The sequence below is a fragment of the Quercus suber genome, unplaced genomic scaffold (genome assembly GCF_002906115.3).
Source record: "Quercus suber isolate HL8 unplaced genomic scaffold, Cork oak 2.0 scaffold_167A, whole genome shotgun sequence".
In the NCBI taxonomy this organism is placed as follows: Eukaryota; Viridiplantae; Streptophyta; class Magnoliopsida; order Fagales; family Fagaceae; genus Quercus; species Quercus suber.
In genome coordinates, this window is record NW_027071807.1 from 391,772 (window position 1) to 455,441 (window position 63,670).

Sequence of the window (63,670 nt, forward strand, 5' to 3'; positions counted from 1 at the left end):
TACAATTTTGTTGGTAATGAGGGTATATATAGTACGGTAAAGAAGATGAAAGGTCACACTTAAAATCCTCCAAGCAGAGAGTTTCGTGAGTCACTTGCGACTTGGCTTGAGTCGTGAAGTGTCTCGAGAAATGCAGCTTGGCACTTGACTCTTCAGCTTTTAGCATGTATTTTTCATGTGACTTTCGCGGGTTGCACCACTCGCAAGACAAGTTACGAGATCAACTTTGAACGGTTTTTAGACCCCTTAAACAACAACAGGATTAACCTAGTTAATTAGCCAAGTGATTAACTTAGTCAAATTATACAAATCTAGGTTATCACAATCAAACAATCATATCAAGTATATAGCAGCGGAAAAATAAATAACACAAAGATATGATCACCCAAAAAACCACACGGTAAAAACCTGGGGAGGATTTAACCTAACTATCCTCAAGGTAAACTTGAATCCACTATCTTGAAAGAATCGAAGTTCATACAATAAGACTTACAAGCCCCCACGCTCGACTTCTAATTGCTACCCACCAGTAGAACTTACTGACACAACCACGTGCAAGCTCCGAGATCACGGACTCCTTCTTTCTTGGATTCTCCAGCAAGTTCAAGCACACCCGCTTGTGTATCTTTAAGCTCCAATGGCAGCAACTGAGTTGATCATCAAGGTGTAGATAACATCTCCTCCTTGAAAACCTTAAGCTTTGTGTAAAGGAAAACTTCTCTAGATCTCACAAGAGATTTACACAAAACAGCAATATGAGCAACCTAAAATCGTGGCTAGGGTTTGCCTTATATATCTAGGTTAAAAACATAAAACCTTAAACGTTTAAGGAATTAGGGCTGAGTTGGAAAAACTGCAAAAAAAAGCATTTGTGCAAAATTCGATTGATCGAGCCTAAGCTTCAATCAATCGAGCCAGGCCGAGATGCACAGTGAATTTTGCATCAGCTCAATTCCAACTTTACATAAACAGCACAATTTTAAGCACATCTAAACAAGATTAAATAACCTGTTTTGATTATGGTTTGCCAACAATACAAATTAGAGTTCTAAATACATAAATTCCTAAATCTTTAGAACCTAACAAACTCCCCCTTTGGCAATCCGTGAAAAAACACAACTAAAAGCTCAAAGTTTACAAAATGAAGCCCTTTACATAACAATCCAATCCTAACTACTAACCATCAGTTGCAAGTGTAGACAGTAGCTCAATTGAATCAACCTGTATTTCCTGAAATACTCAACAAACGCATAAACGCATGTGTGGAAAATACAAGTAAACAAAATAAATTCTTGATTTCACAAAAACACAAAATAAAGACATATATCAAATGAATAACTCACAAAATATAAGTCAATAAGCAGTGAAACCAGAAACAATAAATAAAAGTAGATGTATCTCCCCCTAACATGAAAAGCCCAACAAAAATACATCAAGAGCCAAAATAATGTAAATACAAGATACAGCTCCTAGATACAATCTAATCACCATAGGCTCCAAGGACTCACAAAACTCCCCCTATCAACAAAAACTCTACAGGCTGATCCAAAATCTACTCCCCCTTTTTTGTGACGGAATGCTAAAGGGCAATCATAATCCATCATCAAAAGGAGGTGGCGAAGGAGATTGTCTAAAATGCGCCAACTCTGCACGTAAAGCACAAACCTCATTGAGCAAGTCCACCAAAATCTGTACATGAGCCGCCTGGACGGTCAAGACATGATCCAACGTACTTCGAATGTCTGAATCATCCGAAGTAGTCGATGAAGGAACATCAACAGCAGCAGCAACAGCACCAGACGCCTCAGCCTATGCATCACATATAGAAGAGGAAGGAGGGGGTGCAACACCAGAAGATTGAACACGAGGAGGCCTCAAATGTGCAGCCCTCAGACGAAGAAAAGAGGCACCTATGGGACCAGTAATATGAACGGGCTCAGAAGTGGGGAAACAATCTAGACCTAAAAATAAAAAAAATCCTATGAATGAAGATAGGATATACAAGAGCATGACCAATCGCGCTACTCCTATGAATCTTGTTCAAAGAACAAAGAAACAGATGAGGAAAAGAAATAGAAGCACCGGACACAAGTGCATACAAAAACACACATCTCTCAATAGGGATGGTTTGGAGATAAGAGATAGGCCATAAAGAATGACAAGCTATCCTAAGAAAAAGATAGGTAGTCTCAGGGAACTCAGCGGACGTGATTCGAGGATCAAAACCCCACTGGATAGAAGACCTAGTGATGTATGACATGACGTCATCAAGGCGTGGAGACTCCCTAAAAGGATAGTCAGGCTGCCTAACGATCGAGACCCCAAGAGCCTCAGCCACTACCCTAGGGGTAATGGTGAACTCAACACCCTATATCCAACTCCTAACAACGGTGTTGGAATCATAGACGTGACAAGAGAGGTTCGAGTAGAACTCTCTAATGAGGGCAGTTGGGGGTGGATGATCTATCTCCAATAAAGACAGCCAGCCCCTACTCTCAAAATTTGCCTTAATGGCAAGATCAACCTCATCTAAAACTACAGAACGCTCAACCCAAATTTTCCTCTTACTGTTCAGCTTATCAAAGGCCTCTCTGCTTTTGGCGTCCTTAAACAACTCACTCCGAGAGGGTGACATAGAAGAAGAGAAGGGAGTCTTATGAGCTCTAGTTTTCCTAGGCATGGTGCTAAGGAAAGGACAAGGACACACAACAGAACCAACAAAGAACAAAAAGGAAAAAAAAAAAATAAGGGCAGACTGCAAGTTAGCACATAACAGATATAACAAAAATCTATATGATGCATGAACAATAAAATGTCATGATGCATGCTCTAATGCTGTAAAACTAAGTTCAATATAAGTTCAAATTCACAAAATTGGCTTGAGCATAGAGTTTCTATCAAAAACCCCAAAATTTAAAAAACCACTTGTTTGTTTTTATAAAAAATTGACCAATTGATCATCACACAAGGTAGAATACAGATTATAAAGATCAATTACATCAATTGAACAAGCCAATTTCATCAATTAAACTCAATTTCAAAAAAAAATCCCTAATTCGAGTTCAATACAAGCCTTAGAATTTTTAATTTTTCACAAAACCCCAAATTGACCAAATTAACCATCATAAATCATGAATATATCAATATAGCAACAAAACTCATTGATCAATTTCATAAAATAAGGCTTAATTAAACAAAAATCCCAATTTATGCATAGTCCGAAAATTTTCTTAAAAACCGTGAAATAATGCATGAAATCATGAAAAATAATGCAAAAGAAAGGGTAATATGGACATACTAGCTTATGGAGAGAGAAACCTTGCAAGAAATTAGGAAGAAAACGACAAAAAATTTGATGTGGAGCCTTGCCGAGTCGGAGAGAGAGAAAAGGTTTTGAAAAGTTTTTGAAAAAGTGGTTTGAACAAGTCAAATCTAAATTTTTAAAAACCTTATTCCCGATATTCGATTGATCGAAAAACAGTTTCGATCGATCGAATAAGACAAAAACTTCAAAAAAGACCTTTAAAACAAATTCGATTGATCGAAAAACAGATTGGATTAATCGAAACAGACAGAGGCTCACTTAATTTTTGAAAGAAAAACACAGTTTTTGAAAACCAAAAACACATTTTGGGCACAAAACTCCTCAAAGCATTGAAATATATGAAATAAATGCATGAGTATGAGATGAAATGATTTTCACAAACCCAAGATTTAAACCCAGTTTTCCAAAATTAAGATTTTCAAACAAAACTCCATTTTTAATTCTTAAGCAATGAATCAGTTTTGCATAAAACTCAAAGTATTTTTCAAACTTGGTTGGTTAAACTAAAAACACACACAATAACATGTACAATGTTTGGCAAAGAGTAACTTGTGTAGTGTGTGCAACTAACAAAAGCTTGAGATACATGTGAGGTGATATGTGAATAGAAATCAATCACAAAATCTACAAAATTTATCACATAGAATTCAAAAGAGACTATCACCTAAAGAGTTACATCATATAACTCCTACATCTCCTAGAACATAAGCTTGCAATCTTGTAAGTTTTTTGAATTTTGTCTCATAATATACACACAAATTTTAATTTATTCAGAAACTTGTTAAAAGCCTGGATAATGTACACACCAATTTTAATTATGTGATTTGGCATCAAGCCTAATACTACACACCAATTTTAAACATTAAGCAATTAAACCGAGGTGTTCATGATTAGCTAGTAAACAGTGGTGAGATGGTTATTTATGCCTTTCTCAAAAGGTTCAAGTCCGACAGTCAAAAACATGTGACTTCAGGATCAAGACAAAGTGATCAAAAACTGTAAACATCTTTCCCACACAACATGCATTACAAAACTTCAACTAGTAAAGTGCAATAAATAAGCTCATCAAAGATAAACAAGGTACAAAGACATGTTATGTGAAAATAAATTGACCAACCTTGTTTTCAAAAACCAAGAGAATAAATACAAAGCACAAATTGCTTTCCTTTTTCTCCCATTTATTTATTTATTTTTTTTTTCTTGAAAGGACGAAACAAAAGCAATCCTAGAATGAAATGCATGAATGATATGCAATGCAAATCCTAGAAACAAAAAGGTAAAAGAAACCAAAGAACAAATGTCACAAAAGATAGAGCAATGAAGCACAAGGACCATGTCAAAAAGACTCAATTAGATCGAGCTTTTTGCATCCAAAACCTTTTAGATGCACTACGAGCATTGAAGTTCTTATTCACATTAGAGTGATTTCCTACTCCAGGATTGGAATAAAGGTTTAGAGCCTTTACCAATTCACCAATAAGTGCCATAGGATCTTGTGCTTGAGGCACAGACACTTTTGTCTTGTTTGCTTGCTTAGCTCATTTCAACTTATAACAATTTGGATGAATGTGTCCAGACTTTCTACAAAAATGACAAACCCAAACAGGTTTACCATGCATCTTGTCCTTAGAAAGGGTAGACTCCATAGGTTTAGACTCTTTTAGATCAACCCTATTCTTTCTAGGATGTGTGACATCTACAGGTTTGACAGTCTCACTCACAACCTCACTTATAGGCGGTTCAGAGGAAGAAGAAGAAGGAACAAAGTTTGTGGAATAGGGTGCAGACATAGAGATGCTCTCAACAAAACCTAATCTAGATTTGTCAGAAGGAAACTTTTGAACACTCAGCATTTGATCAAGTTTAGAACTAGCAGATTTAGCAACAAATAAATCATGTTCCAAAGATTTAACTTTATCAAGCAAGAGCATATTCTCAGTTTTCACATTGTTCAACAGTTCATTAGCATTAAACAAGTTAACAAGCAAATTTTTCTTTTCAAGCTCAAAAGATGCAATTTTCTTTAAGCCTAATTCGACATTCATGACATCCTTTGCAGCAACTTTGCAAAGTTTATTGTAGGTTTCTTGAAGATCTGCATCCTTAGAGAGTTCCCCATTAGAAGGGTTCTCTTCAATAGACACACTTTCATCAACTACAGCAATACCAGTGAAAGCAATGAAGTTTCCATCCTCGTCACATCTAGACTCATCATCAGAAACTTCATTATCACTAAGGGTTACGACCATAGACTTCCCCTTAGACCTCAAGTATATGAGACATTTAGATTTCATGTGACCATACCCTTGACATCCAAAACACTGAGGACACATAGAATTGTTTGAAAATTGACCAGCTTTTTCTCTAGATTTTTCATTGTTATTAATCTTAGTAAGATCATTCTTCCTAAAATTTCTAGGTTCAGCAGTGTTTGTACCTCTTGCCTTTCTGTTATTATTCCTAAAAAAGTTTTTGAAGTTCTTGGCAAGGTAAGCAATCTCTATAGCAGAGAGCTCATCATCAAATCCACCAACATCAACATCATCAACAGACTTAAGAGCCATTGATTTGGATTTGTTAGCTTTGGGTAGGTCTAACTCATAGGACTGAAGAGATCCTACAAGTTTATCAACACGGATGGAGTCCGCATCCTTGCCCTCAGTGATGGCAATCACTTTGGGTCTAAAATCCTCAGTTAAAGATCTAAGAATCTTCCTAACAATTTTAGGTTGATCATAGATTTCACCAAAATTATATGCAGAACTAACAGTATCATTCAGTTTAGCATAGAATTCATCAAAAGATTCATCATCAGACATCCTAATGCTTTCAAATCTAGATGTTAACTGCTGCAACTGATTAATTTTAACTGCCTTTGTGCCTTTATGCATAGTCTGGAGGATTTTTCAAGCAATATGAGCAACCTCAACATTAGAGATTCTCTTAAATTCCTCCATAGAAACAGCATTAAAGATGACATTTATAACTTTGCTATTGAACCCAGCTGCTTCTTTTTGAAAAATTTGCCACTCACTCATAGGAGTAGTGGGCTTCTCTCATCCGTATTCAACGGAGTTCTAGACTCTCTCATCAATAGATTTTAAGAATGCTTTCATCCTTACTTTCTAATAAGCATAATTATTCCCATCGAAGTGAGGAGGAATAACAAGAGAGTGTCCATGTTCCATGACAACAGAGGTCAAGGATCAGCTCAAAGATCAAAAGATCTACAAACAAAGAGCTACCTGCTCTGATACCACTTGAACGGTTTTTAGACCCCTTAAACAACAACAGGATTAACCTAGTTAATTAGCCAAGTGATTAACTTAGTCAAATTATGCAAATCTAGGTTATCACAATCAAACAATCATATCAAGTATATAGCAGCGGAAAAATAAATAACACAAAGATATGATTACCTAGGAAACCACACGGTAAAAACTTGGGGAGGATTTAACCTAGCTATCCTTAAGGTAAACTTGAATCTACTATCTTGAAAGAATTGAAGTTCATACAATAAGACTTACAAGCCCCCATGCTCGACTTCTTATTGCTACCCACCAGTAGAACTTACTGACACGACCACGTGTAAGCTCCGAGACCATGGACTTCTTCTTTCTTAGATTCTCCAGCAAGTACAAGCACACCCGCTTGTGTACCTTTAAACTCCAATGGCAACAACTAAGTTGGAAAAACTGCAGAAAAATGCATCTGTGCGAAATTCGATCAATCGAGCCAGGCCAAGATGCATAGTGAATTCTGCATCAGGTCAATTCCAATTTTACATAAATAGCACAACTTTGAGCACATCTAAACAAGATTAAATAACCTGTTTTGATCATGGTTTGCCAACAACACAAATTAGAGTTCTAAATACATAATTTCCTAAATCTTTAGAACCTAACAAACTTCTTGAGTAATCTTCACCAACTTAATACTAAACCCATTATAAATAAATCCCACAAAATACAAAGAAATAAATTAATGAAATTACAACACTTTTTGTTATGGCATAAAGTCAACACAAATGTTATGTGAAAAACCATAACTTAATAATAGTTTAATTTAAAGTCAGAAGATGCCTATTATTGCATAGACATGTTTCCTTACTTTCAACTCAGATCTCATCACTCAAATTCTATGTTTATTTATGAAGATGCTATAATGCTATTAATTAGCTATTAGAATAAGTTCTGCCATCACACAAAGAAAAGTAAATGAATATGCTGTCATCTGACAGTTCCAATGTTACACTTGACAAATATGGGTTAATAATAGACTTGACTCCCTTATATAATCAAGGTTTCATTTAATTTTGTTGATTTTAATTTAAAGGTGTAAAATTATGTTAAAGAAATTAATGATGGTCATTGCAATGGAATAGTTTTTTTTCTCTCAAAACTAATAAACATATTCTTTATGTTGTTTCTATAGTATTCTATTCTTAGTTGGTTATCTTTTCAGCACATTATACAATCTGTTAGATTTGGGAGAGCAGCAGACTATGGCCTGGACTCAAGAGGTTCACTTTTTATCTCTCAAGGGAGTAATTGAATTCATGTTTGAGTAAAGCAAATGATGCAAAAAAAATTACTGCAATGCATGGAGAATTTGGAACCTAGAAATCAACAATGGACTAAAATTACAAGGCATGTACCATGGTCCATGGAGCATCTTACTGTGAAGTAATTCTTAGATACTTTCGGAGTATGGTCAATGGTGCTCCCTCCTCTCACATTCATGGTGAGGTTCATCATAAATGTAAGAGAAGTAAGCATCATTTCACTATACTTTAGGAGTACAAAGTATTTTCCCTCACTGTGGGCACAAGAATACTTGATTGATTACACTCAATTAAGAGAAGTGAGCATCGTTTCACTCATACAACTAACTTTACAAGATGGAAAGCTCCTCCACAAGACTGGTACAATCTCTGTACCAATATATATATTTGTTTATTTACATAGATTCTATAAGATTTTCTTTCTTGATGTTGATTTATGCTTTTTTTTTTTTCCTTTTTTGTTTTGTTTCCATGAAAGCCAATAAAATACAGAGTAATTGGGTGTGATGTAGGAAAATCATATTGACTATAAAGTTATGTTATTTAATATTTCTTTTGTTACAATTATAATTATTCTTCACGACTAGAATTTTTTATGTTTCATTTCTTAACTAATTAGATCAGCTCTCTATTTATTCTTTTTTATGGATTTTTTTTTTGTTGCAATAATGTAGAGTACAACTCCTAGCCTCATTCTCATATTGGATTATGCATTATACTAATTATGCTCTTGATTCTATTGTAGTGTAAAAGAATTTTGTTATCATATCTAATTTTAATTTTCTCTTTTTCCATGGTTTTAGTTCCAATTTTATGTGACACACTACAATTGTTGGGCTAAATTTTTCTCTAGATTATACAAGATAGTTGTCATCTATCTTAGCATTTACCAAGGAATTATGTTTGTTTAATGTGCAATGGGCATTGGTTTTAGTATGTTTTTGTTGAATTTACAACATCCTACGTGTTGATAAAATGTTTTATAGACTTGCATTTTATTATTGTCATGCTTTTTTATTTGCTAATTGGAAGAGTTAAGGGCATAATCCTATTTGGTTAGTATGTTTTGTTTTTAATATGTTTGATCTTTTTAGAATATTTGTATGAATCTAAACTCTAAACAATGAGCAGAAGAGAATTAGAAATTTTCACAAAAAGCAAAACCCAAAAAAAAAAAAAATGGATAAGCTTAAATATGTAAGCACAATTGTATAATATTATGTTTACTAATTCTTTTGTAATACTTATTAAACCAAATGTAAGTGCACATTATGATTATTTTAACATATTACTTCCTAATATTTGTATGTTTCTCATTTTTAACAATCTTATGTGTAAAATTTTGACAATTTGTCATATGAGATGTTTAATTACTTTTTACATTTTATATCGGAGTTGATTCAGTTTTCAAATAGTTGAAATTAGACAAATATTTAAATTTGAACATGTTAATATTTTGACCTAAAATTTTCCCGTGAATCACGCGGATCAGTGACTATTAAGAGAATGAATATTGCAACTCCATTACATATGCAATCAACTCATTATATTTTAATTTTATTACACAAACAATTCTTATGCAAATTTGATATGTTAGATGAGAATTATGGATGCAATAAGAAATTTTTGTTGGTGAGATGACAATAAAGACTAAAATGAGAACGATTTTTCAATTTTAGGAACCGTATTCGGGAAAAAAAGTGAGAACCAAAATGGAAATTGGCCTAAAATGTAGGGACTAAAAGTATAATTTCACCATATATATATATATATAATAATCATCAAACTATTTAGTTGATTTTGTATTTGAAGTTATTTTCACTATTGGACATTGCATAGTGACATTTTGGTTTCAAAGTATTGTTCTAGGTGTTATAACATATATTTAAATACTGTCAATTTTTTTTTAAACCAATAAATACTGTTAAATTGATATATATATATATATATATATATAATTTAATAACCATCCAAATTGTTAATTGACCATTCTTATACACCTATTGTTATAACAATTTCATTTTTGGTGTTCTAAATTTTGTAGATATAGTAGGTTTGGATTAGAATAACTTATTGCTTATTTCAGAATTGTCTTATTTATGTTGGATGCATAAATATAAAGAAATTTTGATTCTAAATAAATGTGTTTGGAAATGATGCTTATGCATATAGTAGAGTTTTTATGAATTTCGGTTTTGCTAATATTTGGTCCGAATGGAAAAAAAGGAATCTTAGGATCAATAGTAATGGTCAAACATTGTGTAGTTAGTAGTACTTGCTAAAGGAAATTAGGAATCTATGGTTATGAATTATGAATTTTAACAAAATTTCTCAAATCAAATGATAGACTAGGATTAAGGGGTTTGTAGTTTTATTGACAAGTATTGTAATATATTGCTACAGTAGACAACCATTAAACAATAAGTTCAGGGATATAAAACTTTTTAAGTATTTTATTTTGAAGTTAAATCAAGAGTTGCACTTATCAAATTTCTTTATATATATATATATATATATAGAGAGAGAGAGAGAGAGAGAGAGAGAGAGAGAGAGAGAGAGAGAGAGAGATTAAATTCTATAAAGACGTGGTGTAAAACCTATGGTTTACCCCTTTAATCACAACATGCCACGTCATCTTATCACATATTTAAGAATAAACACAATCACACTCAATCAATTCTAATACCTATATATAAATCCAACCAAATTGAGAATCTATCGAGATGTTATTAGGTGTGGTAGGATGTATTAAATTGTTAGGACATATGTGGTTTACTTGTTAGGAACATATGTCAATATTTTATGTAGTTGGCTAATCCTTTGACAAAACGCATTTTACTTGTAATTGGATAGATCTAGGATGTGTTTAATACTTCAAGAAACATGTTGTTCAAGTCTAGTATTAAAGCCATGAAGATTGGACCAAGAAATAAGTGAAGAAAAGTTGTTCATTAAAGCTGGACAGATAGCTCGACACCTGCGGACAGATAGCCCGACAGCTTCTCGACACCTTTCGACAGCTGGGTATCTATCGAGCTTCTTAAGCTTTTTCTTATAGCACTCTTGACACCTCCTCGACACCTGGTGGATCGATCGAGAAATCTTCTGTCCCCTCGACAGCTTCTCATTAGTTGTATCTGTCGAAGTTTAAAGCTTGACACCTCCTGATCGATCGAGGTATCTCTCTTGATTATGGAAATCAAAATTTTCAGATCTGATTTTTGGGCCATGCTTTTGTATTTGTGTAGGGTTTCTTTTCTCACAACCCTAGACCTATATAAGGCTTATTTTAAAGGCCGTCACACAAGAGAATACAAGGAGAACATATGCAAAAGGTGACCGATGCCTTATTCTCTGTGAAAGAAGTTACTGCATCTTTACGCCTTAGGATTTTGTAACCAAGTGCTTCTTGATCTTCATTTTTGATGAAGTGAAGAACTCTGCAGCCAACAATCTTCTTCTAGTTGGTGATTAAGTCGCGTACTGGGATCCGTGCAATTGGTTAGTCATATACTGGGATTCGTGCATCATCAAAGGGTGGCGTTCATATATTGAAGAGTTTAGAAGTTCTGAAGCGGTAGAAGGTTTCTGCTGTGAGTTCATCTAGGGGGATTATAGAGTCTAGGGACAAAGGTTTTGTACTAGATCTGAAACTTCTCTTTACTATAGTGGATTGCTTTTCGGAAAGGTTTGCCCCCAGGTTTTTTACTGTGAAACTGGTTGGTTTCATTGGTTTTCTTGGGTCATCATATCTTATCTTATTTATTTTTTCCGCTGCATGATTTTGACATGATATTGATATTTGTTTGTTTTAACAAGTTTTATTCATAATAAATCTAATTAACAAATTGGGTTCAAAACTTGTTAATTCTATCAATCGGAGTCTAAATTTTTCAACATAAATTTTAAGTAAAATGCTGATGTGGCAATTACTTATTGGATGGTGTAAAATATGAGTTTTACACCCTATCCTTATAGAATTTAATCTCACACACATATATATATATATATATAAGATCAAGAGTAGTATATTGGAGAATAGATTCAATTCCAAGTGTGCTAACAGATTTTGTTAATTTATAATGACATTTTTTTTTATGTTCCATAAGTTTTGTTATGCAATGTAAATAATAATCAATGTCAAGTAAACCTTGATGGGGCCATCTTTGAAGACATTAAATGTGCAGGACTCGGGGTTGTGATCCGAAATGCTGAAGATCTAGTTATGGAGTCATTGTCCCAGCCTATACAGTCGCCTAAATCAGTCAAAGAGGTGGAAACTTTGGCAAAACAAAGGGAACTCGAATTTTCTTTGGAACTGGGATTCGATAACATAGTTCTAGAGGGTGACTCCAAAATTCTCATTAAGACGCTACAGATTGGCAACACTTCTTTGGCCCAATATGGACACATTACAAACGAAACGATATACACTACCTTGCTTCGCATCTTTCAGCTTTCACCAATTCTAATGTACGTAGGTATTGTAATAAGGTTGCTCATTCACTAGCTAGGAAGCAATTCTTTTCCCTCATTGTCAATTTGGATGGAAGATGTACCATCAAACGTTATTTCTATATTACAAATTAATTTGAATAGCCTTCCTTAATGTTGGGAATTTTAGACCCCGGTTGATAGAATTAACACGTTTTAAAGACAAGTTATTAATTAGATCTATTATGAATAATCCTTGTTCAAACAAACAAACATTAATATCATGCACAACAGAATAGTAAATAAGACAAGATGTGATGACTTAGGAAAACTAATGAAACAAACTAGTTTCACAGTAAAGAAAACCTAGGAAGAAACCTTCCAAAAAGAAATCCACTATAATAAAGAGAAGTTTCAGATTTAGTACAAAACCTTTGTCCCTAGACTCTACAAACCTAGTGGACGAATATATAGAAAAATCCTTCTACCATTTCAGAATGTCTAAACTCCCCATTATATGAATGCTCCACCATAATCACAATTGGAACCTCCAATTGACTTCAAGAACCCCTTGAAGGTTTTCTTCATAGTAGCAAGTCTATTGTGGTTGCAATGACTTCAGTTTCTTCACCAATAGAATCTTGAGATTTACTTTGAAACTCTTTGGTATGGTGAAATAGAGAAAACTTGGTTACAAAACCCTAACCTCATAAACAGAGTGTTTCTCTCTCTAAAAAGCCTCCTAATAGATGGCTTATAATGTCCTTTAAATTTTGGTTCAAACGGATCTCAATTCGAGATTCAAATAAATAAGTTATGGGTTTTTTCGCATTACTGATTTTTGCTGATCCGTGACGCTCGATACTTGATCGATCGAGAGGTATCGAGACTTCTATCGAGGAGGCAGTAGTGTTTGAGCTTCTATCAAGAGGTATCGAGATTGCTATCGAGGTACATGCTGAAAAAGTGGTGAAAATATATTTTTCTTGAGCTTTTCTTAAGCAAACTTTGCATCTTCAACTTAGACTTCAATTACAATTTTAAGATACATCAAAACTCAATAAAAGACATGTAATTTGGCATGGTTTGACAATACCAAACACATGACCCTAACAATCCCTCTCTTTGTCAATCCATGACAAAACCTCAAGTACAAAAGTAAGTCCAATACAATAATAACCCGAATACGTCCCTTTGGGGACATCTGATAAAATTGGAAACCTGAATATAATGAATGAACCCATATTCAAACAAACTAGCCTATCTAAAAACAACCAGTTTTGAGAAATCATAGCATGAACTAGGATTGACTATTTTAATTGGCTCCATATTTGTCTTTCCTGAAAGCACTTAACAAATATGTTCTGTGCACCATGTGAAAAACAATGACAGATAATAAACAAGTAAAGCTTAAGAATATGTATACCAATTGTTAAGGACATATTTTGTGTAATTGGCTAATCCTTTGACAAAACGCACTTTACTTGTAATTGGATAGATTTAGAATGTGTTTAATACTTCAAGAAACATGTTGTTCAAGTCTAGTATTAAAGCCATGAAGATTGGACCAAGAAACAAGTGAAGAAAAGGTGTTCATTAAAGCTGGACAGATAGCTCGACACCTGCGGACAGATAGCTCGACAGCATCTCGACATCTCTCGATAGCTAGCTATCTATCGAGCTCTTCAGATGATTGTTATCGCAATCTCGACACCTTCTCGACAGCTGGTGGATCGATCGAGAAAGCTCCTGTCCCCTCGACAGCTCCTCGACACCTCCTCGACACCTAGCTATCTATCGAGGTTTAAAACTCAACACCTCCTCAACACCTCCCGATCGATCGAGGTTACAGGAAATCAGAATTTTCAGATCTGATTTTTGGGCAAGGCTTTTGTATTTGTGTAGGGTTTCTTTTCTTACAACCCTAGACCTATATAACGCTTATTTTAGATGCCGTCACATAAAAGAATACAAGGAGAACATATGCAAAAGGTGACTAATGCCTTATTCTCTCTAAAAGAAGCTACTGCGTCTTTACGCCTTAGGGTTTTGTAACCCAGTGCTTCTTAATCTTCATTGTTGATTAAGTGAAGAACTTTGTAGCAAACAATCTTCTTCTAGTTGGTGATTGAAGTCGCGTATTGGAATTCACGCAATTGGTTAGTCATGTACTGGGATTCGTGCATCATCAAAGGGTGGCGTTCATATATTGAAGAGTTCAGAGGTTCTAAAGCGGTAGAAGGTTTCTGCTATGAGTTCATTTACGGAGATTGTAAAGTTTAGAAACAAAGGTTTTGTACTAGATCTGAAACTTCTCTTTACTATAGTGGATTGCTTTTCGGGAAGGTTTCCCCCCATGTTTTTTACTGTGAAACTGGTTGGTTTCATTGATTTTCCTGGGTCATCATATCTTATCTTATTTATTTTTCTGCTGCATGATTTTGACATGATATTGATGTTTGTTTGTTTTAACAAGTTTGATTCATAATAAATCTAATTAACAACTTGGATTTAAAACTTGTTAATTCTATCAACCGGTGTCTAAATTTCCCAACACCAATAAAAAATGGGTACAAAACCCCAAAGTACATCAAGCTCACCCCCTAAGCAAATAAAACATAGCTCCCCCTTACAAAAACATTATTGCTTCCCCTAACATGTAGAATCTCCAAAAACCACATTTTCTCCTCATTTTTGTTATGATTGACAAAGGGCACGAAAAGCTATAAAGCTTCACCAGGGAAACATATAGATGACCAAAGGGGCACAAAGAATCCATACACAAGCATGAATGTAATGAAACAAGATGCTATGGATAGCAAGGGGACACATATGCAATAAAAGAATGACACGCATATTTTGAGGAGAAAAATATTTTGACAAGCAAGGGTTGTAAAAACAACTTTCTCCCATTTAAAAAAAATGATATAAAAACTATTGGAGAAAAATATTTTGAGGAGATTAAAAAAAACACACACACGCACACACATGAAAAAAAATGAGATTGCACATAGAATACCAATATTATCTCTTTCATTTTATACAAAGCTTGACACAATGTAACCCATGTACAAATGCATGTCAACGCTTCCAAGCATGATCACTGAAGACTATACAATATAGTTCTCAATGAAATAAAAATACAAGCATGCAAGGGGCTTTCATATGTTCAAGTGTCTTGTAAACTCACATCAACCTCAAAAGTAGAGAAAAGTTATGAAAATAAACATTATCAAAATTCCAAGGTTTTCAAGTCAATCAAAGAATTTTGAGCTTGAATCCATTTTGTTTTTCACTTTTTCTCTCTATGCATTAAATTTTCTTTTTCTTTTTCATAGTGGTTTTCTTTGCATTTGCATATGATTTTTATCCACCCTATCTCTCCAAAAACAAATTTTTTTTCTTTTTCCACCCTATCTCTCCAACAAGCATTGAAACATCCATAAGTGGTGGCTTTCACACTATTGAAATAGGCAACCCTCTCTATGAATAACACATCATGTAGCTTCGCACTAAATCAGAGGTAGCCCTTTCCACTATCTTTTCAACATGTGTGGAAAATACAAAATTTATTCAAGAGTCATATCAATGCTTGACTTAAAAACTAAAGGTTCTCAATGAATATTTATTCCATAAAATTAACCTACTAGAGAGTTATAAAGAGTAACAAGTGTGCTTGTGCTAAAGAAGAAAAAACACTGCATACATGATTTTTATAAATTGATACCATCACTTATACTCATCTCAAAGTAGTCATGCACTAGTTATGTTACACTCACACTTTCCACTTTTCTCCACAATGTCAAGCATGTTTCTGAAAGAAATTTAGACCCTTTAAAACAACAATTGTATTAACCTAGTTGATTAGCCAAGTGATTAACTTAGTCAAATTATACAAATCTAGGTTATCACAATCAAACAATCATATCAAGAATATATAGCTACGGAAATATAAATAACACAATGATATGATGACCCAGGAAACCACACGGTAAAAGCCTGGGGAGGATTTGACCTAACTATCCTTAAGGTAAACCTAAAACCACTATACAAAAGAATCGAAGTTCATACAAAAGGACTTACAAACTCCTCGCTTGACTTCCTAATGCTACCCACCAATAGAACTTACTGACACGACCACGTGCAAGCTCCGAATCTACGGACTCCTTCTTTCTTGGATTCTTCAATCAACTACAAGCACCTTCGCTTGTTATTCTTTAACCCACACTTGTTATTCTTTAAGCTCCAATGGCAGCAACTGAGTTGATCATCAAGATGTTGACAACCCTAAGTTTATGTGAATGAAAGCTCCTCAAGGATCTTACAAGAGATTCACACAAACTACAAATATGAGCAACAAAGACTTAGAGAGGTTTGGGTACAAAACCCTAGATACAAAAGAGGCACTCTCTTCATTCTCTTCCAAGTTCTCAAAAACATGGCTGAGGGTTTCCTTTATATAGTGGGAGAAATAGATCTGAAACCTTAATCCTTAATGGGCTTAGGTTGAGTTGGAAAATTCTGCAGAAAAATGTTCTGCCCGAGATTCGACCGATCGAGTCTTTCTTTCAATCGATCGAGCCAGGTCGAAAGTCACTAATACTTCTGCAGCCACTCGATTCCAACTTTACATAAAACGCCCACACTTTGAGCAAGTCTAAACAAGACTAACAACCTGTTTTGATCATGGTTTGCTAACAATACACATTAGAGTTCTAAATACATAAAATCCTAAGTCTTTAGAACCTAACAGTTTTAATTCAAGAGAGTGATATTGATGTCCATGTAACAAACCTCTAGAATTTTTTTTTTTTTGGTATTTTTTGAGATTTTTCAATGTTTTTGGATGTTTGAATTTTGACAAAAAATAAAAGCACACACAATGCTAATTAAAAAAAATATTACATGAAAACATGCAAATAAATACAAGTGATTCCAAGTATGTATGATATGCATGAAACAAGAATTAAATGGGATCAAAAAAGAATGTCATACTTTAAATGGGAAGAATTAAAACAGAGGACAAACAAGAAGATAATTAAGTCTTGGAATCCTTTCTAAACCACACAGCTTTAGTCTTGGGCTGTGAAGATGAAAAGGCATAGGTCCTGGCATAACTACCGGAGGACATAGAGGAAATAGAATTCCCCTTGAATTGAGTTAAAAAGCTCAAATCTTTTAATAACTCTCCAAGCAAAGGCGTAAAATCTTGTGAAGAATCCTGAGACCTTTTTGACACTTGCTTATGAGGACACAACTTAAAACAGTTAGGATGGGTGTGTCCATGAACACCACAATGGTGAAAACATGAATAGCTTTAAAACTACTAGATTTCCTAGAATGAGGTCTAACAAAAGTTTTAGTACTAGACATATCAGTTATGGATTTCTTACCTTTATCAACCTTCTCAAATTGAGGCACAACAACAATCTTTGATCCAGAAGCTATGGAAGAAGAGGGGCCGGAGGAATCAATATATCCTAAGTTAGTCTTATCAGAACTAGGCTTTTGAGCACTCAATACCTTATTAAGCTTTGCATTGGACATTCTCTCTATTTTAGTTCTAGCTTGACTAAGCTTAGCCTTAAAATTCTTGACCTTCTCATCTAATGAGGTGTTCTCCACAACAAGAGTCTTAACTAACCTTGTAGTCTTATCTAGTTTAACTAACAAATTAGCTTTTTCAATTTTTACCTCATTAAGCTCTTTTCTACAGAGATGGGAAATCTTTTCAGATTTTATATATTTAGTGCATAGCTTATCATAAGCTTCCTCAAGGGTCAACTTCTCAGGTACTTCATCATCAAAAGAATCCTCACTATCACTAGCATTCTCCACAATCAACTTATCGGTTGTGGCAGCAAAAGCCATATAATTACCACATTCATCTTATACTCATTAGAAAGATCACTCTCAATATCACTCAAGGAGGCAACCAACACTTTACCTTTTGATTTCTTTTTCTTTTCCTTCATAAGGTAGTTTGGGCACTCTATCTTCATATGACCAAACCTTTACACCCATGACACTAAATGATGGGGTTTTTACTCTTACCCTTCCTAAAGGATTCAAATTTCCTAGAAGCTTTTTTTTTAATCCTTTTTCCTATATTGGAGAATCTTTCTAATCTTCTTAATTATGAAAGCTAAGTCCTCATCCTCATCCTCATCCTCATCTTCATCTTTATCTTCATCTTCAGAATCATCACACTCTATCCTCATATGACCAAAACCTTTACACTCATGACACTAGATGAGGGGTTTTTCACTCTTACCCTTCCTAAAGGATTCAGATTTCCTAGAAGCTTTTTTTTTTTATCCTTTTTCCTATATTGGAGAAGCTTTCTAATCTTCTTAGTTATGAAAGCTAAGTCCTCATCCTCATCTTCATCTTTATCTTCATCTTCAGAGTCATCACTCTCTTCCTCTATACCCTTACGAGCCATGCTCCTGCTCTTTCCACTTTTTCCAATTTTATGTAATCCCATCTCATAGGTTTGAAGGTTCCCTACAACCTCAGTTAAAGGAATTTTATCAATGTCCTTTGCTTTTTCAATGACAGTGATCTTGGCATGGAATCTTTCAGATAGGGATCTAAGCATTTTCCTAATAATTTTAGGTTCTGCTATAGATTCTCCAAGATTGAAGGCAGAGTTCACAATATCCTTGAGTTTAGCATAGAACTCATCAAAGGTCTTATCCTCCTTCATCCTTATTTCTTCAAAACTACTAGTGAGTTTTTGAAGCTTAATAGTCTTTACTGCCTTAGTGCCTTCATAGGTGGTCTTAAGAATGGTCCATGCTTCCTTAGCAATTTCAGTGGATGATATTTTCTTAAGCTCCTCATTAGTTACAGCACTATACAAAGCATTTAAAGACCTACTGTTGAAATTTGCAACTTTGATCTTGCCATCACCCCAAGTAGCAAGGGGTTCACTTGGTTTCTTCCAACCAACTTCAACAGCCAACCATAATTTTTCATCAAGAGCTTGCAAAAAAGCTTTCATACGAACTTTCCATTACACATAGTTAGTACCATCAAACAAAGGAGGAATCAAAAGTGATTATCTACAATCTATGACAACGAGGGTCAAGGATCACACTCAAGAAATTAATCCAATTAGAGTGTACCCATTCTGATACCACTAGTTGGAAAATTTAGATCCCGGTTGATAAAATTAACATGTTTTAAACCCAAGTTATTAATTAAATCTATTATGAATAAACCTTGTTCAAACAAACAAACATCAATATCATGTCAATATCATGCATATATGGAATAGTAAATAAGATAAGATATGATGATCCAAAAAAACCATTGAAACAAACTAATTTCACAATAAAAAAAAACTTGGGGAGAAACCTTCCCAAAAAGCAATCTACTATAATAAAGAGAAGTTTCAGATCTAGTACAAAACTTTTGTCCCTAGACTCTACAAACCTAGTAGATGAACTTACAGCGGAAACCATCTACCACTTCAAAACCTCTGAACTCTCCAATATATGAACGCTCCACCACAATCACAATTGGAACCTCCAATTGACTTCAAGAAACTCTTGAAGGTTTTCTTTATAGTAGCAAATCTGTGATAGTTGCAATAACTTCAGCTTCTTCACCAATGGAATCTTTAGATTTACTTTGAAAATCTTTGGTATGGTAAAATAGAGAAAACATGGTTACAAAACCTTAGCTGCATAAACAGAGTGTTTCTCTCTCTAAAAAGCCTTCTAATAGATGACTTATAAGGTTTTTAAAATTTCAGTTCAAATGGATCTCAATTCGAGTTTCAAACGAGTAAGTTATGGGCTTTTCGCGTTGCTGATTTTTATTGATATACGACGCTCGATCAATTGAGAGGTATTGAGAATTCTATCGAGGAGGCAATACGTTTTTAAGCTTCTATTGAGAGGTATCGAGACTGCTATCGAAGTACATGTTGAAAATGTGTTTTTCTTGAGCTTTTATTGAGTTTTGCGTCTTCAACTTAGACTTCAATTACAACTTTAAGACACATCAAAACTTAATAAAAGACACATAATTTGGCATGGTTTGACAATACCAAAACACATAACCCTAACTTAATAATATGCATTAAACTTATTCTAAAATAAAAATTTGTCATTTTTAATGAAATTTTCATGAACTATTATTTATATTAATAAATGTATAAAACATATATGTTTTAGCCATATGGTGTTATTTATGATTTTTTTTTTTTTTTGAAACCCTGCTATTTACTAATTTAATTTTGGTGTTGTAATAAAATAAACTAAGATTAAATTATATATCGCATTAGGCCCTTTTGGATATATACCATTGTAAGTTTCTTTAAGACCTTCTCCTCTCTCCCTGTGTGTGTGTTAAAAATACTTAATATTCTTAAAAAAAAAAATTATATATCGCATTCAATACATTTCCCATGCATTGCATGGGTTAGTAATTAGTTATTATTATGTTCATAGACTTATTAAAAATAAGTTTAGGCATTTTAATAATATAAATTTGTACAAAGTAAATTCTAATTAGAATAATAATTTATTTGATATAAACAATTATTAGGCTAGTCAATAATAATTTTGTTTTATTTTTGCCTATAGCATATCAAAGTTCATTATAAGCCCAAACCCAACAGTAGATTTTCTTTAATTTGTTTCCTTACATTCTCACCTCCACAGGTTCAAATTCTCTCTATTTTTTTATTTTTTTTAATCGTTACACGTTTGCTTTTTTTTTTTTTTTTTTTTTTTTTTACTAGGAAAGTTTCGATACCACTTTCATAATAAATATAAAAACTAAAAAGTTGTTAAAAAAAAAAAAATCAGTTTTTTTTCCCATCAAAAAGTTCTTAAAATATTTCATAAACAAATTCCTTTAGGATATCTGTTAACTTCTCTCTTATTATTATTGTTTTATAAATAAAGATACATATATATATATATATATCACATATATTGTGTTATTTTATTTTATTTTTTATTTGTTGGAAAATGATCTCAAATTTCATTCAATGTTGAATATACACCAAGTCAAAGTACAAAGCCTCAAGGGTTAGAGAAGGGGGGTTCTCAATCCAAGTCATCCTCCAAAATATGCTTAACATAGCAAGCTAACGAGTGAGCAACATAGTTTGCTTCATGTTTAACATGCGTAACAGAGAACCAACTAAGTTCAATAAGTAGCAAATGGATATCGCATACAATATGGTAAAAGCAACAAAGATAGGGACCCGACCCTTGATTGCCTTCATGACAATGTAATTATCACCCTTGATAACAAGTTCTTTGAATCCTACCTTAATAGTAAATTCAATTGCTCTTCTACAAGCTAAAAATGCTGCATTTTTCATTCTCTACAGTTAGTAGTCCTTTTATAGAATGTGATGCCATAAACTCACCTATGTCATTGCGAATAATCGCTCCATACCTTGTTTCAGCTTGTTACAAGAAGAAAGTTGCATCAAAGTAAAGCTTATGGCAGTTTGGAAGGGGTGGAGGGGTTTACCATGTGATCTAGTGTAAAATATTGGGAGGTGTGATCAATTGAATTTGAGCTTCTCGATAGTGCTCTAGAAAATCAATCGGCCTCTCATTCAAACAATTGGGATTCTATAGTAGATTCGTCCTTTATGAAGCTTTCATCTAGTTTGTTTTTCAATTTTAATTTTGATTTAAAAGGGAATTTAGCATTTTAAAACATATGTTTTAATGATTAATGGTAATTTATGTATGAAAAGATAAACTTAGTTATAACGGTATACTTTATAGACAAATATAATAAAATTGAAACTTGAAAGACAAAATTAATGATTAATCCAAATTGAAATGGTGCAATTTAGATTCGAAAGAGTTTATTTCTATAAATTTTTTATATTTTTTATTAAAAAAAAGTATTTGTTATTAAAAAAAACAATTATACAAGAGAAAAAACTTGAAAAAATTGTAAGTAATGGAAGTGATCCAAACTCACATGATTTGATTAATATATACATTGAATGAACAAGTAAGTTGAGTTGTTAGAAATTCAAATAAAGTATAATCTCAAAATTACTTTAAAAAATACAGTATTAATTATTTGGAAATTTGTACAAAAATATTAGAAAAATAATATGTCCACAATATTTTCACAACAAATTTTAAGTAAAAGGTTGTTATTGTTGAGGTAAAAAAGTAATCTTAGTATTAGGTTTAAATTTGAACTAATAACAACTAACTACCTAATGTCAAAAAAAATTAACTACCTATAATTTATTGTAAAAATATTATAAAAATATTATTGCGGATATAGCATTTTTCAAAATATTACTATTATAGTATGAATGATTACAAAAGCTTTGAAATTTAACCGCGTTTAAAAGCGGGGGGATCGTCCACCATCAGCGACTGAAAAGTTAAAAACCGCGGAAACCGAAAAATGCACCGCTCAATTACATAGCCACGTCATCGATCCGCAACACAACAGAACTCACAATCCAAGCCGTACATTAAAAGATCGACGGCTCAAGATTACCCAACAAGTCGGGCGTCCCGGATTGACCTCAAAATAACAAAACCAGACTCTCCACTATAAATACAAATCGGAATCACCCACATTTTCACAAACACAAGCAATCTCTCTCTGTCTCTCTCGCCCTTTTCGTTTGGATCAGAGTGTGCGATACAGGTTCGTCTTCTCTTCTAGGGCTTTCTCGCTTCATAGTCTCTGTTTCTTTTAAGTTTGAGTATATATGGCTCTTAATCGTCTAGTTCTAGCTAATTCATGCTCTGAATGCAACGAGGTTTTAGGGTTTCAACTTTCAAATCTTTCTGAGTTTCTAGGGTTTTGAAATAGTTCAATAGCCAAATTTGCTGCCTCGATTTTCCATTGTTTTGTTAAAATTTCATCAAAAGTTTGTGTAATCTGAGCTGTCAGTCCTGTTAATTTTCCATTCACGAACAATCTGTGAGTTAATTTACATTTCTAGGGTTTTTAGTCGGAAAAATTTGTTCGATTGCCAATTTTCTCAGCAATGTTTAAGTTCCGATGAAAATTCGTAGCAATTTGGTGAAAATTTGTTAGTAGTTTCTAAATTCATTTTTCTGTCCATTTGTGTTCACAGATCTTTGAATTGACTTAACAAAATGTCTGGAAGAGGAAAGGGAGGCAAGGGGCTTGGAAAAGGAGGAGCGAAACGACATCGTAAGGTTCTCCGTGATAACATTCAGGGGATCACAAAGCCAGCCATTCGTCGTTTGGCTCGCAGAGGAGGAGTGAAGCGTATCAGTGGTCTCATCTACGAGGAGACACGTGGAGTGCTCAAGATCTTTCTCGAGAATGTGATCAGGGACGCTGTGACTTACACTGAGCACGCGCGTCGCAAGACTGTGACTGCCATGGATGTTGTGTACGCTCTCAAGAGGCAGGGCAGGACTTTGTATGGGTTCGGTGGTTAGGGTTTTGGCAAGAATAGTTGGTGTTTTGGAATCGAAGGTAGATTTGGCAAAATTAGGATTTGGTTGGTTTTGTTAGCTTGTATTAAAATGTTATGGGTTTGTAAGTACTGGGTTGTGTTCTATTTTGTATTGGGAATGGTTGAACTCTGGAATGAAAATTAAAGGTGGTGGTGTTTGATCCCTAGTTAATAGCTTTATTTGTTGTGTTTTTGTTATTCAAAAAGTTAAAAGCTTGGATTAATCTTGCACCGAAAATTGAAAAAAGTGAAAGGAAATTGCAAAACTAGCCAGAAATTAGTTTGGATTTCTTGCTGAACTTTGTTTGATTGAGAATTTGAGATAGATTCAAAGGTGTTATAAACTGTGTTTAAGCAATCAAACTAGGACTTGGAGATTGTGAACGATCAAGCTGTTTGGTACTTATTCATAATAATGTCTCGGAAACCCATTCTAAAATCCTTTGTAATCCCATCAATGATAGTATGGGAGTGATCTCACTTGAGCTAGGATTTGTAATGTTACAGTAGGGTCAAAATGTTACAGTAGTATTGTTTATTGAAATATATATTAATCTACTATTATTTTGAAAATATGTAAGAATTTATTATTTTTTAGGTATTTGAGTTTGGGGTACTTGAGTTTTATGGAAAATTTTTGAAATTTTTTTATGGTGCTTGAGTTCTATGAGCTTGAATTCCTTCAAGAAATTTTCAGCAATTTTTTCTAATAAGTCAAATTTATAAAATTTGAGTTATATGGTAAATTTGAGTTTTAAAAATGTAATAGATTCTTACATATTTTGAAAATAATAGTAAATTAGTATATATGTCAGTAAACAGTGATATTTGGCTGTTATGGTGGCAATAGCTTTGGTTTAGAAAAGTCCTGAAACAAATGCCAAGCTCTTCAGTGTAGTACCAGTTTTGTCGGTAAAGGCTACATTGTGATGGATTGGCTTTTGGTTTAGGTTTTATTTAGACTGAGTATTTTAAGGGAATTTTGGGCTGGCCCATTTTGCTGGCCGTATTAATGTGAAATGCAATGGTAAAGGGGTGTGATCACATTCTGTAGCGTTGGGCTATTGGATTCTTAATCAACTTCAGCAACTGTTTCATTTTGTTGTTTCTTCATTGGCCCAAACCTTTGTTTTTTCCTAAAAATGCCAATATTTTTTTTTTTTGGAAGCCTTTCTCTTATTTGTTGAGTCACTTTGGTAATGTGCCAACAATAATTTTGTACAGCGTGGACGTGGAGTATTTTAGAAGTCGAAGGTATGATCAGTTGAATTTGAGCTTCTTGATATTACTCTAGAAAATCAATCGTCCTCTTATTCAAACAATTGGGGTTCTCTAGTAGATTCATCCTTTATGTAGCTTTCATCTAGTTTGTTTTTCAATTTTAATTTAGATTTAAAATGGAATTTAGCATTTTAAAACATATGTTTTAAGGATTAATGGTAATTAATAAAATTGAAAGTTGAATGGCAAAATTGATAATTAGTCCAAATTTAAATGGTGCAATTTAGATTCGAAAGAGTTTATTTCTATAAATTTATTATATTTTTTTATTAAAAAAAGTATTTGTTATTAAAAAAATACAATTATACAAAAGAAAAAAACTTAAAAAAATCGTAAGTAATGTAAGTGATCCAAACTCACATGATTTGATTAATAGATATATTTAATGAACAAATGAGTAGAGTTGTTAAAAATTCAATTGAAGTAAAATCTCAAAAGTACTTTTAAAAAAACAGCATTATTCAGGAAATTTTACAAAAATATTATATAGTGTGAATGTTTACAAAAGCTTTAAAATTTAACCGCGTTTGAAAAGCGGGGGAATCGTCCACCATCAGCAACTGAAAAAGTTAAAAACCGCGAAAACCGAAAAATATACCGCTCAATTACATAGCCACGTCATCGATCCGCAGCACAACAGAACTCACAATCCAAGCCGCACATTAAACAATCCACGGCTCTAGATTACCCAACAAGGCTGGCGTCCCGGATCAACCTCAAAATAACAAAATCAAACTCTGAACTATAAATACAAATCGGAATCACCCCTATTTTCACAAACACAAGCAATCTCTCTCTCTCTCAGTCCCTCTCGCCCTTTTCGTTTGGATCAGAGTGTGCGATACAGGTTCGTCTTCTCTTCACAGCCTCAATTCCTCTCAAATTTGAATATTTATGGTTTTTACTCGTCTGGTTCTAGCTAATTAATGCTCTGAATGCAATTAGATTTTAGGGTTTCGAATCGTTCTGAGTTTCTAGGGTTTTGAAAATAGTACAATAGCCAAATGTGCTGTGTTATTGCTCGATTTTTCACCGTTTCGTTAAATTTTCATGTAATCTGGGCTCTCATATCTGTTAATTTTCCATCACGAGCAATCTGTGAGTTAATTTTAAATTCTAGGGTGTTTAATCGGTAATAACTGTTAATTTCTTAATTTTCTCAGCAATGTTTGAATTCCGACGAAATCTCGTAGCAATTTTGTTCAAATTTCTTAGCAATTAAGCGAATTGTTAGTTTCTAAATTCAATTTCTGTCAATTTCTGTTCACAGATCTTGAACTTGACCCAACAAAATGTCTGGAAGAGGAAAGGGAGGCAAGGGGCTGGGAAAAGGAGGAGCGAAACGACATCGTAAGGTTCTTCGTGATAACATTCAGGGAATCACAAAGCCAGCCATTCGTCGTTTGGCTCGCAGAGGAGGAGTGAAGCGTATCAGTGGTCTCATCTACGAGGAGACACGTGGAGTGCTCAAGATCTTTCTTGAGAATGTGATCAGGGACGCTGTGACTTACACTGAGCACGCGCGTCGCAAGACTGTGACTGCCATGGATGTTGTGTACGCTCTCAAGAGGCAAGGCAGGACCTTGTATGGGTTCGGTGGTTAGGGTTTTGGCAAGAATAGTTGGTGTTTTGGAATCGAAGTTAGATTTGGCAAATTTAGGTTTTGGTTGGTTTTGTTAGCTTGTATTAAAATGTTATGGGTTTGTAAGTACTGGGTTGGGTTTTATTCTGTATTTGGGGAGTGGTTGGAACTTTGGAATGAAAATTGAAGTGGTGTTGTTTGATCCCTAGTTAATAGTTTGGTTTTTTGGGCTTAGACAACAATAATATTTCTAATATGTATTTTTATAATACTAAAACATGTATTTTTACAATATTAAAAATTAAATAACAATACTTAAATATTGTTATTTAAGTATTGTGAACAATCAAGCTGTTGCTAAACTTTGTTTGGATTTGTTGCTAAACTTTGTTTGATTGAGATAGATTGAAAGATGTCCAAAAACTGTGTTTAAGCAATCAAACTTGACTAGGAGATTGTGAACAATCAAGCTGTTTGGTACTTTTCATAATAATCTCTGTGAAACGTAGCTACTAAAATCCTTTTGTAATTCCATCAAAGATAGTACGGGAGTGATCTCACTTGAGCCCCCCCCCGGGGGGGGGGGCATTTGTTCTTAATTTATAGATTATGCTATAAAATGTCTTTGTAAAACTTTATTTTAATAAAATTGAGTTATAGGTAGAATTGCCATTAGCACATTGAGTTTCATGCATATTTTGTTACTTAAATTTTTTTGAAAATTTAAGTGGAACTTGATAACTTTCTCAAAAAAAGTGGAACTTGACATTGTTAATGTTGAGTTATTCTTAAAAATATGTATAGAACTTGATTTTGAGAATATGAAGTTTTATATATGTGAGGGTCCTCTTTGGGCAGTATCTAGGCGTAACAAATAATAAATATATGCATTGAACAACAAGAAACAATAAAGGGGCAATGCGATAGAGAAAGACACAAAGTAGATGTTAGGGGTCTTTAAGATACTGTGTAGTATTTCATTAATTTCTCAATTGTATAATACATCATGCTCATTAGGACGTATTACAAGGTTCAAACAAGTTCAAAAATCACCGACTTAGATAATTCTTCAAGCTTCTATAACTTGCAAAGTCTGAATTATTTTGAATCCAATTGTGTTCTCTAGTGATTGCTTGTGGATACTGGACAATATTTCCTTTTTTTTTCTTACTTTTTTTGAATTTTAACAAAGTTTTCTCAATGATTATACTATAATTTTTTGTTGTTGAATGCCCCTTTTACTGTTGGCTACTTCTCCCATTTTATAGTGTCACCTTAGGGGTTCAGGGTACCACCGATTCTCTCCATTTGCTCTTTTGGGTACCAAAACCAATGTTCTGCCAGCAACAATGATGGCTAGTCCCATCCTTATTTCTCATCATTTTCTCCTTTTGGTGCTTCTTCCTCGAAAGTCTCTTGTTGACTTTTATTATGGGGTGTCCTTGAAGAGCTGACCTTTGGTATTTCTTTCTTCAAGGCTTCTTGCCTTTTTTGACTCAGTTTTTGGCTGCCTTTCCTTTTATCGTTTTTCCCAAGTGAGCAGATTTTTTCCTGCCAGATTGAAAGTCTTCCCAGCTACTTCCCTTCATGGTTCTTCTTTTTGGGTTCCCGAGATACCAACCTCTAGCTCATGAATTATTGATTTCTAAGATTTTTGGTTCCTTTTTGCATCATTGGGTAGCTGATAAGGACATATCTGTTCTCTTTTCTCGTGTTTCTTGGCACTCTCTTTTGAGCTGTCTTAATCTCATCCCTGCTTTGCTACACATCCAAGGATTCCGAGCCCCTGGCAGTCCTTGGGTATTCTGACCTAGTTCTTACCATTGAACTACTTAGTGATTTTCTGATCTTGGCGGGCTGGGCTTTTTTCTTCTTCCCTTTGTTCCATGAATTCTAAGGCCCATCCATTCGTGGGTCTGGGTTCTTCCTTAAGTCTCTTAATGCAGTTGGGCATACCATCTTTTTTTATTTTATTTTTAATTTTAAATATTGCAGGCTCAAGTCTTTTTTTCTTTTTCTTTTTTCTCTTTTTTTTCATGGAGTTCAACTCTCTGTGCCATTTCGGGCCTTGGTGAGACATTGAGACTTTTTAGACCTCAACAATATATAACTCAATTTTGTTAAAAATTGAGTTTTAAAAATAGGAATGTTTTGTTACATAGTTTATAAATTAGGAATAAATGCTCTTTTTTTCCGAAGATTTGTGATGTTATAGCTGCAATAACTTGGTTCAGAAAAGTCCCGAATCAAATACCAAGCTCTACAATGTAGTACCAGTTCTGTTGGTAAAGGCTACATTGTAATGGATTAGCTTTTGGTTTAGGCTTTATTTAGACTGAGTATTTCGCTCGGGACATGTTAACGGGATTTTGGGCTGGCCCATTCTGCTGGCCGAATTAATGTGAAATGGAATGGTAAAGGGGTGTGATCACATTCTGTAGCGTTGGGCTATTGGGTTCTTAATAAACTTCGGCAACTGTTTCATTTTGTTGTTTTTTTTTTATTGGCCCAAACATTTCTTTTTTCCTTAAAAGCCCAATAGTTTTTTTGGAAACCTTTCTCTTATTTGTTGAGTCACTTTGGTAACGTGCCAACAATAATTTTGTACAGCGTGGACGTGGAGCATATTCGAAGTTGAAGGTGCCGATTCTATGTATGGTTACTTACTTTTATTATCACAAAACTCCGTGGGAGAAAAACACACTATCCCATAAGACAAGGGAGGCAAAAGCAAATTAGTTGTGGAAAAGCTACTAACTTTGCAAAGGTCCACCTCGAAAAAAATGAAAGTTACGGAAAAAACAAAGAAAGTGAAAGTGACCGGCAGGTAGGGGCAAGTTGTTGAAATGAACACGTCACAAAGAAATTCATTACTTCAATGAAACCATTTGGATCTCTGTATATCTTTATCCACACTTGAAGCATACGAATATGCCGTTTAGAAATAAAGATATTTATTGATGAAACCATTTGGATCTCAGCAAAAAAAATTGATGGAGTAATGCACTAATTCTTTACAAACATAAATCTTTTTATAATTTTTTTAAAAATTTATTTTTGTGATTTTCTAAAATAATAAGTTATTAATTTTTACATAGATCCACTATAGTACTATTTTAGTAGTTATAATTTACAATCTAACTGTGAGAGAGAATTTATAATTTGACTTCGTTAATAATTCACCATTCGAATATATTTTTGCTAAATTCACAATCTAATTTGCCAGCTTTATTTGTTTTTGTAATTTAAGGATATTATGTGAATTTTAACAATTTATTAAAAAATAAACTAAGATCCATTTTTTTTTATAAGAAATGAAACATGCAAGTATAACTCTCTAAACCAAACTAAACCAATCCCACTTGCATGAGTTGAATTTGGTTTGTTGCTACATATGTAATGGGTTAGAAATTTCTTAACCCAGTAAATTTAGGTTAGGTGGAAAACGAAAAACTCTTAAAATCCAATCTAACTTTATCCATGCACATTCCTACTAAAATTTGGTATGAAATTACTAGCTACTTCTCTTGGTGTGAAAAACCCTCAATCAAACAGTTATTAGGGAATAAAACACTCAATCAAATAATCAACCGAAACTAAATAGATACCTATTTGTGAGTTTTAGTTAGCTCAACTAGTAAAGTCTATAATAGTTGAATAAGAGATTTGTGATTTAATATCCGCCTATACCAAAAATTGATTAATGTCTTAATTTGATAATAAAAAACTATCATTAAAAGCGACGTCATTAATGAAAAAAAGAAAAAAAAAGAAAAAAAAAAGGAAGACACCTATTTTGTTTGGTTGGCAGAGTGGAGCGGTACTAAGCTCACTTTTGTTTGGTTGGTGACGGGTGAGTGGAGTGGTAGCTGTGAACAAACACAATTGTGTCGGTTCATCATTCATGGGCATTGACTAATTACAATAAACTAAAGGGACTAAATCACAATATTGCAAAAGAAAAAGGGAGGGGTAAATAGCAAAAAATGTGATTGAATGGAAAAGCCAGAAACTTCGTAGAAATCACCCCCCAAGACTCCCAAAAAGCAAAAGTCAAGAAAGGAATTTAATAAAAGTGGCCTTTGCAGGTAGTCGGCAAATTGAGGAACACGACAACACGAAAATTGTTAAAAAAGATCAGAACTTATCTCACAGACAGACAGCACACGTGTCACAATACTATTCGACCAGAGTCAGTGGGCCCCAGACGTAGAAAAAGACACACCGTACACCCTCAACCACGTTTTAAAAGTCAATATATTATTATTGATAATAAAAATACCAATAATACCACGCACTAGTGCCGTATAGAATAGAAAGAAGAACAAAGGCCACCGAAATTATAGTTACAGATAGACAGGTAGAAATCAAATATAGAGATAGAAGCAACCACGCAATAGGCCACAAAGCACAAACCCTAGGCTTTAGGTTTTCGATTAGATTCTCTCTCTCTTTTTCTCTGTTTGCTTTTCTAGTTCTTTCTCGGCGTTCACACCTTACCGCTTCTCCAAAAAGTAGTTTCAAGAGCTTGACCAAACCAAAACAAAACTCGACCGGTTCTCTCTCTCTCTCTCTCTCTAGGTAATTTCTCGCTAGCTCCGATTGTATCGTTTTGTGAATCTATTTCTGGTCAGCGTTAGCGTGTTGATTTTTCCTAATCTCAGGTATTTCCTAGAAAATATTTCGGATCTGCTTTATTTATTGTTGGTTTGTTTAAATATGTTGGTCAGAGTTGTTATTACTTGATTTAGGACCCTGATTTGTGAAATCGGGTGAAGAAATTTTGTAGATTTCAAATATGGTGTTTGTTTGTGTAGAAAATATTTTTTTTAACTTTTATTTTTAATTTTGAGTTTTCTATGGAAATTTTAGTTTCAGGTAAAAACCGATTCTTAAGTTTCAGGTACTTTCTGGAAATAATTTCAATTTCAGTTTTTTTTTGGGTTATATTTTCCCGGGAAAGTATTTTAATATTTGATATGAGTAGTTCTATATGTATTTATGATTTATTATATTTTGGTGTTTGATTTGTGAAATCGGATGGTGAAAATTTGTGGATCTCTTTTTTTGCAAAGAAATTCAGATTTTTTTTTTTTTTTTTTTTTTTTTTTTTTTTTTGTTTGGGGTACTTTTCTCTCTTTTGAAAATTTTTGGAGAAAAGCGATTCTTAAATTTTGGATGCAATTGTTCTATTTAGGCTTTTAGGTTAAGGCCTAAGAGAATGGATCTTGTAGCATGTCTTATGGATCCAAGTATATTCTCTCTCTATCTTTTTTAATCCAAGAAATTTACTTGTGTTTTATGGATTTAGTTTCTCTTTTTTTTGCTTTGAAAAGTAGATCTGTGTTTGATTATCATTTTTAGATGATCTGCGAGTATAGCTTTAGATTACAAGTCACTTTGTGTTTTGCTATAAGATCATCTGTTGAAATAATTTGACGATTCTGGATTTGTACTTAATAATTGTGTGATAATACTTTGCTTATAGAAGAAAATCTTTTTTGATTTTATTATGATCATTGACTGATAATTTAGTCGCTTTTGGTTGAGAAGTTGTGACTGAACTTTTATCTGTGACAACTACAACTTGGATTTATTAATTAAGTTATGAATTTCATCTGTAATTATATTTTTGCCCCTCTTGTTGTAATGGGGTTCGTTTAATTTGACTATTGAGTGTTCATTTTGGACCAATTTATGAAAGTTTAGCTTTCGCATTTATGTTTGCAGGTAAATTACTACTTGTTATCCCGTCCAGGAACAGTCTACGTAGCTTAAAGAAAATTTCAGGCAGATGCAATTGTGTGTATTGCCGTGCAGGAATTGAAAGCAACTTTAGCAATTTAAAGCAAGAAATTGTTTTTGGGTTAAGATAGAGAGAAGGATTATAAGTTTCGCCAATCTTGTAGCTATGCCTGTATCTGGAGACAAAGAGGTTTATTTTCTGTACTAAATTTCTGCTTATACTGGGGAGTGATGTAATTTTCCTTGTTTTGAGTATGTGATTAACTAATCTTTTGTTCGCAGACTGGGGTTAAACCTATTTCCCGGCAGTCTAGTGATTATATTGCAGGTGTTCCTATCAAGAAGAGGAGGTTCCTGTTGTACCGTTCTCCTTCACCTCCACCTGAAGAACCCTCTGCGCTTCCTGCAGAGAATGATTCGCTAAAGCAGGAACAATCTAGCCCCTCTCAGGGGTTAGCTATGTCAAATGCTAGTGTTGTAACCAGTTCTGGTATATCTGATGCAAACAACAAACCTGTATCTGAGGAATATAAAGGCAGATCTGATGTTATGAGTGTTACTGTAGCCCAAAGCAATCCCAACTACTCTACAGTCAAAGTTGAGGAACCAAGTAAAAGTCACTCTGGTTCCTTGGATGACATGGAAAGCAAAGACAAGCTTGTCACGGCCGAAAAATCTGCAAGCCTGGTAACTTTGGGAAAATCAAAGTTGCAGTCATCACCAAGTGAAGCACTTGCACTTAAGTTGGGGAAAGAGTTATATAGCAAAGAAAAAGCTGAAGGGAAGTGTAAAGCTGAAATTCCTATTGTTGCGGGAAATACTGACTTGACATTAGGATTAAAGGAACATGTTTTTCCAGCTTTAACAGGTCATAACCATAATGTGAGAGGCCAGAATCAGGATAGTTTAGAACCTGGTTCACTGAATTTGTCTTTAAGCAAGGGAAATAACAGCATTCAGTGTAAAAAGGATGAGGTTGAGTCGAAAAATGGTGCACAGCAATGTGGTAATAGGGCAAACTGGGATCTGAATACTACAATGGATGCATGGGAAGGTTCTGCAAGTGAGGCAGCTGCAGTAGGTCAAGTGTCTGCTGGTGGGTTTAATACTACCGATGGTACACATGATATCAAACCTTTGCTATGCCCAACTGGGACTATTGGCACTGTTATACCTTCTAAACAAAAGAGCCTTGTAGCTAGTGAGAACATAGCCAAATTGACCTCGTCCAAACTGCCTAGTCAACAATTAAGATTTTTTGGCGTAGACAATCTTCGTTTAGGCCTTGGTCCTTCTAGTCTTCCTCAACAGGTAAGCCCGGAACCCTCCTCCTTATCTAGCAAAGAAGATTCTGGCAGGATTTTCACCAATATAATCTTGCAAAGATCAGTGGTTCCACCTGGCAATTTGATCAGGGTTAATTATAGGACTGTGAAATCAGAACCAGTTGACGAGGGCAACAAATTAGAGAATAGAACAACTATAGCCACTAAGCTTGGATTATTAGATAATAGGACAGTAAAGCGTGAATTAGCTGAGCAGTTCAGTGTTGATAAGGTTTCAAATATTAGCACCATGAGAGTAGTTGATCCTGCATCCATAAAAATGGAACCAGTTCACAGGGGTAATGTGGAAGCCCCCAATACATTAGAGGGGACATCTAGACAAGTAGATAAACAGGTGCTACTGGGTTTGAGTGATCATTCTTCTGCCATGGCAATCCCTGAAAGTGCACTGTTGCCCTGCCCTGCAGGAGAGACTTCTTGTTCAACAGAATTGACTATAGCCACGGATGTTGGAAACCATGTAGAACAGTCCACCTACACCAAAGAGGCCCATATTAATGGGGAGGTTGTACCTCAGGAAGCATGTGAAAGGGTGCAGCTGGTTGCTTCAGAAACAGCTGCTATCTCCGTGGGTCATGATGGTGTAGAATCAAGTACTTCTTGTATGATGGGTACTGTAAGAGCTGAAGATGGAAATGCTGATGATCCTGAGCAGTGCAGATTGAAATCCATAAATGAACAGCCCCCTGATGTGCGAGGAAGCGAAGGTTGTGTAAGTGATGAGGAAAAAATCAATATATCAGCTGATATGCTAGAAGAAGATTCATATGGTTCTGATTATGAGTCGGACGGCAATCATCCTTTACCGAAGGCTATGGATACAGAACAAGGTGGAGAAGAAGATTATGAAGATGGTGAGGTGCGAGAACCTCTACTGCAAACTGCAGTCGAGGATCCCATATGTGAGAAACAGGAAGTTGAACATGTTGATCATGGTGACTCTGATAATAACAAGATGGACATTGTGGGTCAGCATGGTGATGATCATCCATCTTCATCCCATGTTGAGGAAAAAGACGCTAAAACAGAAGATCCTGGGGAAACAAATAACAAAGAAAGTAGTGATTGTGTTGACTCATTGAAGGAGGTATATGATAACGGTGATACTAATCTTACATGTTTGCAGGAATCATTGACAGATGAAAAACCAGCCAGTGGAGCTGACATTAAGAGGCCCATTACGGCCATTAGAAGAAATTCACTTGATCAGTCAGGCAGTACAGATTTCCCTGAGGAACAGGAGGCAGAATTATCATTGGAGCGAACCACTGAAGGAATGCAAGCTACTACTTCTACTTTTACTTTTACTCAGGGTTTAGATGACAATGTTAACAATTTTGACTTAGTGGAGGAGAATGATACTACTCTGACAATGATGGAAGCATCTGCAAGTGGTGATGATGCAGCTAAAGATGTTAATAGTGGTGGTAATCGGAGCCGCATTATTAATTTGTCTCGAGCTGCTAATGTATCACCTCCTGGTAAAACAAGATATATTTCAGACAGGCCATTGGCATCACTACCTGGAAGAGAGAGATTACTCAATGTACCGCTAGAGGGAGATAAATTTTATCCCCGAGGGAGGTGATTATTCTATTTCCTATGTTTTAGTTGTTTTTGAAAGTTCCTTTATGAGGGTAGTTGTACTATCATCTGATCTGTCTGTCTTTTAACTTTTTTCAGAGATGAATTATACATAGATGGTTCCCACAAATTTTCAAGAGAGAGGCATCAAGATCAGTCGCCCAGAAATTCTAGATTAAATTTTGTGCGTGGCAGAGGGAGGATTACTGGTAGGTTAGACCCTTTACGTAGGGACTGGGATTCTGACCGTGAATTTGCCTCAGAATTTTATAACGGCCCATCAGAGTTTCGTTTCCCAAGAAATAAATATGCATCTGCTGTTGTCGATGCAGACCTTGAATATAACAGTTATAATATTGCACCTGATGGTGCTTTTATTGGTACTGGTCGGGGAGGGAGGAAGCATTTAGATGATGAGGGAGCAATGTTTCGCCATATGTCCTCAAGAGGGCGGTCTCCTGGAGGGAGGAATGGGCTTGCTGCACGTGGCGGTCCACAAATGATTCACAGAGGTCCAAGAATGAGTGAAGATGGTTCTGAAGTGGTTGGGCTGAGGCATAGTGAGAAGTTTATGAGCGTTTTTCCTGATGATAACATGGATCCGATGTTCACACGGCCCCAACCTACATACGAGGGAGTTGATGCTCATTTTGCTCGAGGTGGTAGGAACTTCTCTTCTGTTCAGAGAAGGGGTCTTCCTCGAATTCATTCAAAATCTCCAATGAGATCCAGATCTCGTTCTCCTGTTCAGTGGTCATCGCCGAGGAGAAGATCCCAAGATGGATTTGGTGGACATCCAGAATTGCCTCATCGACGATCTCCAATTTACAGGGTGGAGAGGATAAGGTCTCCTGATCGCACCTGTTTCACTGGACCAATCATGGTTAGAAGGAATGGCTCCCCACCATATATGTCCCGACCATCTAATGATTTGAGGGATATAAATTCTGGACGGGACCATGGTCATCCAAGATCTGTCATTCCCAATAGGAGCTCATCTGGTCGGATTTTATACAGAAACAGGAGATTTGATGATATAGATCCCCAGGAAAGGACAGATGGTGATGAGTTCTTCGGGGGGCCCATTCATGTTCGACATGAGCTTGGTGTTGATCCAAATGGTGATGAGAGAAGAAGGTTTGGTGAGAGACGGGGACCTGTTCGTTCATTTAGGCAGCCATACAATGGTGCTAATGGTGAGAATTTCCATCTTAATTCAGAGGATGGGCCTAGGCCTTTTAGATTCTGTCCAGAAGACAATCCTGAGTTCCATGAAAGAGGCAACTTGAGGGATAGGGAGTTTGACCGCAGGATTAAGAACCGGCCAGGAAATGCCCCTAGAAGAACAAGAAGTATCGAAGAGCAGGAAACAAATTTCAGGCAACCATGGCACGATGCTGGGTTTGATGAGATCTCAAGAGTAAAGAGAAAGAGGGATTTCAGATGTGAAATTTAAGTGGAGTTAGGGACTTGTAGACACAGCTAGTGTTGGCAATTTACAGTGATCAGGAACATTTTATTTGCTCAAAGCACAAAGGAGATTGCTGTTCTGTTTGCTGATGTAATCAAGTTATGGCAGGAACATATGATGCTGGCTTTGCATTTTGGTTTCGTTTGGATCGTCATGTACATAGCTGGGTTCTTCTGGTACCATTGTGGCTAAGCCATCATGAAACTTGTATTAGTGATTCCTACTATTTTGGGCACCAGGGTCAGTGTCACTTTAATTTACTGAGTTTTTTACTGCATAAAAAAAATGAAGGAAGTGTTTCTGTGACTTCTTCAGTGGAGATTACCCTTAAGTTTCATAAAGTATCTTCAACTATTGACTTCGGTGCATGGTGGCCAAGAGCAGGTATGCAGAAAGGAACTATTAGAATTTAATGTTTTAGTCATCAAGGACTAATTAATAATGTCACTAATTGCCTATTATTTGATCTGCTGCTTCACATTCCTCATTCCATGTTATGCGAATAATAAATCCTTCTATTTTTTAGGGAGTTATACATTTAAAGAAATATAAGGGCCTATTGAATCTTGATGCAGTTTCTGCCATGGCACAGAAGCTTCTATGAAGTCCCATATGCGATCTACTTCAGTTTAGATATAGAAAAAAGGAAATTTACAGGCTTTTATGCAGCTTCTGTATAATTTTAAGCTTATGGCTGGTTCGAGTTTAATTGAAGGCAATGGATGATTAATTCTGTCCTGGAGTGGACTCTTCTGATATCTTCAGCTAATTCTTGAATGGATGGCTGGCCATGTAAACATTGTCTATGAAAAAAAAAGTGTTCTTATTGGCTAGGTTGGCAAGATGGAGCTACCACCCTTTTTACCTCATTCCAAGTCTTATCTAATATCTTCCAACAAGAGGTTAGTTGTTTTTATGTTGATTACTCTCAAGAAAGAGAGTCTTGAATCTTCTTGGGCAGTTTTCATCATTGTTTCTGCTCCGTTTATAGCTTCTATGTGTGACTGTTTATCACTGGAAAGACACGTGAGTGCCTTATGTTTGTGTTGGTGCCCTGCTGAGTGCTTCCACTTGACAATTGTTGGACAGTGAGTCTATTTCAAATTTAGTTAGCTGGTGGGAAGTACTAGGGGTTTCATCTGTTAAAGTTGAAGAACACAGTCAATGTATTACATTATTTTGATCCTCCACGTTTGTTGGTACCTTGTATAGCATGCGGTACTAAAAGACTTGGAATGAATAGGTTGGAGATTTTAAATAACGCTTTGAATGTCCGAATTGTTATATTGGCCTTCTTTGCAAGGGTTGGTTGAATAAGTGAGGATGGATTTATTTGATTGAGTGCATCAGCTGAACAAATGGCCTTTGATTAAGTCTTGGATGATGTAGAACTGGTGCTATGTTTTATCCAAGTCCAGAACTTAGATAAGCTTATCATGCTCCTTTTTTTGGTTCAGCATCCAGGTTGAAGTTATTACCTATAGTCATCTTCTTCGTCTGTTCTAGTAGTAAAGTAGTAGTAGTAGCAGCAATGATGCTAATAACAGTAGAGTAATAAATAACTGTAACAATAATTATAGAAGTTGCAGGGGAAACAGGGTCCAATTAAAGATTAGAGCTTGCAAATGATCAGGGATTTGTTTGGAATTTCCTGGAGCAGATTTTGATGACCATTTCCTGGGGGATTAAGGGGTATGGTACCTGTCCAGTTTGAGTGTGCATGTGGATGATTTTTTCAACTGTTGACGAATTATAGATAGAAACCAACCCAAAAATTGACTGGAGAAAGTGAGGGATACTGCAGGCAAGGACATCTCTCATTGTTTCAAGTGTGTGTTTACTTTCCCTCAATGTTAATAACAGTTGCTAGAGCAACCCCTGGAAATGATTTTACCTACCTACATGTGGTTTTAAACTGGTAAAGATGTTAGACAAATGAACATGTGCTGGTAGCAGTTTTGACTTGCTGCCATTGCTGTGTGCGCGACATGGACATTAACCATGTTCAAAATAACGTGTTTAAAAATGATTTCGTGTTACTGTCGAGTCATGTCCTGTGTCCAGTTGAGTGCATAGCAACAGTGGACCTGTGTCCGGTTGAGTGCATAGCAACAGTGGACCTGTGTCCGGTTGAGTGCATAGCAACAGTGGACCGAAGCGAGGCTTTCCCTGCTAGCTTGGTAGCAAGTCTTGGTAAATTTGGTGCTGACTGTTACTTTGAGGTGATATTAGACTTTAGTCGGTGGATAGAATTTGAGTTCAGGTTAGACCAAACCTACAGGCTACAAGCTAGCTTGGAGATAATGATCAGGAGTTTTTATGTTGACATTGACGAATGTTTGCGGTGTTATAAATTGATCTAATTAAAATTGACTAATCTTCCCCTCCCCCCCCCCACCCCCCCCAAAAAAAAAAATATATATATTGACTGATCTTTAACCTATAAAATAAACTTATTGACTAATCTTCCCCTCCCCCCCCCCACCCCCCCCAAAAAAAAAAATATATATATTGACTGATCTTTAACCTATAAAATAAACTAATTATATAATAGGACTTGATTTGATAATTCACTAATTTTTTTTTTTATCAAATTGGAGTGTTATGTTATGCACGATGCTTTTTAATATTAATGACAACCCAATTCTAGGGTTATTCATGGCTGACAGCCCAGGGGACATTTTAGTAACTGACTTGTGAGTCGTTGAGTTTTCAGCGAATCACAATCAATTCATATGGAGCAATGTTGAGGACATTGATGAAATATAAATTCGTTATTATCTTCACTTTTTAATTTTTTTTCATTATAATAATGACTAGTTAACTCGTTGAATTATATAAATGAAAGAAGTCGGATATTACCGATATAGATTTTAGTATTTTACACGTTATGTCATATATATGGTGTGGATTCAGTCTTAAGGTACTTGGTATCTTGTTGACCACGGTCGCTACACGCCTGTACTAGACTTTAGTAACGTTGACAGCAAAGTAAGAGCTGTCCAGTCAAGCACCCGAGCCAAATGGATCAGTAGCAAGTAGCAAATAAGTTAATTTTTCTGAGCAACAGCAAATAAGTTAATTGATGCCAATTTAAAAAAAATAATTCATTACAAATGTGAGTAATGATTTGAACTAGGTGTTATTAATTTAATTTTAATTTTAAAAAAAAAAATATTAGCTGTATGATAACAAATTTATGTACGAGTGATTGAGATATTAAGATATTTGATTTTTCTAAGTTACTAGCCACAAGCATAGACCTGTACGCCTATAATCCTATTCTCTTAAGCCTCTGTTTGATTTAGATTAATTTTTAGCATAAATTCTGTTTACTCAATTTAGGTTCCCTTTAAAAGTATAGTTGTACTTTATTATACGAGAGAATGAAGGACTAGTTTGCCTCTAGCAGCCCTGGCCAGTTGCGTGACTCGCGTGGGTATTTTAGCAGCTTTAATAATTAAATTGGGGCACAGTTTCTAATTCTATACCTATATAAGTAAAAGGCGCAGCAAATATAGGCCTCGTCCCACTCCCAACTGATAATAATAGCACCGCCGCTCTCAGCAGTTAAAAAATCTTGACGACCTGTTTGGAATTCTGTCTGAGCTAAGTTCACACAATTTTTACAACAAATTATAAGTAATTAATTGTTATTAGTTTAAATTTAAATTTATTATTGAAATTATTTTTTTGCCTTTACAATAACAATCAATAATAATTTAGCATTTAAAATTTATTGTGAAAATATTATGAACATAATATATGAGAAGCCACAAAATACAATAAAATATAGAATAATATTTCTGGATTGGACTCATTTGTGGGTAGCATCATGATTCATTAACGCGTCGTTTGGGACCATCTAATTTCGTCACTTCTTGTAAATGCCAAAAAAGGCTTCTGACTTTTGAAAGTTTGAGAATTGAATCTTTGGAATGTTCATTCAATTAATTTATGCAGATTATTTTTTTAAATAAATAAATAGAATTGTTCTTTAAAAAAATAATAATAATAATTCTCAGTCAGCCATGGTGTATTAACATACTGTAATAAAAAAAAAAAAAAAAGGAAAAAAAAGCACATGCAATGGAGCGTCCTCTGGAACATTCAAGAGAAGAAGAAGCCGAACTCTGTAGAAGCACCAAAAATGTAAAAGAATCTCACTGTGATGATTCTCAACAAAACCCTCACCATGGTTTCAAACCTAGTGTTATGGGTCCTTCCTTTGCTGTTGAGACCAGCACTATTAAGAAGTCCTTTTAAGGATAAACTCATAGGAGATATCCCAGGTGCCTATGCCCAGGCGTTTGATTTCTCGAAATACATTGACAATGGCATGGAATTGGAAACCGAATCCGAGGTGGATGGTTTGAGGCAAGGCGTTGCTGCGGTTCGATTATCAAGAGACATTATCCACCATATTAGAGCTCCCTGGTCTAATGCTCTCATTGTGAAGGTCTTTGGCAGATCAGTGGGTTATAATTTTTTGCTCTCCAAACTCCATGCTTAATGGCAGCCAAAGGGCAAAATAGTTTGTGTGGATTTGGAATGTGATTTTTATCTTATCAGGTTCTCTCTTAAAGAGGATCATGACAATGTCCTTATTAAGGGTCCCTGGTTTATCAGGGAGCATTTTCTTTCTATTAGACCTTGGGAGGCAAATTTCAGGCTTGAGGAGGCCAACATTGCGTCGGTGGCAGTCTGGGTTAGGCTTCCACGCCTTCCTATTGAGTATTATGACCTTGAAGCTCTCAAGGAGATTGGTCAAGCGATTGGTACAGTACTCCGGACAGACACTCACATAGCCTCCAAAGCTAGAGGAAGATATGCCAAATTGTGCATTCAGGTTGATATTGAGAAACTGATTTACACGATCATGATTGGAAAATTCCAGCAATCGATTGTTTACAAGGGAATAGGCAAACTATGCTTCTCCTGTGGTCGCGTTGGTCATCGGTGAGATAACTGTTGTTACGCCATACAACCTTAATCGCTGGGAAGCTCTAATCAGGCAGAGGACTCACACGTCTCGAATGGGGAGGTACGATCGTCAGCCACAAGTAACGCTCCCACTACAGACTCTGATCCAAGACAACCTGTCTCAGCAGGCACCAGTCCCACTACTGATGCTGGTACGTTGATCGTACCTGACCAAGTGATAGAAGACAAGTATGGCCTGTGGCTTGTAGTAACATGCAAAAAACAAGCCAACAAATCCTCCAAGAGGACCAATGGCAACGCGTCTCCTAAAGCCCCTGTTCTGCCCCCAAGTCGGGCCCATCACCTTGTTGGCAGCAGCCTTAAGATGGCCCATTCCAATGATGGGAAAAGGAAGGCCATTCGGCTTGAATCATCCTCGAAGGCCCTGCCCTTTTCTTTTAGGCCTACCAAACTACCTTCCCAAGGGCCCAATCTTAAGGCCAAACGAAATCTTAAGGGCAATTTAGACAATCCGCATACCAGGGCTGTCCTTTTACCTAAGGCTGATGCCCTTTCAGACAAAATTTCGCCTCTCAATCACGCTTCTACTCGTCCTTGCTCTTTAAGCTCTCCGGTGCCCTTTAATGGCACTTTCAAGACCAAATGGGATAAATCAAGGGAGATGGGTATTAAGGATGGTGGAAGCAGTGATCGAAATTCCAAATGTAGTGAGCAACTCTCGACGGGACCCAATTTGGCTATTGATGGTAATCTAGTGATGGACCCCCAAGTTAGTTATCCAAGAGCATATGGAAGTGAAAATCATATTGTGGAAGAGTGTGCCATAAGCTATCTCCTCTGCTGCCCTTGTGCAAATTCGTCCCAAGACCGGAGTCATTGGAGAAGAGGATGCAATGGCAACAACCGATCTCGATGATCGTAATGGGGGTTCGTCAATTTTGTGCAATCCCTTTGTCGGGGAAAGGGTAGCTCAAGATGATTGTGCCCCGGACAGTATGGTTTGTAAGGGAGGAGGTGAGGCTTACCTCTCTCTCAGATGACTTGCTTCTTCTCTCCCAATCAGTCTCCATGAATTTATTCATTTGGAATTGCAAGGGAGCTTTAAAACCTTCCTTTCAAAATCACGTCGGGGATTTGGTTGCTCTGCATGATCGAGTTATTTTTGTTGTAATGGAAACTCATGTTGGAGGTGATAGAGCCATGGATATCACTGATAAGCTTCCCTTTCAAGAAGCTATCCACATTGATACTATAGGTCTTGCTGGTGGTCTTTAGCTACTTTGGGACACTGACAGGGCAGAGATTACCAATCTGGTTAGTATAGAACAAGAAATACATGTTATTGTCAAGGTGAAATCTTCAAATCTTGGTTTTTTTACTGCAATTTATGCTAGTCCTAGGTTTAGAGAAAGAAAACTTCTCTAGAATAATTTATCTATTATTGCCAATGCTCATAATATGCCTTGGTTGATGGCTGGTGATTTTAATGAATTGCTTTTTGTTAATGATAAATTTAGTGGTAGACCATTTATTCCCTCTAGGGCCACTGCCTTTAAAGACTATCTTGATTTTTGCAATATGGCTGATCTCGGCTTCCAAGGTCTGAGGTTTACATGGACTAATAAAAATGATGTTAGCTCTCTCTCTCATCCAGGAAAGAATGGACAGGTTTTTCGGCAACCCTGACTAGTGCATGTTATATCCTGAAGCTCAAGTATCGCATCTTGCCAGGTGTCACTCTGACCATTGTGCAGTCCTTCTTGAGTTACATCCGCAGAATAGCAGCAAATTGAGCAGACCTTTCCGGTTTCAAAGCTTCTTGTTGTCGGACTCCTCCTTTCCAAATATTGTCTGTAACGCTTGGGCAAACCAGCCCAGTTTGGATCAAGCTACTAAAAAATTTGTAAGAGAAGCTCAAATCTAGAATAGAGAGCATTTTGGCAATATCTTTGTCAATAAGAAACGGCTGCTAGCAAGATTATTGGGCATTCAGAAAGCCATGGCAATCGGACCCAGTTTGTTTCTTGTCAACCTGGAAAAACACTTTCAGGGGGAGCTTATCAAGGTTTTTAAACCATGAAGAAGAATTGTGGGCGATGAAATCCCGCATCAACTGGATGATCCAGGGTGACTGAAGCACATTTTTCTACCATGTATCCACCCTTATTGGAAGGAAGCATAATAAAATTCTCAGTATCAAAGACACCTAAGGAGAATGGATTATTGAGCAGGCAGCAGTCATGGATTTCATTCAGAATCACTTCCGGAAGCTTTTTTCCTTTGAGATGTTGTTTTTTGTCAGGCATGTTCCTCCCAACACAACAAACCTCCCTCTCATTTCTGACTTAGATGTTCAAACCTTATCCCTCTCGGTTCTGGATGAAGAAATTAAAAATTCCCTCTAGTCTCTCAAACCTTTCAAATCGCCTGGGCTCAATGGCATTCATGCTGGTTTCTACCAGAGATTCTGGTTACTTGTGAAGGATTCTGTAATAAAGGAGATCAAAAAAGTTTTCAGTGATAGGAATGTCCCTACCTATTTAAATCAGACGCACATTGCCCTTATTCCTAAGATCAAAGGACCTGAAACCATTGGGAACTACCATCCCATATCCCTTTGTAACTTTGTTTATAAGATTATCTCCAAAATCGTTGTTACAAGGATCAGGCCTTATGATGTCGCGGAAGCCTGAAGAGAAACACACGCGATGCTCTCTTGATGGAACAGAAACTAAACTGTTAGTTTCTGGTAGTAAACCTCGAATCCACGAGGGGTTTCCCTGAATCCACAAGGAGATAAAACTGGAATCCACCAGAAGAAAATTTGACAAAAGTCTGTGTTTATTGATAATAGTCTATGAAAAACGTTTACAGACTTAGGGGCCTATTTAAGGGCTCCTTAAAACTTGACAGACAAGAAAATATAATCTAAAATAACTCCTAATTAATATCTAACCATAACAGGAATCAAATTTGACCTAAAAAGCATTAAATGCACCTAAAAACAAGGAAATAAATCACCTAAACCTAAAATAACGTTTTTTTACATAAAAATACCAAAAATAATAAATTACAATAATTATATAGTAAATTGTGTCCTACATCAGACCCCTCCACTTGAAACAAACTCGTCCTCGAGTTCATCTTTGAAATCTGGAATCTCCCATGCCAAGAGAACAAATATGTTGAATACTTCATCTTCGTTGTCTTCTTGCCAAACTTGAAAGTCATTAATTGGGCAACTTGAACTTCTTCTCCCTTGATCTTCATGTAATTGACAATATTCACCAAATAAGAGTCAACGATTAAATCAAATCTTTCCACCCCAATAAAATCAATAAACTTTGTTTCGGTGTCTTCTAATAAAATAATAGGAGTTTGAATGTTGCAATCATCTAACTTGATTTCATTGAGATCGTTGACAACTTCCTCTATAATTTCTTCTTTAATGGTCTCTACTATCTCAACCTCAAGATCTTTCTCTATAATGGGGTCCTTATTAATTTCCTCCACAATCTTGATTTTAAGTTCTTCTTCTATAACAAGGCCTTCATTAATTTCCTCAGAAATATCTATATTTTCTTCTTTGACTTCTCCATATTCTTCAAGAACAATATTTTCTTTAACATGTAATTCTTCCTTTAACGGTGGAATATTTGGCTCTTCAAAATAATTCAAGTATGAACTTCTTGGCCAATAATAATCTTGTATTGTATACGACAAGATTTCTTCACAATCCAAAGGATAAAATTTGATAGCAAGCATCTTTTTCATCCTTGGCCACGATCGAATTTTGTCTTTACTTTGTCGAATTCTATCAGATTGTACTTGTTCCCACCAACGTAAGGCATACTTACTAAGTTTATACAAAGCAAGTCCAACTTTTCTCTTATAACAAATATTCTCATAGTCAAATAAATCCTCTAGATTAAGTAACCAATCAAGAAAATCTTCTTTTAAAAAATAACCATTAAAACTTGCAATTTTCTTATAAGGTCTATATGAAATTTGCTTACCAATAGGTTGCCCGTGAGTTATGTCTCCGCTGCAGTTATCCCTATTGTTTCCATTCTTCAACGGCGCCATCCTAGCATAGATATTTGTGAGTGCTTGTTGTACGTCACGTAATACTCGCTAAGTTATTCGTCGTTGTTGTGGTGGTGGTTACCGTCTCGTCGGTTAGCAATCAGACCAGGGTAAGTCAAGGCTCTGATACCAACTGATGTCGCGGAAGCCTTAATCAAGAAAATCTTCTTTTAAAAAATAACCATTAAAACTTGCAATTTTCTTATAAGGTCTATATGAAATTTGCTTACCAATAGGTTGCCCGTGAGTTATGTCTCCGCTGCAGTTATCCCTATTGTTTCCATTCTTCAACGGCGCCATCCTAGCATAGATATTTGTGAGTGCTTGTTGTACGTCACGTAATACTCGCTAAGTTATTCGTCGTTGTTGTGGTGGTGGTTACCGTCTCGTCGGTTAGCAATCAGACCAGGGTAAGTCAAGGCTCTGATACCAACTGATGTCGCGGAAGCCTAAAGAAAAGCACACACGATGCTCTCTTGATGGAACAGAAACTAAACTGTTAGTTCCTGGTAGTAAACCTCGAATCCACGAGGGGTTTCTCGAATCCACGAGAGGTTCCTTGAATCCACAAGGTGATAAACTGGAATCCACCAGAAAAAGAATTTGACAAAAAGTCTGTATTTTTATTAATTTGAAAACTGAATTGCCTTTGGAGGCTATAATGCGTTTAAATAGTAAAAACAAAACGTAGGGCAACTAGAAACCCTAAGGCGGCTACGAAAGCATATAAAACCCTAATTTGACTAAACAACATTAAAAACACCTAAAAACAAGGAAATAAATGCCCTAAACCTAAAATAACAAAAATTACATAAAAATACCAACTATAAAAGATTACAGAAATTAATTAGAATATTTTGTCCTACATCAGACCCCTCCACTTGAAATAAACTCGTCCTCGAGTTCATTCTTGAAATCTGAAATCTTCCACTCCAAATAAACAAATACTTTGAATGTTTTAATAACTTGATCCAGTTCTGAAACTTGAATCTATTATAAAGTGTAGCATAAAATTTCTTCTTATCAATCTTCAATTTATTTGCAACATCAATCAACAAAGGGTTGATAGTAAAATTAAAATTTTCTACTCCAAGAAAATCAACATATTGTGTAGTCATCTTCAACAAATCAACTGAGACCTGAGGATTGTGAGTTGTGGACTCATCCTCATATTTGACCTCAATTGAATCTTCCACAACGTTCTCAATAATTACCATCTCTTCATTCCTGTCATTATTCACAATCAACTCAACCTTCGTTTCTTTGACCTTTTCTTCAAATTTTTGACAAGTGGTATTTTCAATCTTCAATTCAATAACTTGTAGCAAATCTTGATCTTTTTTAACCACTTCAAAATTTTCTTTAGAAATAGGCTGCTTCTTCTCAACCCTCAAACCCTTTCCTTTACTTGACACATGGACTTGGTTGTCATAATTTTGGTTTTGAATATATTGCTTTTCATATGAATACATAGATTTATAATCAATACTTGTATAATCTAGTATATCATAATAGTCATTAGGAAACTATAAATCAATTAATACTCTTTTCATTCTTTGCCAAGAGCGAATTGGATGCTTACCTCGTCGCTTTCTATCAATTTGAATGTCTTCTCACCATTCTTCTGCTTCATTGTCTAATTTATTAGATGCAAGCCGCACCTTTTCTTCATCACAAATCTTCCAAAAATTAAAATACTCTTCTAAATCAAGAAGCCAGTCAATAAAATCCATCCTACACATATCTCCGTCAAAGAATGAAATTTTCTTGTAGTTAGGAGTGCGTCTTTGAATATATTGAACATTGTTGTTGTGAGATGATTTCCTAGCAAGAAGAGTAGCAATTTTTTGCTGGATTTCACCCATAATTTTCTGACTCTTTTCATGAAATTGTTGCTCATCACGAGCCTCTTCACGAAACTTGAGGAACTCAACCCTAGTGAGGACTGGGTTGTTGACATCGTCACCGCCGTCATTGTTGTGGTGGTTACCGTCTCGCCGATTAGCCATCAGACCAGGGTAAGTCAAGGCTCTGATACCAACTGATGTCGCGGAAGCCTGAAGAGAAACACACGCGATGCTTTCTTGATGGAACAGAAACTAAACTGTTAGTTTCTGGTGGTAAATCTCGAATCCACGAGGGGTTTCCCTGAATCCACAAGGAGATAAAACTGGAATCCACCAGAAGAAAATTTGACAAAAGTCTGTGTTTATTGATAATAGTCTATGAAAAACGTTTACAGACTTAGGGGCCTATTTAAGGGCTCCTTAAAACTTGACAGACAAGAAAATATAATCTAAAATAACTCCTAATTGATATCTAACCATAACAGGAATCAAATTTGACCTAAAAAGCATTAAATGCACCTAAAAACAAGGAAATAAATCACCTAAACCTAAATAACGTTTTTTTACATAAAAATACCAAAAATAATAAATTACAATAATTAAATAGTAAATTGTGTCCTACATCACCTTATTTGAACAAATTAGTATCTCTTTTCCAAACAACTTTTGTCCTAGGGCGAAAAGGTGTGGACAATGCCATTATTGCTCAAGAGATAATTCATACTGTTGGTAGGAAAAAAGGAAAAGTGGGGAATATGGTCATCAAAATCGACCTTGAGAAAGCTTATGATAGGCTTGAATGGTCTTTTATTCGGGATGTTATTCAAGTAGCCAACTTCTCTTCGAATATGGTTCAGCTAATTATGAGTTGTGTTTCCTCATCCACTGCTTCCATTCTAGTCAATGGTGGAACCCTTGAATCTTTCCTACCCTCAAGAGGTATTTGTCAGGGTGATCCTCTCTCTCTTTATCTTTTCATTCTCTACATGGAAGTATTAGGCAAAATCATAGAGGATAAATGCTCCCAGAAAGCTTGGAATCCCCTTAAAGCCTCTTCTAATGGTCCAGCCTTTTCGTATTTGTTCTTTGCTGATGACTTGCTTCTTTTTGCGAGAGTAAACGAGGAGAATTGCGGTAGCGTGAGAGAATCTATTGAGGAGTTTTGCTTCCTGTCTGTGCAGAGATTCAATTTCTCCAAATCCAGACTTTTCTTTTCCCTTAATGTGGACTAGGGGAAGAGGGAAACCTTTAGCAATATTCTCGGCTTTCGCTCCACTCCTAATCTTGGTAGCTACCTGGGTTTTCCCCTTAAACACGTGGGTTCCTCAAATCAAGATCTTAATTTTGTCTTAAGCCATGTAGAACAGAAGCTAGCTGGGTGGAAAGCCAACCTTCTATCTTTTGCTGGTCGAAAGGTTCTGGTTCAAGCTTCCATTAGCTCCATTCCTTCCTATGTCATGCAATCTACTCTCCTCCCCACCAGAATCTTAGATAATCTGGATAAAACTAGCCGGAATTTCCTATGGGACTCCTCAGAGTCTAAAAGAAAAATGCACTAGGTGAGTTGGGATAAAGTTACTAAATCCAAGGCAGAAGGTGGTCTTGGTCTTCAATCGGCGAAGGGTAGAAATATGGCCTATCTCTCTAAGTTAAATTGGAGGTTCCATGAGGAGAAAAATGATATTTGGTCCCAAGCCTTGAGGAGGAAATATTTATCTCAAAGACACCTCCGGTCCAGTAATGAGAATTCCCTTCCTAGCTCCTGTACGTGGAAGGCTCTTTAAAAAGGTGGGGTGACCTTCAAAGTAGGAACTAGATGGAGTTTGGGGTGGGACAATAACATTAGTTTCTGGTTTGATAGCTGGACTTCAGGAGGTTCGTTGAGGAATCTTTTGCATGGCCTGCTCACTAGGGAAGAGGAGGTGCTGAGAGTTAGTGATGTTGCAATAGAATTTGGGTGGAATTGGTGCAAAATCTCTATGGAACTCCTTGCTAAGATCTACATGGAAATTGAGGCCATGCCCTATTCCCATGTGTCAGATGAAAAGGATAAACTCATATGGGCTGCCACTTCTAATGGGGAATTCAACCTTGCTAGTGCCTACAAGCTTGCAACCACTCAGGCTGATTTCGTTCCTCCTTTCAATGGTAGCTAGATTTGGAAGTTAAATCTTCTGCCAAAAATTCAGACATTCATCTAGATATGTATGCACAAAAGTATTGCAACTCGGGAATGCCTTGCCAAAAGGGGTTTACAGATTAATCCATCTTGTCCTCTCTACCACCAATATCTAGAATCAATCTTACATATTCTTCGGGACTGCCCTATTGCCTTTAATGTTTGGCACAATCTCAATCCTCCAAGCCTTTCGTCTGCCTTTTTTTCTCAGGATCTCCATACTTGGCTTGAAGCCAATTGCAAACTGGTAAATAATGTCCTTCGTTTCTTTGTTCCGTGGCATACTCTTTTTTCTTTTGCTACCTGGACCATTTGGAATCACTGTAATAAGGTGGTATTCCAAAACCGTGCTCTTTCTCCTTCTATCCACCAGGAAGTCATCTAAAGGGCTGTGGAATATTTCTATTGCGCTCAAGGAAATAGCTTGCATAAGTTGAGATTGTTTAAGATGGTAAGATGGGAAAGGCCCTATAGGGGCTGGCATAAGCTGAACACGAACGATTCTGCAGTAGGGAATCCCGGGGTTGCTGGGGGAGGTGGTGTGCTCAGAGATGATGCAGGTTTATGGGTCAAGGGTTTTGCTAGACAAATTGGCTATACCACCAGCTTCTTAGCTGAGCTCTAGGCTCTTAGGGATGACCTTTCTATGTGTCTAGATCTCAATATTAATGCCTTAGAAATAAACTTGGACGCAAAGGTGGTAGCTGATTTGATGAACAATTCGGGACCCTCCAGTGCATCTAACTCCTCTATTGTGGCAGATTGCAGACTTCTGATTTCTAGATTTCCTCAAGTCAAGGGGAAACATTGTTATTGTGAATCTAACTCCTGTGCGGATGCTCTGGCTCGACTAGGTTCTAAGATGGCTCCTAATTTTTTGTATTTTTCCTCCCCTCCTCCCTTTTTGTTTAACACTTATGTTTCAGACCTTTATGGTCTTTATCACTCCAGGCTTTGTCCTGGCTCAGTTGTTTGTCCTTCTTTGTTTTAGTTGAATGTAGTATCTAGTTTACCCACCAAAAAAAAAAAAAAAAACCTTAACCGAGTTTTTTTTTTTTTTTTTTTTCCGGTTCCATTTTCTCATTACTGGCTTGCAACCTTTATGAGCCACAGTCCATTGGCATCAATAGTATTTATGATTCTTTTGGACCTTGATTAATTTAATGGTAAGATGTGAAGCAATATTAGGCTTAAGTGATTGTCACTATTGGGCCTCGTTTCTCGCTACATTGTATGACCTTTGATATATTTCACTAACGTAGATTCCTCTTTTTATTCTTTTTCTTTTTTAAGGAAAAGATTTATGCTTGCTCTTTTAATTTTTTTTTATTAGATAGTTTTTTTTTTTTTTTTTTTTTTTTTTGAGAAGAGGGGATTTAGCTGGCTAGTTGTGGTCCACTTATTTTCCGTTATAAAATAAATTGAGTAAAAGTAAAGTGGTACATTCAAACTTTTTTTTAAAAGCTCATTCAGAGAGGTAAAATACAAAAACCAACAATAAATTCATTAACACATAAATATTAAATTTCGAAAGAAAAAATAAAATTGGAATTATAAAATCACATGTTGTGTTTTTTTGATATCGATGGATCTAATACAAATACAAGTTGGGGTATCTCTTACTAGTTACTAGTGACAAATTGCATCAAAAGAGGACAATGGTTAATTTAAGTGTTCCTAAAAGCCTGATTAGATATAAAGATAAGTATTGGTTATGAAAAGTATATAGTGGTAAAGAGGAAAGCAAGAATTGATGTATGATACGTTAGATATAGCGTTATTAAAAAAGAAAAAAAGAAAAAAGAAAAGATAGTTAGATATAGGGTTTATAATAAATTATATAGGAAGTTGGATCGAATGATGGATAAAATAATATTTTTATGCTTGATAAGACAAGGGGCATGGAAATAAAGACTTGAATTATGCAAGTCTATTAAAGTCTGTTTAGTTGAGAAGATGGAAAAGTGGAAGAATAGAAAATGGTGTGAGGATAGAAAATATTTAGTTTTCCCTCAATGTGTGTTTGGTTGGAGGGATGGAAAAATGGAGTAATAGAAATCTTTTTTGTTTGGTTGTAGAGAAAAGTGAGAAGAGAGAAAATGTAGTTTGTATAAATTTACTATTATGTTCTTAGTATATAATATGTAGAATATAATTTCTTTATTCTCATTAAAGAATAAGAAAATATTAACTATTAATAATTAAAATTAATAAAATAACATTATATATAATATAATATATTAACTATTGTTATTACTCATTATATTATTTTCCTTTATTATTATATATAATATAATATATTATATTATATTATATATGACATATTAGTGGCTTGAAAAAAAAAATTGCCAAGAAAGAAAAAAACTAGAACTGCACATGTTGTTTGATACTTTGATTGCTTCATGTGGTTGTGGCTGTGTAGAAGAAACAAAAGAGAAGCAATTGGGAGAGAGGCCTCAGATGTATATCACGTGTTGGAGGAGTGTAAGTGAGACTTAATTTGGGGCAATATAGTAAGTGGCCAAGCAACAAGCTTTCCATGCTTTTTTTTTTTTTTCCCTCCTGTTTTGGAGAGACAAATTTTGTGTGGGCCTGGGATTTCTTTCCCCCTTTCCTTAGATCATTCCCATCAAACATTCTAAAAATTTTAGCATTTATCATCTCAAAACACTACTTTTACAATTTTAACACCTCATTTTACAATATACCAAACATCAAACATTCTATTTAGGGGTGTGCATGTTAGGGTTGGGTCGGGTTAAGGAGATTTTTTTACCCAACCCACCATGGTGGGTCAAAAAAAGTTTGACCCACCCAACCCATCACATAAGTCCAACCCAACTCACACGGGACGGGTTGAACTCCCGGGTTAGACAAATTTTTTTTATTATTAAATTGAGTAGAAAAAAAATATAAATATAAATATATTTAAAAAACCCAAAGATTAGTATCAATGTGACTCCTTAAAGGCAAACAACACTAATGACTAAACAACAATAGTAATTTATTAGGATTTGTGTGAACTAATTGGTTTTTATATAGGATATGAAGAGTTAGTTATTTTAAAAATTTTATTAATTATATAATATATTTTAAATATATATATTAAATATATGGGTGGGTCGAGTCGGTTTTAGTGGGTTGGTGGGTTGGTTGCACACCTCTAATTCTATTTTTCTTACAACTTTATTTAAATATTCTTTCTTTTAATATTTTTATTCATTTTTATTATTATTTCTCACTCTACCTCTGTCTCTCTCTCCCACCGTATCTCCATCTTTCTCAACCCGGTCTAGAAGCTTCTCCCACCTCCATGGCCTAAGCTTTTTACCTCTAACCACGGCACTCAACAACATTAAAAAAAAAAACCCACCACACGGCCTCAACCCACGACACAACTCACAACAACCAACCACTAAATCAATCAACCCACACCCATAAGCCAAAGCCACCTTAGTCAACTCATATCCACAACCATAAAACCACTCAAGGTTGTCGAAGCCCACCCACAACCCAAATCCGATTTTACAAAACCCACCCACTCATACCCACGACTCAAGGCTTGTGGTGGCTCCGGTGAGGCGATCTTGAAGAGCCGATGAAGCGATCTTTGCGGGGTGGGCCAAGGTGATCTTGAAGAGTGAGAGGTTTGCGGTGGCTTTGGCGAGGCAGGCCATCGCTACGAGAAAGAGGGAGATGAAGAGCACAAAGAGGCAAAGAGAAGAAGAGACCTGGAGAGAGAAAGAAAGAGACATGAGAATAAAAAACCTTTTTTTTTTTTTTTAACAATACAGTTACAGTGAACTTGTATTGATACAAGTTCATTGTAGCAGTATGTAAAAATTTTGCCATTTGAAATCTTTGATGAAGTGGCTTTTTTGGTGTTTTGATGGTAAAATTTAGCATACACTCCTTTTAGCATTCTTAACAGGAATGCTCTTACCAAACAACAAACAAACTCATTTTCTCTTTTATTTTCTCTCTATTATTTTCCGTCCACCCTATTCCACCTCCAATCAAACACACCCTTAAAGATGAAATCAAATAGTATTGGATGAGGTGAAAGATAAAGGATAAAATTATTATAACAAGCTTTTTAATGGTCCTACTATAGTTTTAAGCAAGTGATACACCGATAGTGTCTCCTTTTTGTCAATCACAAATGTTTAGGTTTTATTTAAAATCTATGATTCAATTGAAACCACAACAACATTATATTTCCATAAGCACATTAAATCCAACAACGTGATTCATCTTTAAATAGAACCACGTGATTGAATTTAATAGAGGATATTTTTTTTTTTTTTAGAATACTAAGGTTATGTTTGGTAACAATTTTTGTTTTCTTTTTTCAAAAACTTGTTTTTGGGAATATAAATAAAAACAATTTTCTAGTATTTTTGAAATAAAAAACATGTTTGGTTAGTTGAAATTAAAAAATAGTTTTTTGAAGAAAAAAATAAAAAATACTAAAATATGTTGTTATTAGGATTTGAACTCTAATGCTAACTTATTAAATGAGACAAATTCATTAAATTAAATTTGTATTTTCATTGACTTTTGAGAACTGTTTTTGTTTTTCGTCCATTTTGGATTGCCAACCAAATTTTTTAGTTTCAAAAATAGAAAATTGTTTTTGGAAACAAAAAAAATAAGGGGAAGAACAGTTACTAAACGTACCCTAAGTATTTTTAACACACACACGAAAAGAGTCTTATCAAAAAAAAAAAAAAACACACACACACACAAAAAGAGAGGAGAATGTTTTAAAGTAATTGACAATGATGTATATCCAAAAGTACATGGACACATTATTGTTCACACGATTTGTTGTGAGTGTTAGTTGTAATCTAGTTGACAATATTGTTACTCTTGATCAATGGACAATGTTAATAATTATGAAAAATATTGTCTCGCACTAGGAACCTTGTAACTCAACTGTTTGACACTTTATACTATTTCCAACAGAAACATCATAATTAAAATCTTCTAAGAATATATCAAAAAAGAAAAATGTTATCTTCTTGCCATTTCTTTGATTATTAAACCATTAAAGAATATAGATTGAGTAGGCATAAACTTTTCTTTTAAAAGAAAAGATAGGAAAATCCTTTTATAGGCAGGACTTTTTTTTCCTTTTTCCTTTTTCCTTTTGCTTTACCCAATTAGGATTTTGGATTTTATTAAAAAAAAAGAAAAAAGAAATTTCCTTTGTTCGTTTCTCTGTCGCTCTTCTTTCATAAAAAAAAAACATTTCTCCTCTTTGTAAGAACAAAAAACATGGGTAAAGTTCGCTGTTGATATAAATAATAGCAACAATAGGCCTTAAACTACTCAACATAATACGTTAACTGATAATATAGCAAAACCATATTTCTCTTTCTCTCTTCCCAAACACGACCTTACTTTGACCATCGCTACAAACCACTCTCTCTCTCTCTCTTTCTCTGTGAAATCTTCGAATTCCTACCTCCTCCAAATTCATTTTTCATTTCGTTGTTTTCTGGCCAATATTGCTTTCTATTATTATTACCATTTTTAATTTAATTTTTTTTTTTTGGGTTATACGTAGCTTTTTTTTTTTGGGTTATATTTGATATAAAATTTTGCTTCTACATATCTTCGATTGGCTTTGAATCCCCTGAATCAGCTTCGAGATCCACAGTCTCTGTTAATTCAAGCATTTTTTTTTGAAGGTTCGAATCGTTTCCGATTCTTCTTCGGACAATATTTAGGGTTTTGTATTAATTGCATAAACTTTTTTTTTTTTTTTTGAATTTTTAGTATGTGATTAAAGTGAAAACTATGTGTTTGCTTATTGGATTAATTTTTTGGTGCATAATCAGGATGTGAATAGAGATGATGAATCAAGTAGGTATCACTGAGACAATCACTCCGGCGGACCCTAATTCCCTTGAGGTACTATTATTGCTTTTCTGTTAATCTGTGTTTGATACTATATGAGTTCAAATGAATGAATGAGTGCTTTTGGGAATTATTGCCTATGTGTTTGTTTGTGTTTTTGTGTGTTTTTTGGGTAGGAACTATTATAGCTTTCTCTTAATATGTGTGTTGATAGTGTGCATTCAAATGAATGCTTTTGGGAATTATTGCTAGTGGGTTTGTTTGTGTTTTTGTGAGTAATTTTGTTAGTGGGTTTTTATTGAGTGAACCTTTTGAGGGCTTAAAGCTTGGTGTCTCCTTTTTGAGAGCTTATTAACTAGGAAGCATGGACACTTCATTTGGGGGTGCTGTACCTGTGCCGTATCTGTTGTGTCATGTTATAATTTTTTCAGAAATTACTTGTATTTATGTGTTGTACCCGTATCCATGTATCCTAGTTTATTAATGGCATATTGACGTGTCGAAATAAATATCCTAGGGTTAATTATATCAAGCTACATTTCTCAGTTGCTTTGCAAATAGTTTCTTATTTTTATTTTAAATTTTTTTTAGGGAAACACTACTTGAGTGTATTTTTTTTTAAAGCTTATTTTATTGTAAAGGGACTGAGGAAGCTTGCCTTTGATTGTTTTGTTAGTTGATATTGTTGGGTTTTCCTGGTGAACCCTTATTGGATTATATTTGTAACATTATCTTTCAACCTAGTATACAAATAACTGGATACACTTTATCACAGTATGAAAATGAGTGCTTCTATTGTCCAATTTTAATAATTTTTTTTTGATGAAGTCACCACTTCCTATAACAACAAAATAACATCTACACAGATTCAAAATTGGATGATAATTTGTTGTTTATTTTGTTGCTCTTATAAAATTACAAGTCCAGTGTGAGTAAACAGTTCAAATTTACTTAAACTATGTGCTCTAGTTCAAATTACATTTCCTTTACTTGTAAGAGCAAGATGGAGGTAGAGATCGTGGGTTCAAGACCCACCAACTGTTTGGGTAATTTGCCAATAGAAATAAAAATTTTACATGTCCTATGCATGGGTTTTACATGCAATTTAGTCATCTTGGACAAGGGATTGTCTAATTGACTGGTGTCGATGGCCTGTTAACGGATTATGTTGGATTGGATTGCTAGGTTATTTTTTAGTATCCCATACTTCTTTAAATCTATTCAATGCATATTTTAACTCTTTATCAAGTACTTTTGTTAAATTCATGTTTTTTCTTGGTTGCTACAAACGTTAACATAATTTGTATTTTTTTTTTTTTCAGAATCGACACGTACTTGATGCAAGCCAAGGACAAACATCTTATTTTCCTCCAACAACTGGGTCTGAAGCCATATCATGGACCATTCACCGGGTGGATCACAGCTCCACCCAGAATGGGATTCTTCCTAGTTCCACTTCCACTTACCAATATGATTACCAGACACAGCCACCCACGAGAAATGTTCAGGATGGCCTAAATGCAGCATCGCTCCCATCTAGTTCATCGAGTGTGGGAGCAACAAATGTATCACAAGATTACAATGGCTATGCATCATACCCTAATTCTACTGATCCATATGGTTATGGAACTACAGGATACCCGGGTTACTATAATAGCTATCCGCAGCAGCAGCAGCAGCAGCAGCCTCAGCCTAACCATTCTAGCTATCAGCAGCAGCCTAACCACTCCAGCTATCAGCAGGAACCTAACCACTCCAGCTATCAGCAGCAGCCTAACCACTCCAGCTATCAGCAGGAGCCTAATCATTCCAGCTATCAGCAGCAGCCTAATCATTCCAGCTACCAGCAGCAGCCTAATTCCAGCTACCAGCAGCAGCACTCTAACCCTTCCTATTCACAACCTGTGGGAGCATATCAAAACACAGGTGCTCCTTATCAGCCTCTTTCCTCATTTCAGAATACTGGATCTTATGCTGGGTCTGCAAGTTATTCAAGCACTTACTACAATCCTGGTGATTATCAGACAGCTGGAGGTTACCCAAGTAGCGGTTACGGTAATCAGACTACCACTTGGAGCGATGGCAGTTATGCAAATTATACTCCCCATCAATATGCAAACTACACTCCAGACTCAAGTACCAGTGCTTATAGTTCTGGGACTGTGACTGCACCTTCCTCACATTATCAACAGCAGCAGTACAAGCAATGGGCGGACTATTACAGTCAGACAGAAGTCAGCTGTGCTCCTGGGACAGAGAATATGACAGTTGCTAGTAAATCTAATGTTGGGTGTCCAATTCCTGGTGTTAGTAGTGGATATTCAACATCAACTAGCCAGGCACCACCTTCCTACACCCCATCTTGGATGCCGGAATCTAGTTCATCTGAATTCTCTTCAGTGCAGGTTTTTATTTCCTTCTATACAGGATTTAGAAGATGTTTTTTTTTTTGATAGATAGGATTTAGAAGATGTTATTTCACCAATACTTGGCTGTGTTTGATATTCTGATGCATGACACACGCGCACACAGTATTCATAGATATAATAATCTTCTATTGAGTGGTTGTGCAAACTTATAATAAGTGATGCAATCACATCACTTCAGATGCTTGTGCTGTATTGTTTTCATGACAGAGACACTGAGTCTTCTCTTGGGTTAATTAATTGTTTGGCAATAATGCTTGGTAGTAAAAAATGTTGTTGTCTTTCTCTGGCTTTTTCTTGTCAGCCTGCTGCAGGAATTAGCAGTGCCGGTGATGCTTACTGGCAACATGGGGCTCCAAGTTCTCAAATTCACATTACTAGTCCTATGCAACCACAATCTCAAAAGCCTTTGGATCCAAAAACTTCTTATGATAGCTTTCTGGATCAACAGAAAGCTGCATATTCTCAAGGACATAATTTGCAATATCCTGCTACTCATCAGGTGCCCCAAAGTTACCAATCACCTGCTAATCAGCAGGTGCCCCAAAGTTATCAATCACCTGCACAAATTGTTCCATCTTCGGATACACGAAGGGTAAGTAAACTGCAGATTCCAACAAACCCAAGAATTGCTTCAAATTTGACTTTTGGTTTACCAAAAACCGACAAGGATAGCTCTACAGCTGGTGCGGCAGTAAAACCTGCTTATATTAGTGTTTCACAGCCAAAGGCAAATGAGAAAGTATCATCTAATGATGCTGCTGATTCTATGCTTAAGGTGAGACTCCTGCTTTGTTTTACTGATGCCTTTTCAATAATGTTATCCGTGGAACTTTTGCAAGATCAACTGTAGATATTGACCATTACCATCAATTGAAGTAATTTTTAGCAATTGCTTATTTTCTAATTATAAATAATGTAAGATTTAGCAGATATAGAACGATATATTTGCTAAAATAAGGAATTGCATGATATATTCCTTTTTTTTTTTTTTCAAATGCTGGAAGTTCGTTTATTTTTCTTTGAGGTACAAATCTTGTGTTTTAGGAAACGGGTAGATTTTAATGTTGCTAAAGTAAGGCATTGTATATTTTCCTAATGCTGGATTCATGTATTTTTTCCTTGGAGGTATAAGTCTTGCAATGCAATGTTTGGGGAACTATAACCTGTGGAGCTGCAAGTTTTTGGGTTGATGGTTTTTTTTTTTTTTTTTTTTTTATAAGTGACAAGTGTATGTAGTAGGGGTTATATCAGTATGAAACTATAGAAGATGCTTCATCTATTTGACTTATGCTACTTATCACATAGATGTTATCTAGGTTTGTTGTACCTGAGTTTGCATATAATAAGGCAGACCCTAAAAGAATAAAACAAGAAGATAATCCACCCAGTAAAAAGTATGTTAGCCCGCTAGCTGTAGCAGACTCAGAGTCTCTGTATATAGTTGATAAGATGTATAATCCGTAACTTTGTAATTCTATGGATAAGAAAACAGAAACTAGATCACCGGTACTTATTAAAAACACAGCTCCGCATAATATAAAAACAATAACAAGAGCGTACTCTATAATACGGAATTGCTCTCCTGTTTTGTTAGATATAAGGTTTTTATCGTACGATAACTTAGAAAATAACAAGGATCTAAACGTTCCGTGGTTTTCGCGATAAAGCTTTCTAGGATAGAATGCTGTTATTGTAAGAATTAAGGCACTAACCAAGAATATAAATATGTTGAATGTTTGTGTAAATGATGTTACATTAAATAAACCACCAAATATTGCTACACCTTTTTCTAAAGATTTAACAAATAAGTTATTAAAAGCTAAAAAGCTTGAAAAGAATAAAGAAATTATAACTACTCTTGAGTATAAAATAGTTTTATCTCGTCTTAAAGTTACGGCATTTGATACAATTAGAGATATTAATAAAGATATAAGCATAAGCCGGGAGAGAAACTCGAATTCTCATTCTTAATGCATGAAATTAACGTTCTAACCAATTGAACTATCCTGGCATTATTCTATTTTATTACCTCCCACTCTTTTTTTTCATCTATAGAAAAGAATAGAAAGAAGAAAAGATAGTTAAAATGGAATAACCTACATATATTAATTAATGAGGGTAGCTGTCACGTAGGCGTCCAACCTCTCGTATTTTTTGCAATAATTGTGAATTTTCTGGTGTGTTTTTTGCGCCTATTCTGTCTACTAGCTTTTCGGCTTGCATAAACATGTCAGTTGCTGTTCCAAATTGAGTGTCAGATACACGTATTAACACTTTTACTCTATTTAAAATAGTTCTAGTTTCCTCGGGAGACATAGTTTCAGGTACAAGCATATCTACTTGCCCGTTTACAACAACTATCTCTATACCTGATTGTATTTGCAGGTCGCTAATTTGCGAAACAAAAGTGGTAAGTTGGCTGATTATAGGAGTTAATTCTGAAAGTATATTTGTTATAGCCTCTAAGCTTGATTGTAGAGGTAAACTAACAAAAGCGTGAGGTTTAGGTGGGCTGTTTAATGCTCATTCTAAACTACTGTACGCTCTGTTTAATAGGTTTTGTAAGAAATCAGTGTAGAATTGCGGTGTTGATCAAGGGTATCTTGACGCACTTTTACCTTCCACTAATTGTACATGCACTATGTGTAAGAATACTATTGTGGCAACAACAGATATCATTGATCCAAAACTACTTATTAAGTTTCATCCTGCGAATGCGTCTGGGTAGTCACTTATTCTTCTAGGCATACCTTGTAATCCTAAAAAGTGTTGAGGGAAGAAAGTAACATTTACACCAACAAATAACATTCAGAAATGTACTTTACCTAACATTACGTTATATTCCAGTCCTAATATTTTAGGTATTCAGAAGTATCATGCACTAAATAATGCGAATACTGCACCCATACTTAAAACATAGTGGAAGTGAGCTACCACATAGTAAGTATCGTGGAATGCGATATCTAAAGAAGCGTTAGCTAAAACAACTCCACTAAGACCACCTATAGTAAACATAAACACGAAACCTAATGCAAATAGCATTGAAGGTGTTAGGTGTAATGATCCTCCGTAACAAGTTGCTAATCAACTGAATATTTTTATACCAGTAGGCACAGCAATTATTAAAGTTGCAGCTGTAAAGTAAGCTCTTGTGTCCACATCTAAACCAACTGAGTACATGTGGTGGCTTCACACAACAAAACCTAATACACCAATAGACATCATAGCGTAAACCATACCAAGGTATCCGAACACTGATTTGTTAGAACTTGCTGAAATAGTTGTACTAATAACTCCAAAACCTGGAATAATTAAAATGTACACTTCAGGGTGACCAAAAAATCAGAATAAGTGTTGGTATAGTATAGGGTCTCCACCTCCAGCTACTTCGAAGAAAGATGTATTAAAGTTTCTGTCTGTTAATATCATTGTTATTCCACCAGCTAAAACAGGTAAAGATAATAAAAGTAACACAGCTGTAACAACAACTGCTCATCCGAATAATGCTAATTTGTGTAATCTTATACCTGGGCTTCTCATGTTTAAGATAGTTGTAATAAAGTTCATAGCTCCTAATAGACTACTTATTCCTGATAAGTGTAAAGCAAAAATAGCTAAGTCTACACTAGGTCCACTGTGACTTTGTACTCCTGATAAAGGAGGGTAAAGTGTTCAACCTGTACCGGCTCCGTTTTCAATAGTTGCAGCAAATAGGAATAAAATTAAACTAGGAGGTAATAATCAGAAACTTATGTTGTTTAAACGAGGAAACGCCATGTCAGGTCCACCAACTAGTAAAGGTAATAAGAAGTTACCAAATCCTCCTATCATTGCAGGCATAACCATGAAGAAAATCATAAGTATAGCGTGAGCAGTAATTATACTGTTATATAATTGGTTGTCAGCTATGTATTGTACACCAGGTCCTGATAATTCTAAACGTATAAGTACAGAAAATGCTGTACCTAGTAATCCTGAAAATAAGGCAAAAATTAAGTATAATGTACCTATATCTTTAGCGTTACTTGATAAGAATCAACGTTCTACTCATAAAGAAACGTCTGATTTTTTTGCAGCAAAACTTCTTTTGTTGTTTTCTTCAAGAGTACTGTAAGCGAATATGCTGTTGTACTGGCTATCTGTGTAGTTTAAGCTACTGCTAACTGGTTTAGCGTTTAATTCTACATTTGCAGCAACTGAGTTATCTAGAGCTACTTTTTTCCCGTTAGTAGCGTAAGATACACTGTTACTGTGTAATTCTACTAGGCTGTTTTCAAATAAACTTACCATAGGAACTATTATTAAGAAATGTGAAAAGTATAACACTGTACTGATTTGTCCAAATTCTATAAATGGAGACTCAACGTGTTTAGCTCCAAGTTGCATAAGTATAAGGAAATTAGCCACAAATACGTAAAAGGCTATTTTACTTAAAGGTCTAAATTGTAATCCTCTACTTCTACTTAGGTCAGTGAATGGCATAACTAGTAATATTAAGATGGCAGAAAACATAGCAATAACACCTAATAATTTGTTAGGTATTGATCTCAGTATAGCGTAGAATGGTAAAAGGTATCATTCAGGTACTATAGCTGGAGGAGTTTGCATTGGGTTAGCCATAACATAATTTTCACTATCACCTAATACGTTAGGCATAAAGAAAACGAAAACTGATAATCCAATAATGAATAGGAAAATAGTTATTAAATCTTTGAATATGAAGTATGGTGCAAAAGGTAATCTGTCGTAGTTACCTGAAACACCTAATGGGTTACCTGAACCTGCACTATCGTGTAGGGCTATTAAGTGCATTAAAGCTAAAGCAGCTAATACAAAAGGTAAAACAAAATGTAATGCGAAAAATCTATTTAAAGTTGCGTTGTTAACAGAGAATCCTCCTCATATAAATTCAACTATATCTTGTCCTACTCAAGGTATTGCACTCATTAAGTTAGTAATAACTGTTGCACCTCAAAGACTCATTTGACCGTACGGTAAAACGTAACCTAAGAATGCTGTAGCCATCATTAATATGAATATAACAGTACCAATAGTTCAAACTAGTGTTCTTGGCGCTCTGTATGATCCGTAATACAATCCTCTTCCAATGTGTAAGTAAACTATGAAGAAGAAAGCTGAAGCTGTGTTTGAGTGTAAGTAACGTATTAATCATCCATTATTTACATCTCTCATTATGTGTTCAACTGAGTTGAAAGCTTCTAAAACACTAGGGTTGTAGTGCATGGCTAAAGTTACACCTGTTACTATTTGTATCACTAAACAAAAACCTAACAGTGAACCAAAGTTTCATAGGTAACTTATGTTTGATGGTTGTGGTGAATCCACTACATATCCATTAACTAAGCTAATAAGGGGGTGACTTTTTAAGATTCTCATCTTTTACTCTTAAAGAGTTATTTGTGTTGTTTTTAAATATCTGTATTATCTTCTTTTCCTCTATAAGTAGTTTAATTTATTTTTTTTTTTTGCTTGTTAATTTTAATACTATTTATATCCTAATACTATTTATTATACTAAAATG

At 35.3% G+C, this 63,670-nt stretch overlaps 4 protein-coding genes across 9 annotated transcripts; all 4 read left to right on the forward strand.

The window, feature by feature from the left end:
* The first annotated feature begins 22,859 nt into the window (after positions 1–22,859).
* Positions 22,860–23,936, forward strand: LOC112015823 (histone H4). The gene is made up of 2 exons (XM_024048267.2): positions 22,860–22,982; positions 23,419–23,936. The coding sequence occupies exon 2, from the start codon at positions 23,441–23,443 to the stop codon at positions 23,750–23,752; it is 312 nt and encodes a 103-aa protein (XP_023904035.1). The 5' UTR covers positions 22,860–22,982; positions 23,419–23,440; the 3' UTR covers positions 23,753–23,936.
* Positions 23,937–25,766: 1,830 nt separating this feature from the next.
* On the forward strand, positions 25,767–26,840 carry LOC112015822 (histone H4). Its single transcript, XM_065770218.1, has 2 exons — positions 25,767–25,897; positions 26,321–26,840. The coding sequence occupies exon 2, from the start codon at positions 26,343–26,345 to the stop codon at positions 26,652–26,654; it is 312 nt and encodes a 103-aa protein (XP_065626290.1). The 5' UTR covers positions 25,767–25,897; positions 26,321–26,342; the 3' UTR covers positions 26,655–26,840.
* A 4,131-nt stretch (positions 26,841–30,971) lies between these two features.
* On the forward strand, positions 30,972–38,115 carry LOC112015838 (uncharacterized). 6 transcript variants are annotated; one of them, XR_002883261.2, is made up of 5 exons: positions 30,972–31,213; positions 32,363–32,567; positions 32,660–35,307; positions 35,407–37,162; positions 37,305–38,115. XR_002883261.2 is itself a non-coding variant. In XM_065770222.1 (4 exons), exons 2-4 carry the CDS (start codon positions 32,544–32,546, stop codon positions 36,761–36,763), a joined length of 4,029 nt encoding a protein of 1,342 aa, XP_065626294.1. In that variant the 5' UTR covers positions 31,193–31,296; positions 32,363–32,543; the 3' UTR covers positions 36,764–37,244. The 6 variants fall into 6 exon arrangements, 1 of the variants encoding a protein (XP_065626294.1); XR_002883262.2 differs by having other exon boundaries at positions 31,193–31,296; XR_010627701.1 differs by having other exon boundaries at positions 31,193–31,296; positions 37,354–38,115.
* Positions 38,116–55,131: 17,016 nt separating this feature from the next.
* Positions 55,132–58,903, forward strand: LOC136061473 (SAC3 family protein A-like; the record flags this gene model as incomplete). Its single annotated transcript, XM_065770223.1, is given in 4 exon segments — positions 55,132–55,530; positions 55,681–55,753; positions 57,022–58,104; positions 58,430–58,903. Coding segments are annotated over 3 exon segments (1,617 nt in total), but the record flags the coding sequence as incomplete, so codon positions are not given.
* Between the last annotated feature and the right edge of the window lie 4,767 nt (positions 58,904–63,670).

Bases quoted from the DNA above. Each gene is read 5' to 3' on its own strand.
- LOC112015822 (XM_065770218.1), top strand. From the start codon at position 26,343: ATGTCTGGAAGAGGAAAGGGAGGCAAGGGGCTGGGAAAAGGAGGAGCG.
- LOC112015838 (XM_065770222.1), top strand. From the start codon at position 32,544: ATGCCTGTATCTGGAGACAAAGAG. The intron at 32,568-32,659 runs GTTTATTTTCTG...TTTTGTTCGCAG, and splicing joins CTGTATCTGGAGACAAAGAG to ACTGGGGTTAAACCTATTTC. The intron at 35,308-35,406 runs GTGATTATTCTA...AACTTTTTTCAG, and splicing joins AAATTTTATCCCCGAGGGAG to AGATGAATTATACATAGATG.
- LOC112015823 (XM_024048267.2), top strand. From the start codon at position 23,441: ATGTCTGGAAGAGGAAAGGGAGGCAAGGGGCTTGGAAAAGGAGGAGCG.